Consider the following 72,089-nt stretch of genomic DNA (forward strand, 5'->3'; position numbering starts at 1 on the left):
TCTAGTGGGCTCACAGCAGTAGAGCCCGTCCTCTAGTGGGCTCACATCAGTAGAGCCCGTCCTCTAGTGGACTCACAGCAGTAGAGCCCGTCCTCTAGTGGACTCAATGCAGTAGAGCCTGTCCTCTAGTGGGCTCACAGCAGTAGAGCCCGTCCTCTAGTGGGCTCGCAGCAGTAGAGCCCGTCCTCTAGTGGGCTCGCAGCAGTAGAGCCCGTCCTCTAGTGGGCTCACAGCAGTAGAGCTCATCCTCTAGTGGACTCAATGCAGTAGAGCACGTCCTCTAGTGGACTCAATGCAGTAGAGCCCGTCCTCTAGTGGGCTCAGTGCACTAGAGCCTGTCCTCTAGTGGACTCAATGCAGTAGAGCCAGTCCTCTAGTGGGCTCAGTGCAGTAGAGCCGGTCCTCTAGTGGGCTCACTGCAGTAGAGCCTGTCCCCTAGTGGACTCAATGCAGTAGAGCCTGTCCTCTAGTGGGCTCACAGCAGTAGTAGAGCCTGTCCTCTAGTGGACTCAATGCAGTAGAGCCTGTCCTCTAGTGGGCTCACAGCAGTAGAGCCCGTCCTCTAGTGGGCTCACATCAGTAGAGCCAGTCCTCTAGTGGACTCACAGCAGTAGAGCCCGTCCTCTAGTGGACTCAATGCAGTAGAGTCTGTCCTCTAGTGGGCTCACAGCAGTAGAGCCCGTCCTCTAGTGGACTCAATGCAGTAGAGTCCGTCCTCTAGTGGGCTGACAGCAGTAGAGCCCGTCCTCTAGTGGACTCACAGCAGTAGAGCCCGTCCTCTAGTGGACTCAATGCAGTAGAGCCCGTCCTCTAGTGGGCTCACAGCAGTAGAGCCCGTCCTCTAGTGGACTCACAGCAGTAGAGCCCGTCCTCTAGTGGACTCAGTGCAGTAGAGTCCGTCCTCTAGTGGACTCACAGCAGTAGAGCCCGTCCTCTAGTGGGCTCACAGCAGTAGAGCCCGTCCTCTAGTGGACTCAATGCAGTAGAGCCTGTCCCCTAGTGGACTCAATGCAGTAGAGCCTGTCCCCTAGTGGACTCACAGCAGTAGAGCCTGTCCTCTAGTGGACTCACAGCAGTAGAGCCCGTCCTCTAGTGGACTCAATGCAGTAGAGCCTGTCCTCTAGTGGGCTCACAGCAGTAGAGCCCGTCCTCTAGTGGGCTCGCAGCAGTAGAGCCCGTCCTCTAGTGGGCTCACAGCAGTAGAGCCCGTCCTCTAGTGGACTCAATGCAGTAGAGCACGTCCTCTAGTGGACTCAATGCAGTAGAGCACGTCCTCTAGTGGGCTCACATCAGTAGAGCCCGTCCTCTAGTGGACTCACAGCAGTAGAGCCCGTCCTCTAGTGGACTCAATGCAGTAGAGCCTGTCCTCTAGTGGGCTCACAGCAGTAGAGCCCGTCCTCTAGTGGGCTCGCAGCAGTAGAGCCCGTCCTCTAGTGGGCTCGCAGCAGTAGAGCCCGTCCTCTAGTGGGCTCACAGCAGTAGAGCTCATCCTCTAGTGGACTCAATGCAGTAGAGCACGTCCTCTAGTGGACTCAATGCAGTAGAGCCCGTCCTCTAGTGGGCTCAGTGCACTAGAGCCTGTCCTCTAGTGGACTCAATGCAGTAGAGCCAGTCCTCTAGTGGGCTCAGTGCAGTAGAGCCGGTCCTCTAGTGGGCTCACTGCAGTAGAGCCTGTCCCCTAGTGGACTCAATGCAGTAGAGCCTGTCCTCTAGTGGGCTCACAGCAGTAGTAGAGCCTGTCCTCTAGTGGACTCAATGCAGTAGAGCCTGTCCTCTAGTGGGCTCACAGCAGTAGAGCCCGTCCTCTAGTGGGCTCACATCAGTAGAGCCAGTCCTCTAGTGGACTCACAGCAGTAGAGCCCGTCCTCTAGTGGACTCAATGCAGTAGAGTCTGTCCTCTAGTGGGCTCACAGCAGTAGAGCCCGTCCTCTAGTGGACTCAATGCAGTAGAGTCCGTCCTCTAGTGGGCTGACAGCAGTAGAGCCCGTCCTCTAGTGGACTCACAGCAGTAGAGCCCGTCCTCTAGTGGACTCAATGCAGTAGAGCCCGTCCTCTAGTGGGCTCACAGCAGTAGAGCCCGTCCTCTAGTGGACTCACAGTAGTAGAGCCCGTCCTCTAGTGGACTCAGTGCAGTAGAGTCCGTCCTCTAGTGGACTCACAGCAGTAGAGCCCGTCCTCTAGTGGGCTCACAGCAGTAGAGCCCGTCCTCTAGTGGACTCAATGCAGTAGAGCCTGTCCCCTAGTGGACTCAATGCAGTAGAGCCTGTCCCCTAGTGGACTCACAGCAGTAGAGCCTGTCCTCTAGTGGACTCACAGCAGTAGAGCCCGTCCTCTAGTGGACTCAATGCAGTAGAGCCTGTCCTCTAGTGGGCTCACAGCAGTAGAGCCCGTCCTCTAGTGGGCTCGCAGCATTAGAGCCCGTCCTCTAGTGGGCTCACAGCAGTAGAGCCCGTCCTCTAGTGGACTCAATGCAGTAGAGCACGTCCTCTAGTGGACTCAATGCAGTAGAGCACGTCCTCTAGTGGACTCAATGCAGTAGAGCCCGTCCTCTAGTGGGCTCAGTGCACTAGAGCCTGTCCTCTAGTGGACTCAATGCAGTAGAGCCGGTCCTCTAGTGGGCTCAGTGCAGTAGAGCCGGTCCTCTAGTGGGCTCACTGCAGTAGAGCCTGTCCCCTAGTGGACTCAATGCAGTAGAGCCTGTCCTCTAGTGGGCTCACAGCAGTAGTAGAGCCCGTCCTCCAGTGGACTCAATGCAGTAGAGCCTGTCCTCTAGTGGGCTCACAGCAGTAGAGCCCGTCCTCTAGTGGGCTCACATCAGTAGAGCCCGTCCTCTAGTGGACTCACAGCAGTAGAGCCCGTCCTCTAGTGGACTCAATGCAGTAGAGCCCGTCCTCTAGTGGGCTCACAGCAGTAGAGCCCGTCCTCTAGTGGACTCACAGTAGTAGAGCCCGTCCTCTAGTGGACTCAGTGCAGTAGAGTCCGTCCTCTAGTGGACTCACAGCAGTAGAGCCCGTCCTCTAGTGGGCTCACAGCAGTAGAGCCCGTCCTCTAGTGGACTCACAGTAGTAGAGCCCGTCCTCTAGTGGACTCAGTGCAGTAGAGTCCGTCCTCTAGTGGACTCACAGCAGTAGAGCCCGTCCTCTAGTGGACTCACAGTAGTAGAGCCCGTCCTCTAGTGGACTCACAGTAGTAGAGCCTGTCCTCTAGTAGAATAAAACATCACACAGTAGGAGGTAATCAGCCATATTCGTATTAAGGTTTTAGAAGAAGATTTGAGAAGTTATCGGTTATGCCTTATTCTGCATGGCGTGAGCGCGTGTGAAAAGTGTAAATTGAAAACTAAATTGTTCTTTTTTAGTGTAACATGCAGAGACATTTCATCACCTATCAGCAGAACAAAGCTGTGAAGAGCTGGACATGTAAACACAAATACACACCAGTGAAGACCTAAAACCAAGGGGTTCTGAAGGATCTATGAGAACAAAGCAGGTGTGAAGACTGATTTTTGGCTTGGGATGAAACTGCGGAGCAGAGTTAATGAAAACCCTCCACTGCCAAATGGGCTTAGATCCAAACACAAGCAATGACCCCTAACTCACCATCACCTGCAACTACACACAAGAGGAATGTGTTTGTCAGGTGTTGTTGCAACAGAACAGCTGCAGTGTCAGTGTGTGGAAGAGGATGAACCGCATTCCTTCGTGACACACAATGTAGCCAATCAGCGTCCTAAAATAGATTTAGCTTTGGGCCAAAGTCTCTCCTCCAAGACCCGTTTGAGAGAATAACTTTGGTGGAGAAACTACAGGTAAAACAGCTGGGCCCAGATCAACCAGACTTAAAAAGACAACAGACCGGTACACCAGGAAGGTTTGGTTAGCTGGATGCTGTCGTGCTAATGCCGTATTGTGCTTTATAAATCAACAGGGACATATCCAGCATGAACAGTTACGGGAGTAAGAGACATGAAGCACTTGTCGGAAAAATTAAGAAAACATGAGAACACCAGGACACACATGATAACTCCGTCAAGCAGCCATATTGGGCAAAGTGAACTTCACTACCAGCTGGATGATGGACACAGGATTGAGGTGAAGAAACACAATGAGGTGGATAAAAACAGGCACACAGGTGATTTATATTATACAATATTTATATATATTCTCACCCTTGGCAACTCCAGAAAAGGACAAAGTCCAACCCTTCTCCAGGAGCTTGGTTCCAGAGCCCATGCTGTGCGTGGAGGTGAGCCCAACTATATCTAGCTGGTACCGCTCCACCTCCTGCACCAGCTCCGGCTCTTTCCCCGCTAGTGAGGTGACGTTCCACGTCCCTAGAGCTAGTCTATGCCGCCGGCGATCGGCCCGCCCAGGTCTCCCGCCTGGCCCGCCGCCCGGTCTACATAGCACCCGACCCCGATAATTCTCCCTGCGGGTGGTGGGTCCACAGGGTGACTGCTGCTCCATGGTGTTTTTTCGGGCTGAGCCCGACCGGGCCCCATGGGCGAAAGCCCGGCCACCAGACGCTCGCCGACGAGCTCCCCTCCTGGGTCTGGCTCCGGGAGGGTGCCCCGGTTTCCCTTGTCCGGGCAAGGTGGCTACAATCCGTGGGCTGCTTATCATCAGGGTTTATTGAACCGCTCTTAGTCTGGGCTCTCCCCCGAGACCTGTTTGCCTTGGGAGACCCTACCAGGGGCTGATGCCCCGGACAACATAGCTCCCAGGATCACTGAGCCACTCAAACTCCTCCACCACGTTAGAATATTATTATATGATATACGTTAGAATATTATTATATGATATACATATATATATATATATATATATATATATATATATATATATATATATATATATATATATATATATATTAATATACTGAATTGTATGAATAAGATGTTTTTTATTATGTCAGTGTTGGAATAAATGTTAAATATTTAACTACAAAGTAGAAATGCGTGTTTAATACTTTGTTGCATTGAATCATACTGGGATGTTTGCTGAAATTGATCGGATGTCCCTACCAAAGAAAAATTCCACCAGCCGCCACTGCCTCCAACCATATATTGAGCCATGTTCGGATGGATCCAGTCTCAGTTAAGAAAACACTACTGCTGTGGTTGATTCAGTATTCAGATTTAATGAGCACAAGAAGAGACAGACAGACTGACAGGCGTACACCATGTTGAGTATTGGCCTAAAACGGGAGGACAGGAAGTCCAGTGTCACTAACAATCCTCCCTGAGCCCACTGCTTTATCTTCAGCGTGCACACTGAAGGGAAGAGAATCAACAGGTTGCTCAAGAACCGTGTGACATCAAATACAACACCATTGACACAGTCCTCTATATACATGTCAGGAAAATCAGACATTGTTAAGTGTTGTTAAATGTCCATATCATATTCATAGATCACATATATGATTTTCTAATTCAAACATAGGAGACACTCAATGGATGAGGAGCTCATGTTGCAGCTGTAGGAGACGAGTCCTCACAGAAAAAGGCCTGCAGAGCCTTTCCCCTGGAGGTGTACTGGATGCTCTCTATCTCACCGCCGTAATTGCTGGGCTTCTGGAAGTGGATCTCCAGGTAGTCCTGCAGGTCCTCCTCCTCCTCCCCCATGTCCTTGATATCATCCAGGAGGATGGTACGCTTTGGAGAGCCACAGAAGGTCTGAAATGAATCGCCAGCAGATGGTTATTGACGATACCACTGATATGAACTTGAGCTGTTGATCAGGATTCGATACTATAAGGATAACCTTATATTATCTTGAATAGGTAAACCCTGTGTGTGAAATACAGGCCATCTCGGAAGGGGGGGGGGGGGGGGGGGGGGGTCTGAGACCCTGATTGACACTTCAGACCCCCTGAATGCCTCAATAGCAAAATGATGGAGGGCCTCACAGGAGGGTCCTCACTTAGTCTTTGGGAATCACTGGTGTATTAAATAAAATTAATGAACAGCAAGTTAACATTAAACAATGATGGTAAACATACTTTGACTTTGTCAGTAAGAGGATCAAATTCTTAGTAGAAATTCAGCAGAGGATCACAGCAGGTTCAGCTACATCAGCACGTGAGTGGAATGCAGACCATAATATGCTGCATATAATGATACCTGGAACTTGCACAGCTGGTGTTTGTAAATGGATCCAACCTGCACGTTCACTTCAGAGTCCAGATCCACATGGTACCTCCCTTTCAAGGACAGGCTCTCAGCAACTACACACACACACACACACACACACACACACACACTTGAGAAGTGCAGCATGTTGACAGTTGTCATTGTAAGATGTGTTCAGGGAACCAAGTTAAGTGGCTCACAATAGATGAGAGGTTCCAGTCTGTGTTGACAAACCTTATAATGCATTCCGGACTGCGTTTGAATGAATAAGGCACACATTAACAAACTAGGATCACTAAGAAGACACCACACATGAGATTTGAGGTGTAAGTTGTAACAATAGTGCAGAATCATGATATCCCTCTACAGAGGCCTTAAATTCCCTAACACACATTTGCTCTGCAGCTCTGGGCCAGAGTTGTACCTCCAGGGTGGAGAAAGGTGATCCGTCCTGTCCCAGTGTTCCTGTCGTACTCCACACCGTTCACCTCTCCTCCTCCTCTGCTGGGCCTGGAGAAACTCATCTCCAGTCGCTCCTTTATTCTCTCCTCTGGCATGGAAGTGGGGATGTTGGAAACCTTGAGCTCTTTTCTGGACACATCGAGGTGGATCTATGGCACAAACGATGACAGTGATGCTCAATGCAAAAGATACAGACCATGTGTACAGTATGAAACACATTAAGCACCACTGTTCTGTGAGTCCGTGTTGATGCTGGAGCTACACTGTATTTTGTCAGTGTCTCTGGGTAAAAGGAAGCCGAGTTGACCTTAACAAAGCCCTTCTCAATAGGATGAGCTGATGAGCTGGTTGACACTCTTCTCTGCAAAACGAAAGCTACATGTGAGGAAATAATAGTTCAATATTCCTTCTGTTTCATGGATTGTGGAGGTCTGGATTGTGGTCCATGCCTACTACTCATTATTCATACATTTCTGTCATATTCATTGAATGTGTTGTAACTCTGTTCATTCTGTACACATGACATCTATTGCTTCTGTCCATCCGGGGAGAGGGATCCTCCTCTGTTGCTCTCCTGAAGGGTTCTTCACTTTTTCCCCGTGAAAGGGTTTTTTCTGGTTTTTTTGGGAGTTTTCCTGATTCGATGTGAGGTCAAAGGTCAGGGATGTCATATGTGTACAGATTGTGATATTGGGCTATACAAAATAAACTGAATTGAATTACTGCTTTTACTGTTTATTATTATTCTTATATTATGTAATTATTCTTATATTATATTATTAGTTACATTATTATTACTGCTTTTCTCAGAAAATGTTTAATTACAGAATTGAATATGTCAAAATTGTGTGAATCTGTGTGTCTGTCTGTCAATCCTTCCCTCTCTCTGTCTGTCTGTCTGTCTGTCCGTCTGTCCGTCTGTCTCGCCTCACTTCCCTGTTTGTCTTATGTCTATGTATTGCTACAAAATCGGGAAAATAGACTTAGGACCAAAGTTCTATTTACATTCAGGAAAAGCAAGCAGACTAAGACACCTTAACACTCAAACAGCCGACCATTATTCAGTGAGTCACATGTATCTGGGCCAATAATTGTGTTGTTTGTACTATTTATCCCCCATGACAGTGTGTGCTGTCATGGGGGACTGGTATCACTCTGAGTGTATGTGTCGACGTGGAAGTGGACAACAAGACGTACCTCAAACTTAACAGCAGGATCCATGGTTATTCTTTTTGGTTTCACATCCAAATTGATGTTCTCACAGGACACGGAGCACTTGGCAATCATCAGGATCTTAGAGGCCACTGGAGGACGGAAACAGCCATCACAGTCAGGCTACATCCACATGAATGGGTTTCTCTTTTTAACCAAAAACTCTCTGTACACACCTGCCTTTCATCATCTCTGTCTATACTAACACGCCTGAAGTTCGTCGTAGAGCCTTTATGCTTTTGTTCCTTTACACTTTCTCTGTACTTCACAAAAGTTCTGCAGAACAAAATAACCATTGATAAGAAAAGGAAAGTCCTCCTTTTTGTGTCCATCGCCTCGAAGCCGCAAACCGGGACTGATAAGAGCCAATCAAAAAGCGTCTGCGTCTCCGTTTCTGCTGTCCAGACTAAAACACAAGCCAGGAGTCTAAAACAAACATTCAAACATCTTCGTCTTAGGTATTGACTGAAAATATATGCTTTTTAAAAAGGAAAACATCCGTGTGGATCCTGAGTCTCCTACTGTGTCTTAATGAAACGTAAGCCTTAACATTGAGGACACTGTTATTGTTCAAGGCACTCTTCTGATCCATATCAAAAACACCCCCCCCCCCCCCCCCCCGCTGGCTGTTTGGCTACATTGACTTGAGGTAATGTTAAGTTGTTTACCATTTGCATGCCTACTAATGTGAGCGTATTTGACACAGCCAGTCAGCACTTAGCACAGACTGTTAAGACTCATTACTATAGGTTTTATTGATATCTAAGAAAAGAGAGATGCCAGCTACTTCTCATACTCCAGTCTATCACACAGAAGTGTACCCTTCTCTTCTTCAAAGGTGATGAGTGCCTGTCCTCCCTGCAGGAGCACAGTGGGTCTCTGGCTGATGCCAAACACTCCTCTGATTGGCTGACTGTTGTCCTCCCTTTCCTCTTTACTCTGAGCCCTAAACTCCACCTCTGTTTCTGGAATCTGGGCGTAGATCTGGAATACATTGCACAACAATAATTATATAAAGTACAGTTGTTATAGTTTTTATTTTTGGATATGCCAATGTCTTGTTGTATTATTGAGATGTTGTATTCTGTTGCTGCTATGCGGTGGCAGGTTGGTGTAGTTACATGATAGATGGACGGACTTCATTCCCACCTTGAATTTCTGCTTTAGTTTTGTGGACTCTGCCCTCTTAGCCTCTAGCGCAGCTTGACATTGCTTCAGTTTGTTCAGCAAGTCATGTCTGCGTTCATCAAGCAGCAGGAGTTCATCCTATGTGAGAGGATTAAGAGCAAACATGCAGTGAGTGCCTTGTAATTCTGTCTGTAGGTGTTACAGAGATGACAGTAACTGTACCTTCACAGTGTTCATGCTTTGAGTGAATTCCTTCTGACACTCCTCTTGCTTTTTAACGCAAGCCAACAACACAAGCCGGGCCTCTTCCTTGGCTTCATCTTCCTCCAGTTTGTCCAACATCAGCCTGGCTTTCACATCATCGGCTTTCTCTGTTTTAGTCTTAAAGAAACAGACGGAAAGGTTCAGAGAGACAATGGGGGACCCGTGGACAGTTTGCATAGAGGCTGTTTCTAACACGAGAAAGTAGTTACAGCTTCAGATAATCTTTTTAGATTTTAAATTCCATTCACCTAAATTGTATAATGGAGGCTGAACTTTGAGGTGGATTAGTCAACCTGGACTAATCCCTGAATTTGAAAGGAGGATATGAATACCCATGTCCTTATAACTGAGGTCCATGTGCTGATTTGCGCAGTCATGCTTTTCAGATATTTCCTGTGAAATATATATCACATTACATTTAAAAAGTTACATTTCACAAGTGCATTTTTTTGCCCTAATGCTATACTGACAGTATAGCCGAGCGCACCCGAGTGAACGTCGTCCCTTTATTAGAAACATCATCTGCTCTAACCTAACATATGCACATTTGATAGCTTCGGGTTGAACCCTTTGGGTACGCTTGTGTGCCAGCTAGTGAGCCTTTCGCCAAGGGCAGGTCTAGATTTGATTGTGCATGTGTTGTACCCCAAAGATATGATGCATAGCATCTCCTCTCTTCCTACTCAAAACACTGACAAGGCAAAAGGTCAAGGCTCACACTAGGCCTACATTAGGCTAAGTTACTAAGTAACACTAGGCTTACATTAGGCTAAGTTACTAAGTAACACTAGGCCTACATTAGGCTAAGTTACTAAGTAACACTAGGCTTACATTAGGCTAAGTTACTAAGTAACTCTAGGCTTACATTAGGCTAAGTTACTAAGTAACACTAGGCTTACATTAGGCTAAGTTACTAAGTAACTCTAGGCCTACATTAGGCTAAGTTACTAAGTAACACTAGGCTTACATTAGGCTAAGTTACTAAGTAACTCTAGGCTTACATTAGCCCAAGTTACAAAGTAACTCTAGACTTACATTAGGCTAAGTTACTAAGTAACACTAGGCTTACATTAGGCTAAGTTACTAAGTAACTCTAGGCTTACATTAGCCCAAGTTACAAAGTAACTCTAGACTTACATTAGGCTAAGTTACTAAGTAGCACTAGGTCTACATTAGGCTAAGTTACAAAGTAACACTAGGTCTACATTAGGCTAAGTTACTAAGTAACTCTAGGCCTACATTAGGCTAAGTTACAAAGTAACACTAGGCTTACATTAGGCTAAGTTACTAAGTAACTCTAGGCTTACATTAGGCTAAGTTACTAAGTAACTCTAGACTTACATTAGGCTAAGTTACTAAGTAACTCTAGGCCTACATTAGGCTAAGTTACAAAGTAACACTAGGCGTACATTAGGCTAAGTTACTAAGTAACTCTAGGCCTACATTAAGCTAAGTTACTAAGTAACTCTAGGCCTACATTAGGCTAAGTTACTAAGTAACTCTAGGCTTACATTAGGCTAAGTTACAAAGTAACACTAGGCTTACATTAGGCTAAGTTACTAAGTAACACTAGGCCTACATTAGGCTAAGTTACAAAGTAACTCTAGGCCTACATTAGGCTAAGTTACTAAGTAACTCTAGGCCTACATTAAGCTAAGTTACTAAGTAACTCTAGGCCTACATTAGGCTAAGTTACTAAGTAACACTAGGCTTACATTAGGCTAAGTTACTAAGTAACTCTAGGCTTACATTAGGCTAAGTTACTAAGTAACTCTAGGCCTACATTAGGCTAAGTTACTAAGTAACACTAGGCTTAAATTAGGCTAAGTTACAAAGTAACACTAGGCTTACATTAGGCTAAGTTACAAAGTAACTCTAGACTTATATTAGGCTAAGTTACTAAGTAACACTAGGCCTACATTAGGCTAAGTTACAAAGTAACTCTAGGCCTACATTAGGCTAAGTTACAAAGTAACTCTAGACTTACATTAGGCTAAGTTACTAAGTAACACTAGGCTTACATTAGGCTAAGTTACTAAGTAACACTAGACTTACATTAGGCTAAGTTACAAAGTAACACTAGGCCTACATTAGGCTAAGTTACAAAGTAACTCTAGGCCTACATTAGGCTAAGTTACAAAGTAACTCTAGGCTTACATTAGGCTAAGTTACTAAGTAACACTAGGCTTACATTAGGCTAAGTTACTAAGTAATACTAGGCCTACATTAGGCTAAGTTACTAAGTAATACTAGGCCTACATTAGGCTAAGTTACAAAGTAACTCTAGGACTACATTAGGCTAAGTTACAAAGTAACTCTAGACTTACATTAGGCTAAGTTACTAAGTAACTCTAGGCCTACATTAGGCTAAGTTACTAAGTAACTCTAGGACTACATTAGGCTAAGTTACAAAGTAACTCTAGGCCTACATTAGGCTAAGTTACAAAGTAACTCTAGACTTACATTAGGCTAAGTTACTAAGTAACTCTAGGCCTACATTATTCTAAGTTCCTAAGTAACACTAGGCTTACATTAGGCTAAGTTACTAAGTAACTCTAGGCTTTAGGCCTACTTTAGGCTAAGTTACTAAGTAACTCTAGGCTTACATTAGGCTAAGTTACAAAGTAACACTAGGCTTACATTAGGCTAAGTTACAAAGTAACTCTAGGCTTACATTAGGCTAAGTTACTAAGTAACTCTAGGCTTACATTATGCTAAGTTACTAAGTAACTCTAGGCTTTAGGCCTACATTATGCTAAGTTACTAAGTAACTCTAGACTTACATTAGGCTAAGTTACAAAGTAACTCTAGGACTACATTAGGCTAAGTTACTAAGTAACTCTAGGCCTACATTAGGCTAAGTTACTAAGTAACTCTAGGCCTACATTAGGCTAAGTTACTAAGTAACTCTAGGCCTACATTAGGCTAAGTTACTAAGTAACTCTAGGCCTACATATTATCTAGCTGAGTCTGAACTGAATGCATTACACCGCACCGCAGTGTATTTTGACAGACTAAATAAACCGGTTCTCTGTACAAAGCTTGACAAGTTCCAGAGGGTCAAGTACAAACAGTCAGGAGGGGAAGGTTTACCTTCCATGTCTCCAGCTCTTTCTTGGCCTCCTCCAATTCTCCGGCTTCCTCCTCCAGACCCTCGTCCTCCTGCCCATGAGGAACAATAGCTCTGTTAAACTCTGATCATTATGTGGCAGGGTCACTCAGTTCTCCTCCGAGAAGTAACGAGCACACGGTCCTTACCGTGCCATGAACCGGGCGGTTACTGCAGATGTCGGCCATGACCCGACGCTACCAGCTGTTCTGTACTTCTTTGCTGCTTTATTTTCCGTAAAGTGAGAAGACACACAGAGCAGCTGCAGTTCCGAAGGACTCGAATCAAAAGTGAAAGTAAGGAGGACTGGAGATGACGCAGCACTCCTGGCGGAGGGAGAGCGTCATGTGAACAGGACCAATTCAAGGTGGCGGATGACTGCTGTCATACCTTCTGCATTTCATTTCAGGGTTTTCCTCAATAGATAACAGGCATGTTCTGTAATCTCAGAACTCTACACACAAATACAAAAACGCACACAACGCAAAACTCTACAAATCTCCTGCAAAATTGCAAAAAACGTCGCATTCAAAACAATGTTGTTTCTTCTCAAAATGGTATTTCGTGTCCAAATGAGACACACACCTGTACACACCATCATTTGAATAGACATTTCTTAGAACCAATTGAAGAGAAATCAGACTTAACAGTTCATTAAAAAGTCATGAATACAAGGTAGGACTTGTAGGAATAAATGTCCCCTTTCTCCATGAAGAGATAGATCTGTATAAAGCACGTGCATTAACATGCACAATTGTTAAGAAAAAAAGATTGGAAGGAAGAATGATATGTTTGGAAGCTAAAATCGACGGAATATAAATAAATCTATGCAATAGCTATGCCCCAAATATCTAAGATCCAAGCTTGTTTTAATGAAGTAAATAAATTAGTGGGGAACATAGTTAATGGGCACACAATCATAGCTCGATATTTTAATCACATTTTGGATGGGGCTCTAGACAGAACAACTCGTTTTGGTAATATGCCAAAAGAGAGAATGGCAATTAAACTATTGATGAAGGACCTTGGTTTGGCAGATACATGGAGGCTTGTGAATCCAACAGAAAGGGTATCTACTCTCATAGATTATACAATACACATTTAATTATATGAATTACCAGTGTATGAATATGTTTTTATATTGTTCTGTCTCCCACTCCAATCTTCTCATCCAATTTATTCATCACAACCTGGCTGTAATGGTGGAGGTGCCTTTGGTGGCGCTGAAGAATTGTCACAAAATCTCCAGCTCTACTGAGACTTCTAGCCTCGGGTGCATGCTTCTATGAGTTTGCATGCAATAACTCATTAGCACAAGTGGTAAAGCATCCACCCCGTTTAAATATGTTGAAGAATAAGTGTATATGACATCATGTGACTTGGCATTTTCTTCTTTGGTATCTTTTGAGTTGTTATAAGGTTGTCATCTTGACCAAGAAAATAAAGGTCTCCGCGCTGGTTTGGGCCCGAATCCGAGTGCTGTCTTCCTCTTCATTCTGCCCCAACATCTACAGTCCTTATTTTAATAATTCAAATGTTACATGGGGCCTTCTGGCTGCAAATGTTATGTGCAATTTATTTTTAATCAGGATGTGTGGCCTACTCTGGGACACACCCCTTCCTGTTCTCTTGAACACATCTTTGTTTGCTTCACTTTTCCTGTCATATGGGTGTAGCCTCTCTATCAGACAGTGTTCAACACAATCGTCTTCCTGTCACTGGTAAGTTTGCTTTAATAACATATGTTTTATTGACTCTTTTAACCCTCCTCACGTTTCCTTTTTTTTTATTTGTCCATGAAAAACTGGGGATGGTTTCAAACAAAGTCTAATGAAAGACAAAGTAGACATGTTGTGAAGAATTATATTGTATATCCTAGTGTAATATCAAGTGAGAGAAGTCTACTATAAAATAAAAACATGTATATATTGCAACACCAACGTGAATGTATAGTTATACAAGAAGGACAAGCGTCTTGTTTTCTGAGAGGAAGTGAATCAACTACTGGCAGACAGATTGCACCAGAACCAAGAAAAGTATTCTCAACCTGATTTCTGAAACTCAAAGCTGCATGGTGTTTGTGTCGGCTCTCCTCTCAGAACGAGTACAGCAGATCTTTGCATTTTGATTAAAAGGTGTCTGAAGTCAGGGCGAATTTAAGATTGCCATGAAGTCGGTTTCCTCTGTGTGCAGCTTCAGCATGTCTGGTTCTGTCTTCAGCAAGGCTCCATTATCCCGTTAACTGCCCCATGCTCTGGTTTGCTGTGGTTCAGCTGGTTCGCATCATTTCATTGAACAATTGTTTTGGAAAAAGCACCACTGAAGCATGTTTTATGATATAATCCTCAGGTCTTAAAGTATTTAGTCCATGTGTCAACATCGTTATCATTCCAAGACACAGCATTATTACAGGTGGCATCAGTATCCAGATAATTCTTTCTCAGTTGTAAGATAAGTGTACATTGTATTTATGGCTGAACACAGTAATGGAACTGTCACAAATGTGTTGATTCAAAGCTATGCTCTTTTCTGAGCCAATAGTTAGCAGTGTTGTTCATGTACTGTAATCTCATTTCTGAATGTGTACTTTGAGCTTGTGTTGTGCACTGTACTCAGTGTCAACTTCTTTTAACAAAAGGAAGCAGCATCAGTGGATTTAACGAAGACACAAATGCCCATACATACAAGATAGATATATTCTGCCTTCTTATGAGTCACAAAGCGGAAATTTACTGATAACACAACACTTGGTTCCCTTTTACCTTAAATGGTGTCAACAGTGTCGATACAGAGAGCAACCAAAGTCTTTTGAGACAGGAAACAAGTTGTTAGTGTGAGCTCTAAAAGTGAGTGGATGCATATCATTCTTCAAGGATGTTTGATATTTTAACATAACACAATACAGGGGTTTTGTTTAGGGATTATTATTGTCAATTGTCAAAGTGCAACAAATTCTCATTTTCAAATCATAGACAATTCAGCAATGCAGCAAATTCCTCAGTTCTATTTCTGCAGGTTAGAGTTTTAGTATATCTGAATTGACGTACTTATGGCCGCAGTTAGTTGTTTTTACAGCTATCAGTAGGCTACTTACAGCATCAGTACTTACACGATCAGTTGAGATGGATCTTCGTGTGCAGTGTTGGCCTGGGTTTCCCTCTATCCAAAACACATGTCCAGCGTGATTAGTTGATAAGCAGTGTAAAAGCTTTTTGGACAAATCAATAAGTAAAGTCCAAAAGATAAAAGTGCCATTCCATTAAGATTTGTGTTTCTAGCGCAAACGTTCATGCTGGCTGGCTATTACTTGTCAGAAACAGGTGAAACAGATAACACATAATAAAGAGTGGTTAGACAAAGTTACAGAAACATCACAGTAGAACCAAAGTGACCGGCAGGCGGGACAGCACCCTTTGTTGGCAACCTGCCAATGCTCTACTTCACTTCCCTGCAATACATACATCACACATCAAATGCAATAGCTTGGGATTTTTCATTTGTGGTACTCTTGAAATTTAGAATTTAGTTATGAGTCTGCAAGCCTATTCACAACATTCACTGTATTTCGTGGGAAAAGGTGATATTTCAAGGATGGAATCTTTGTCAATGCTATTTGAGTACATTTTAAGCGATATGTTGGACCTGGCCAGGCTTCTAGTTTAAAACAAAAGATCCAGGTTGTTTTCTCAATTTTGCCACTTGTTAAGTGGAATAAATCCAACAAGATTCCATTGGATTCATTCCACTAAACACACTATCAGAGTGTACTCTGTACAGTCCAGTCAGTGTCCTATTCAACACACAGATGGCTAACGTAAACTACACATCAAGATTATAAGGTTTACGTGTTATTATGACATCTCCGGAGTCTTTGTGACTTCACATCTCGTAGGGTCCATTGGACCTGGAGGTGTCTGATGCCTGGTGAGCCGGCCTCCCGCGTTGGCCCTGCCTTGGCCCTGCTCCCCCCCCTCTCTACCTCCTTCTGTTTCATGGATTGGAGTTCCATTCATACATTGTCATATTCATGTAATGTGTTTATGTAACTTTGTAAATGCTGTTCATTCTGTACACATGACATCTATTGCTTCTGTCCATCCGGGGAGAGGGATCCTCCTCTGTTGCTCTCCTGAAGGTTTCTTCCCTTTTTTCCCTGTGAAAGGTTATTTTTGGGGAGTTGTTCCTGATCCGATGTGAGGTCAAAGGTCAGGGATGTCGTATGTGTACAGATTGTAAAGCCCTCTGAGGCAAATTTGTAATTTGTGATATTGGGCTATACAAAATAAACTGAAACTGAATTGAATTGAATCTTGCATAGTTAGCAGTCATTTTTTTTGTACATTTTGTAAAGTTAGACTGTATGGATGCAGTAGTAGAGGTAAAATGCTGACCCCCATTGGTTTGGAGCAGGTGGCCAGATCTTACACATTGCACCTATAAACAAGTCTTGTTGATATAAATCAAGAGCAAGGCACCTTAATTAATTTAAGGTGACATTTTGAAAAACCACACAATTCTTACTCTGATCTCTTAAATGATTTGTGTATTTGCTTTTTGTCATCAGGAAATGGATCTGTTCCTGTTTCTTCTTCTCCTTCTGATGGGAAGAAATGGTAAGTTTGGAAAACGTTAATGTCACGTTATTAATTTCAAAATCTTTGAGGCCCTACTGATGAATGGGTTTCATTTTAACATCCATGAACATACTATAGTCATGTGTGAGTCACATGACTGAAACCAGAGGGGTCACTCGTATTAGCAAACATACAGGCTCTTCATTTTGTCAAAGCGCTTTATCCTGTTATCGTAATATATTAACCAATTGTATGTCACTTTTTTCAAATAATTGTGGAGCAAGGGGCTGAAATAGCTGTGGTGGCAATTTCCATTGAATAAAGCACAAAGTAAATGTTTGTCTTTCTTTAAGTTTAATTCAAATGTTTGCAGTCGGATTCACAGCACAGTTGAAGAAACAAGATGTGCAAATGAGCAAAGGACAATGTGATCGAGTCACATTAACTTGCCCTGGAACGAAACAGCATCTCACACAACATTGTAGGCCATCTCATCTCGTTCTGTCCGTGGTCACAAAAGCTAATGATAAATAACAAATATTTTTTATATGAATATTCTGAACTAATTCAATTCAATTCAGTTTATTTTGTACAGCCCAATATCACAAATTTGCCTCAGAGGGCTTTACAATCTGTACACATACGACATCCCTGTCCCAGGACCTCACATCGGATCAGGAAAAACTCCCCAAAAATAACCTTTCACAGGGAAAAAAGGGAAGAAACCTTCAGGAGAGCAACAGAGGAGGATCCCTCTCCCCGGATGGACAGAAGCAATAGATGTCATGTGTACAGAATGAACAGCATTTACAAAGTTACATAAACACATTATATGAATATGACAATGTATGAATGGAACTCCAATCCATGAAACAGAAGGAGGTAGAGAGGAGGTAAATTCATCCATAAGTAGAGAGAGAAGATGAGATAGGTGCTCAGTGTATCCTAAAACATCCCCCAGCAGCCTATAAGCCTATAGCAGCATATCAAGGGGCTGGACCAGGGCAAACCTGATTCAGCCCTAACTATAAGCACTATTAAAGAGGAAAGTCTTAAGTCTATTCTTAAATGAGGTGACTGTGTCTGCCTCCCGGACTGAAAGTGGAAGCTGGTTCCATAAAAGAGGAGCTTGATAACTAATGTGGTGAATGCTGCATTTATGCAGTTTTTTTAAATGATTCACTCACTAATATCGATCGTATAGTGTTGGGAGAATAAAAGGTATTGAATTGGTGATCAAAAGTAATTAGTTATCAAAATAATTTATAATTATATGGAATAATTTGATCAATTTAATTCAGTCACCTCCAGAAACCAACTTTTTTCACAAAAGTAAAATGATAGTCATTTAATGTAGTCTCATAAAATAGTTTTATAAAGTAGAATAAACTGTCAATTTGAAACTCTGACTAACAATTCAATTAATATCTATAACCAACAATATATAGTAAGATTGAAGGATTTTGTAATTCTTGACAGCAGAGATAGTCAGTATTCACTCCTGTGCAAAATTAAACGGACCAGCATGACTATTACACAAGTATTTATTTACATGATGATAAAGGTGAAACACACTATTAATCTAACGGAATAACTAAACAAGCAGAAAATAGTGTGTGACTTTGTGCTGAGTTTGCATTGAGTTTGCGTTTTTCTTTGCAGGATTGTGTCAACAAGAGGAAGTCTGCTCGAAGTCTGTGATCAACTCCTGTGGGGACTGCATCAGATCAGGGAAATATTGCATGTGGTGCAAACAGCTGGTAAGACCGAGCATCTGTAACCGTACATGAGTGGTGTGTCCAGACCGGATTGACTCAGGTGGCCCAAGTGGAACTGAAGTATGTGCTTGGGCACACACACATGTCAGACTGACATTAATCTACCATTTCTGCCTACTTTAAATACTAATAGTATAGTATCTTACTATTTCTCACATCCCTGTGATTTAATTGAAAATATAAATAGATCTATCAATGACAACACAACAGAGATACTTTATCTACTCATTTCCAAACCAAAACAAAATCATATTCTTATTTAGATTGTTTCACTTGCTAGGCAGTACACTGCTTTGCTACATGTCTGGTTTAGGACATAACTACACCTATAATCACTTGGTTTGAACTAATGATTGCCACTGCGTATTTTGCTCACAGAATACAACCACAGCTTTGACAGATGAATATATATATATAATGATTTAATGTTAGTGAGCACTTACAGTACACTGCTAAGGAAAGGAAAAAAAGAAGTTGAATTATGAATAGAACAAGCTGCTGACATATGCATACTGATGTGAGTTCAGGTACATCTCACACAAGCCCTGTCAGTTTCTAAATTAGCTAATGCAACTAAAGTTATGGCCAACATCACATCCCGGTGCAGTCCTCATGTGAACAGAACATGGCTTCAGTGATGACGCCAGCAGTCAAACACAATGTTCTATTTAGCCCTCATTGACGATCGTTGTGTAAAATAAACTGACTGATTCAGTATGGGTCATATATGAACTATGATATGTAGGGTGTGTTTTACAAATCCAAAGTTTTTCAAATATCTATTAAACTTGAACACAATGTGTGTCTTTAGGCTTCATGACATGACGACATGTTTACAGATATGGCAGCGACTTCCTTAAATGAAATCTCAAATTTCAAACCACATGGGCAGTTATTAATGAGATGGTGGATTCTCACACTTATAGCTAAAACGAATCCATGAGATAGATAGATATATAGATAGATACGTACTTTATTGATCCCCTAAGGGAAATTCAGGATCCAAGTAGCTCCAAACAACACACAAACAAATATACACATACACACTATTAAACTATTTAAAAAGATTGTCCAAAAAAATTAATAATTAAAACACACATTAATGACGCGAACTGTACTCTTTTAACATACTTGACGTTTGCTTTGTTCATTTTTAAGAACTATATTTAGGCAGTTGCTTTTGTTTCTTTCTAAATTATCTATTTTGTTGAGCTAAATCAATGGTCTACACTCTATACCCTTCCAGCCCAATGTCATAACTGTTGTGTAATAGTCACAGAATAGAATATATTAGTTTTGAGTACAGCAACACGAGTTATCCTTTTGTGTGTTTTGCTCAGCACTAAAATAACGGTAATGGAAACTTATTTAAAAAACACAGGTCACAGGGCCCTTGAAGGGATGTATTTGTGACGTTTGTTGTGTTTCCTAAAACTGTACATAGTTATTTTAAGCCTAACAATGATGTTTGTTGCGTAATGTTGTCCTGCTGACAGAAAAATAAGAACAACCCTAAAAATATTACAATTTGTGTTGCTCATCATGAAAACCATTTCACAAACAGTCGTGAGAGGGGTGACTGTGACTCAGCGGAGAGCATGGTCATCCTTCAATCGGAGGATCGTCCATCCCCAGCTCCGCTACTCCATGTCCATGTGTCCATGTCCAAGACACTTAACCTCTAATTGCTCCCACCACAAGCTGTTCCTGCGGTGTATGCATGTTAGTTAGTCCGAGTGGGCATGTGGAACCTTGCATGGTAGCTCCTCCCATCAGTGAATTAATGTGTGTGAATGGGTGAATGATGACATGTAGTGTTAAAGTAATTTGAGGGGTCATAGGACTAGAAAAGTACTATACAAGTACAGTGCTTTTTACTGAAGATAAATATTTGTAATTCTAAAAACTCACTGCAAGTGTGTCAAAAACCTGAATAAGAAGCCAAAGACAGACACATTTTAAATCAAAGCCTCTCTCTGTCTTTCTTTTTTTCTTTCCCACAGTGTGACACACAGACACAATATTTAAACTCTGCCCTAAAGCTTACCCCACCACAATCTAAACAATGTATTTAACAATCTGATCTCAAAGTAATTTACTGTGACTATACCACATTTTAGATTGTAGATGTAGTCTATCCTACCAACAAAATCACCGCAGTGACCTGAAGAAGCCGGCAAAGGTGACCGCTAGCTTGCTCTTCAGGGTTTAAAACGTGATAACGTGTCTAGGGTGGCCTTCCAATGAAGAAAAAGGGGTCGATCCCATATAGGCTGCCTCTCTGCATGCAGCTGGTGACATTTCATTTGTGTTGCCCTTGTCCCTGAGTTTGCCACTGCTCGTGAGATTACCTCACTTTGCTTGGTTGTTCCAATGGTTCCACTGCAACAACACTCACTGGTTTGAGTGTTTAGAGCCCGGTCTGGTGTCATCTTTTTGTATCCCCAACTGTGCTGCTCAGTGTTGGATTCAGTCAATTTAGGTTAGCAAACAGAAACTAAATCAAAATACTTCAGGGATGAGGGTACTTATTGATTGTCTATCATATTCTCAGCAAAAAGTTACTCTTTGCATTCGTATGTACATTTTAGGTAAGAACTGCCTTCTTGAAACTAGACAAATGTCAACTTGTGACAACAGTGGCAATATTGGAAATGATTATGAAAAAAAACAGTTTTTGTGTTTAAAAATATCAGCAGAGTGATATTTTGAACATTACACTGAATATATCTTGTGATTTATTATAGTAGGAGACACTGGTATGATATGAATATGGCTCTTACTTGAGAATGTATACTATACAGCAGCTTTCAAATAAATCGTGAAAAGGTTTACGTCTTTTAAATATGAACTTCTAATGTTACAACATTATATGCAGACAAAGATTAGTGAACTAAGTAAATCTTAAGTATAGAATATATTTTGTAACTTTTTTTGTGTTGTTGCGATCCCCACAGAATTTCACCAAAGCAGGTGAGCAGGATGCAGTACGCTGTGACACTCAAACTCAGCTGATAAGGAGAGGCTGCAAGAGGGAAGAAATCATCTCCCCAGAGAACAATCTAAAAATTGTCCAGGGAGATTCTCTGTCCACGCTGTCCAACCAACCGGAGCCTGTCCAGCTGAGTCCACAGAAGATTAGTCTGAGACAGCGATCTGGTTAGTGAAATCAGTTAATACTCAACTTTGACTGGAGTAATGCAGTGTTTGGAGTAAAACCAGAGCAGTTACATGTGAGCTCTGTGGCCATTATCTGGATTTGTGCAGGACTGGGCTGGGCAAATAAAAAGCAACACAAAAAAGTCCCTCATCCATCTATTTTAATTTGCTTAGTCCGGGACCCGGGATCGGGTCGCGGTGGCAGCAAACCCAGCAGACTGAGCCCGCAACATTTTACAGCTCATTCAGGGGAATCACGAGGCGTTCCCAGACCAGCTGGGAGCTAAAATCCCTCTAGTGTGTTCTTCCCTGGGGTCTCCTTCCAGTTAGGCGTGTCCGGAAAACCTCCAGTCAGGATGCCTCCTGCCTCCTCCTCCTGATGCCCAGGAGGCATCCTGACTGGCGGACTCCTCCGCTGACTCCTTTCGACACTCCTGATGTCCGAGCTCCTTACCCTATCTCTAAGGCTAAGCCCGGCCACCCTACAGAGGAAACTCATCTCTTACCCTATCTCTAAGGCTGAGCCCTACAGAGGAAACTCATCTCTTACCCTATCTCTAAGGCTGAGCCCTACAGAAGAAACTCATCTCTTACCCTATCTCTAAGGCTGAGCCCTACAGAGGAAACTCATCTCTTACCCTATCTCTAAGGCTGAGCCCTACAGAGGAAACTCATCTCCTTACTCTATCTCTAAGGCTAAGCCCGGCCACCCTACAGAGGAAACTCATCTCTTACCCTATCTCTAAGGCTGAGCCCTACAGAAGAAACTCATCTCTTACCCTATCTCTAAGGCTGAGCCCTACAGAGGAAACTCATCTCCTTACCCTATCTCTAAGGCTGAGCCCTACAGAGGAAACTCATCTCCTTACCCTATCTCTAAGACTGAGCCCTACAGAGGAAACTCATCTCCTTACCCTATCTCTAAGGCTGAGCCCTACAGAGGAAACTCATCTCCTCACTCTATCTCTAAGGCTGAGCCCTACAGAGGAAACTCATCTCCTTACCCTATCTCTAAGGCTGAGCCCTACAGAGGAAACTCATCTCCTTACCCTATCTCTAAGGCTGAGCCCTACAGAGGAAACTCATCTCCTTACCCTATCTCTAAGGCTGAGCCCTACAGAGGAAACTCATCTCCTTACCCTATCTCTAAGGCTGAGCCCTACAGAGGAAACTCATCTCCTTACCCTATCTCTAAGGCTGAGTCCTACAGAGGAAACTCATCTCCTTACCCTATCTCTAAGGCTGAGCCCTACAGAGGAAACTCATCTCCTTACCCTATCTCTAAGGCTGAGCCCTACAGAGGAAACTCATCTCCTTACCCTATCTCTAAGGCTGAGCCCAGCCACTCTACAGAGGAAACTCATCTCCTTACCCTATCTCTAAGGCTGAGCCCTACAGAGGAAACTCATCTCCTTACCCTATCTCTAAGACTGAGCCCTACAGAGGAAACTCATCTCCTTACCCTATCTCTAAGGCTGAGCCCTACAGAGGAAACTCATCTCCTTACCCTATCTCTAAGGCTGAGCCCTACAGAGGAAACTCATCTCCTTACCCTATCTCTAAGGCTGAGCCACTCAAACTCCTCCACCACGTTAAGGTGGCGATTTGGTGGCGAGTAAAAAAGTCAGAAATTCTAAAAGCTTACTTTGTTTTCATGTGTTATAATATCATCTACCATCATATTTGATTTGAGAATTGTATACACTTACTGTCACTGAACTTTATATATGCATGCTAGTATTTGTTGTTTTTGTTTCTCTTCTCTGTCTACAGGGCATTCTACCACATTCAGTGTTTCCTTCAAAAGAGCTGAGGGATATCCAGTCGATCTCTACTATCTGATGGACCTGTCTTACTCCATGAAAGATGACTTGAAAAATGTCAAAGAACTGGGAAAAGATCTTTTTGCAGCTTTGAATACAATCACAAAATATGCTCAAATCGGTAATTTGATTATAATCTAGGGAAATCTTGTGTCTGTGAGTAAGCGACTGCACCATAGGCCATTTCTAGAATCACAAAAATTGTGGACCTCCCTTTTTACTCAAACATTGTGGCATCTCCCCCTCCTGGCTCTTGGGTTGAATGTGGCCTTCCAAAGTCCTATTGTGATTCCATTACCTTATTGATGTTTCTACGGGTTGGCTGTGAATAGCCATTCCAAATGACACTCATATACACTTGGCACCTCCTCTATCCTTATTATCTCCAAAGAGCAGGTGAATTTACTTACTTATACTTCACTAATAGCCAGTGTGTGCTGTCGGAATCAGAGAAGGACACATGGCAGCCAACTATAGCACATTTCAACAAGGCAATTCAAATAACTTCACATAAAACCATTGAAAGAAAACAAGATTTAAAAAACATTCATTAAAACATTATAAACAGTCAAAAAGCTAAACATTTAATAAAAGTTGCAGTGCAGTTTAAGAAATAAAATGCAGTAGTGAAATGCAGAAAATTATTAATATCCTTGAATCTGTTCAATTAATGGCTACAGCAAACAGAAAAGTCTTCAATCTGGATTTAAAGGAGCTGAGGGTCTCTGAGGGTTTCTAAAGGGTCTCAGCAGACCTGCAGCTTTCAGGGACCTAGTTCCAGATATGTGGAGCAGAAGAACTGAACGCTGCTTCTCCATGTTTAGTTCTGACTCTTGGAACAGGAAGTAGACCAGTCCCAGATGACCTGAGGGGTCGGGATGGTTCATAAGGTAGCAGCAGATCACAAATGTATGTAGGCCCTAAACCAGTGCTTTATAAACCAGCAGCAGGATTTTGAAGTGAATACTTCAATACTTAAGTGAATACTTTGTTGGACAGGAAACCAGTTGAAAGACCTCAGAACTGGAGTGATGTGATCCACTTTCCTGGTCTTAGTGAGGACTCGAGCTGCAGCGTTCTGAATCAGCTGCAGCTTTCTGATTGACTTTTTACAGAGACCTGTGAACGCACCGTTACAGTAGTCAAGTCTACTGAAGATAAATATGCATGGACAGATAGGTCCTATAATCCTTGATATGTTCTTCAGGTGATACTAGGCTGATTTTGTGATTGTCTTGATATGGTTGTTTAGGTTGAGGTCTGAATCCATAATCCATTGTGGATTTTAACATCAGTGATTGATTGAGAGCTGACTTTCAATCGTTTGTCCTTGGGAACAAAAACAATTACTTCCGTTTAATCTTTATTTAATTGATATTCTGGCAGTAGTCTGGTGAGAGTTTGTCCAGCATATTATTATGGGCAGTGGAAGATGAGACTTTACCATTAAGATGCACCACAATTTAGCATTGGATTCGACCGCTTCAGGGGACATTTTGTGACTTTAACCTCCAGTGTTGCAGGCTAGACAGTAGGTCTCTTAACATCTTCGATGCTGTGCTCCGCATGTGAGGCAGAAGTGGTGTCTTGGTTACCTGCCATCAGCCCTTTACTTTGATCCACTCTCGGCCATGTGTAGGTCTTGTATAAAGGCTGTAAAAAATACCCCATAAGATCCTGAAAGGCACTCTGAAGCTCAAAGTAGGTGGTTCTGGCCGTTGCCATGTTGGGAGTGATAACATAGCCTAATTCGTGGCTATTCTAAAAATGGGCAAAGAGGCGGACCGTCGGCAGAGCTGATGCAGGCCGGGTGATGCAGCAGAGGAGCCAGCTAACGGCAAGCAGCCTCAGACGACATCCATCTTTCACTCAAAGCAGCTACGGCCTGAATTATGACTCACTTTGAACCTTAATATAATTTAAACGGGATTGAAAACTTACCTTTCTGCCAGGCTGTAAACATATTTATTTATGCTGTGAAATTGGGTATTGACTCAAGGCATTGACTCTTTTGGAACGAGCCTTAAGTGGCCTTTTGTGAAAATGCAGTTTTTGACAGTCCACAAATCCACCCCAATAGCTTATCAGCCTTTTATTGAAGTTGTGTATTACAAGCATAAATAAATGCTTACAGTGTGGTTACAGATACTTTTTTGGATGTACTTAAAATTACACTTACAAATACATTTTTATTTAAGTGTGTAATTTCTTAATGCAATGTCTTAAACTGTCTGAAATGTTTGATAACCCTGTGCTATCTTCTAAGGAAAAAAAAATAATATCCATTTCTCTAACTACAGGGTTTGGTGCCTTTGTTGATAAGACCGTCCTTCCTTACACTAACATCAACAAGGAGAAACTGTTGAAGCCATGTGATGAGAATGACCAGCACTGCCAGGCTGCCTTTGGCTACAGACATGTGCTTAATATGACACCGAGCGAAGATGAGTTCAAAAACAAAGTGACAGAGCAGTCCATTTCTGGGAACCTGGACTCTCCAGAAGGTAGTCTTGATGCAATGATGCAGGCTGCCGTATGTGGGGTAAGGACTCAACCAAATAAATAACTACAGTATGTACTGTTTATTATTAGAAAACAAAGTAAACCTTCTGTTTGGGCCCATTTAAGTAGCAGTACCACAGTGACATCTTTTCAAATGTCACACAGACTATGCCTTTTAACGGGCTGTATAAACTTTAACAACAGCTGCAACGGACTGCTGTGGGACAGAAAACTAGGCCAGCATATTTCATTGTCAAGACGTAGCGATATATTTTCTTTGGTCTGACACCTTTTGGTTAAAGGGAAGTTTCCTTTTGTTCTAATGTCAAACGTAGGTGGTTGGTTCTGTTAAAATGACTTAACCAACCAAGTGTTCTGGTAGCCTAAACATAACCCGGGCCACACAATGCCTGCGTGCCCATAGTGTCATATTCTATAGATACAGACACTGAAACTGTAGTAATGTTGCTGGTATGACGTCAATATACGGTCAGCAGTTTAAAAAAGAAAATCAGGAATAGTACCTGTTGACGGAGAGCTGTTTATTTAGTATTTGCATTGTGTAAAAAACACCCTTTAGTATTTTTACAGGAAGAATATCTAAAGCATAGGTTAAGGGTTTCATGGAATGTGGAAGAGAAATGAGAATTCTTGTAATTGAGAACTTCTCAACGGCATAGAAAAATCACCAGAGGCTCCATGGTAAGATATTATTACGATTTTAACTTTTTTGTGCAAATTATGCTATCTGTTTAATTTAATTAGATAACGTTTTCACTCAGTTCATCTCACTTCAGTGAGAAGTAAGAGGCCGATGAACCAAAATATTGATTATAATCATCAACTAATTCACTTTTACTTTGTTTAAGTCATCTATAGTGGTGATTTGCAAAAAAACACAATTCAAATGATTTGGAAAATGTTATTTCAATTGATAAAGAAATCATTCACCTTGCGGCATTTTCACTTCAACACCCAAATATTTGTATTGATCATGAGCATCTAGATGTGACTAGATTGTTTGGTCTTGACAGGAGCGATTTCATCTATGATGGAGGAACATGTGTTATTATAATTATTCAACAGCTCACTTGCAGCAGGGGGGAGCCAGATAAACTAGTGAGATAAAGGCAGTGTTGAATTTTGTAGCAGAGGATGAGTTGAGATGGTTTTGAGTTACAGGAAACACATGGCAAACAGATCTTGGTGGTTAGAGAAACAAGCATCTACACATCCACTGATGTGCAGATGGAACCTTAGCTGCTCCCATCAGTGTAGGAATGGGTGTGAATGGGTGAATGATGTCATGTGTTAAAGCGCTTTGAGTGGTCGGAAGACTAGAAAGATCTTAGTACTTAGAAGTACAGGTCCATTTGCCATTTAATAGCATGAATGTGTATTTTACATGAGGTCACTGATGAGATTCACCCATTCACACCCATTTATAGACTGATGGGAGGAGCTAAAGTGTCACCTGCACATCAGCAGTAACTAACATTCACACACATTCACACATCGTCGGCACAGCTACGGAACCAATTTTGGGGTTAAGTGTCTTGCTCAAGGACACATCAACATGGGCTAGTGGAGCCGGGGATCGAACTGCCGATCCTCTGATTGAAGGACACCACTGAGCCACAGTCGCCCTTAGAGGTCTAATATAATATTTGGGATGTTTAATTTAGCTTAAAGGTTCTCTATCCAACATTCAGAGCTAATATTTAATCAAACAACTATTATCTATGTGGAGCTATAAATGGGTAATGTCTACCTGAGCAGAGCATGGTCCCTCTCCCTCTGTGTTATCAGAGCCTTGTCATGCTTTGTTCGTGTAGCCGGCCAACCGCGTGCATGTTAGTGCATGTGAGCTCACAGTCGCTGCTCTGCACTGTTCTCATATGGCGGTATAGCTAGTGACGCCGTCCCGACCGACATCGTTAATGCAGAAGCGTAACAGCTGCCCACCGGTTCAACGCTTTTGCTCAGAATTCCCCCCAGTTAGTTCTGTCAGCACTGTTTCCATTGTTTGCACCATTGGTGCTCCCTTAGCTTAGTCGTTGCCATGTTTTTAAAAAATGCTCTGAATTTTGTGCAATTTACACATTTTGTAATGACCACTGCAATATGTAATAATTTATTGAAAAATGTTGGGAAATATAAGACATGTTGCACTCAAGCTGTTAATTACAAAAAGCAGCAGAGTATTACAAAGTGGTGGTTATTACATTATAAAAGTTATTGTCTATGTGCCTTTTGAAGTGTTCTTGCCGCAAGGATCCCTAAGACATATTGTTGTTCAGGACAAAATAGGTTGGAGAAACAGCAGCACTCGGCTGATTGTGCTGACCACTGATGCTGGATTCCACATGGCCGGGGATGGGAAATTAGCTGGCATACTGGAACCTAATGATAAACAGTGTTACATGGAAAACAACCTTTACAGCAAGAGCAGTGAGATGGTATGTATGAAATAACATAAAGGAATGGAAGGGTTCATTGTCATGTTATCATAACAGTTTTAAATAGAAAGGTACAGATCCCAGCCAGGTTTGTCTGCAATGACCATTGTAATATTTGATTGAATGAATAGAAACCTAAATTGTCTCACCCCCCCCCCCCCCCCCCCCCCCAGTATAAGTTACCGCAATCACGAGAGGTGAACATGAGCATGCAGCCAAAAGTGGCCACCAAAAAACGAAATATTTTATTTAAAGGTTAGCATGTAAGAAGTGTACCATGGACATTAAGTGTACACAATTTAACTGATTTCGCTGATGTTTAGGACTACCCATCTGTTGGACAACTAGCTATGCAGTTGGAGAAAAACAATATTCAGCCAATATTTGCAGTGACAAAAGAAGTGGAAAATGTGTACAAGGTAAATGTACCTTTTATTTCTGTACATGGTTTTATTTATTCATAGAGCACACATTATATATTTTTAATTTGACTTTGTGTTTTATCCCAGCAACTTTCTAAAATGATTCCAAAGTCTGAGGTGGGAGTTCTGTCATCTGATTCGAAAAATGTTGTTCAATTGATTAAGAGCGCCTACAATGTAAGTTGTTAATTTGTCACTGAAACATTTTGATACCTTTCTCCCTTTTTGTATGTGTAACTGTCCCTTGTGACCAATATATATATATATATGTATATACATTTTAAATGTATTTTATATTGGTGTCTGTATCTCACAACACTCTCAAATGTGCAACCCATGACAGAGGCTGTCCTCCAAAGTAACTCTGACCCATGATAATCTGCCTGCTAATGTACGAGTGGTCTACACCCCTAAGTGCGATCATGCAGGACCACCAGGGGACAGTGAAGGGGTTTGTGACAATGTACGAGTGGGACAGGAGGTCAGTTCTTTTTGTAGTTTTACATGTAGTTTTCATGGGGATGTTCATATATCAAGTGCATGTAGTTCTTGTTCAATCAATTTCATTGGCTGGTTCCCAGATCTTTGAATCCGCCTGTAGATGCCTTTATTTCACATTTAAAAAAGCGCTGTCAGCTGGGCGCCGAGACCGAAGAGTAAGAACTACACCGCTACTAAATACATTGATGCTGCTATTGTGGCTCAAAGTGAGCAGAGTGGGCATGTTCAAAGATCTGGACCCAGGTATACTGCTCTGGGGTTAAGACTCTGTCACAGCTTCTTTTTCCGTGTTGACTTAGTTGGGATATCACTGTCACTTTTCTCTACTCGTCTCCAGCCTTCCTATTTCGTGTCTATTATTAGGGTATCTCATTAATTGTTCAGGCTCACAGGGAAATATAATGCCATGATGGTGGAAAATTCATACACTCAAGAATGTGAATATCTAATTTTGAGTGTGTTTCATATATTTTGTAAATGTTGTAATACATGTACTCTGACTTTTCAACCCTAACTGCCCTCTCCAGATTTCATTTGATGTCACAGTGACAGCAACCTCATGCATGGAGGACAAGTCTTTCACTATAAGACCACTGGGCATTAAAGACACATTGACAGTGACTTTATCTACAAATTGTGAGTGTCAATGTGTAGATCCACAGAACAGTAGCCATCCACACTGCACTGGCAAGGGACAAGTCAGCTGTGGTATATGCAGGTAAGCTTTACACCCCTTACACAATGACTGTTAGTGAGTTTGCATGCATTTCATTACATATGATGCACTGAAAGTATTACAGTATTAGTGTAGTATTTGTTATTCACAAAGAAAAGTGTGCATCAGGTTCAGACATGTAGAATTACCTATATTTTTCAGATAATCAAACTCTGCCAGGAGCAAAGAAGCTTTGCGTAGCTTAATGTTGTAGCTTTGTGCAAAACCATCCACTGTTGCACAGGCGGGACAGCAAATGGTAAATGGACCTGTACTTGTAGAGCGCTTTTCTAGTCTTCTGACCACTCAAAGCACTTTAACACTACATGACATCATTCACCCATTCACACATTGATGGGAGGGGCTAATGTTCAATCTGCCCATCAGAAGTAGCTAACATTCACACACCGTAGGCACAGCTACGGGAGACATTTGGGGTGAAGTGTCTTTCTCAAGGACACTTCTACACATCCGCCGATCCTCTGATTGAAGGACGACCCTGCACACCACTGAGCCACAGTTGCCAACAGTCCAGAGACAACCAAGCACTTGTTTTGATTCTCTCAGGCAACGTTGGAAATACTCTCTAATATATTTTTGTTAAAATTGTAATTTTCCTATGCTAATTGTAGGTTGTATCGTTCTTTCTAACATGCAGCTGCAGTGAAGGCTCCATCGGTCAGTTCTGCGAGTGCTCCATTGGCGCTAAAGATGAACGTACCCTGCGAGCATCCTGTCAGAGGCAGAATGGCACCGAGTGTGAGGGTCGAGGAGACTGCGTCTGTGGCAGGTGCAAGTGCCACACCACAGAGAGTGGAAGCAGTTACCATGGTGACTTCTGCGAATGTGACGATGAACACTGTGAAAAGTTCCTGAATAAACTTTGTGGAGGTAGAGTTTCAGTTTTTTTCTAATTATCTGCATTTTGAAGTGTTAAAACCTAACTTTTTCTATTATAGTTTAACAAGTACAGATACAAAACACATCCTGTATCCTTTAGATCTAACATACAAGGGGGTTAGGGTGGGAGGGGAGGATTATGAATGACAAAAGATGAGGAAAGAGAGAAGATGGGTGACATGCCCCTAATATTTATTAAAACATAAACACATAACATACTGTGTTTTTTTAAGGAACCAAGATACGTTGTGGGAGGGACATTTTACAGTGATGTACAGACAACCAGTGTATAAGCTGCTAATTATTTACATTATTAATCATTATAATATTTATTTAGCAGAAATGTACATCCGGCAGGCTGTCAGTTCTTTCACTTCATTGTGCTTCTCCTGAGTGATTGGCTGCTTTCTGGCTGTGAGAGATAGGCTCCCAAAGTTTTAATAAATGCACTACCATATGGAAGAGAAGGGAAAAGGAATCTGTCACAGTTGTATGTTGATTTGGAGCTTGTTATTTTACATTTATGGACATTAACCAGTGGAAGCAGTAGTAAACTGCATTTGGCTTTATAGCAGACTGATCTACCCACAGCTTCCAGGAAACCTGCTGTGTAAACTGGATTTATGCTTGATGGAAGAGATGTGTAGAAACTACGGCATAGTGTTTATAGTTCAATGTTATATTTCACTAGGCTGTCGTATCATTTGTTGTCACGGATCGAAGACCAGGGACCCAAGCACAATGGACAAAACAGAGTAAGCAAATAATAATCCTTTACTGGAGTAACGGCAGGAACAGAACAGACAGAAACAGGGCCACAGACTATGGAACGCTGGAGAACTTGGTCTCAAAACACAAGACAATCTGTCAGAGGACAAGTGAGGGGACCTAACTAGTGAGTGACTAACGAGGGAATGGGCTGCAGGTGAGATGGGTGTGAGAACCAGGTGAAGGGAATGAAGGATGATCAGGTGTGAATGACCGGGTCTGAAATGACAAGAGAGTTAATAGACAAACAGATATAATGAAAACAACTATTAACAGAAAGAAGGTGTGGAGCTGAACTGTTACATTTGTGAAGTCTGTATCGGGCTTTAGTAATGTTGTGATGTTTATTTGATAATGCTTGATGAGGATATCTATCAATATGATCCAGGGCCTGGTTGTATGAACACAACACTGTCCTGTTGTATCATCACAGAACAATTCAATTCAGTTTATTTTGTATAGCCCCAAATCAAAAATTACAAATTTGACTCAGAGGGCTTTACAATCTGTACACATACAAACAGTCTCTTTGTTGTGTCTCTTTTTGTATATTTTTTCAAGACATTAGCACAATATAGATTGACTATGTTGTAACTCTGTTGTGTTGTTCATTGTGTACACATGACATATATTGTACTTCTGTTCATCCTGAGAGAGTGATCCTCCTCTGTGGTTTCTACCTTCTTCTTTTTTTTACCCCTTTAAAGTTTTTTTGTAGGAGTTTTTCCTTCTCTGATGCTAGGGTCCTGGGACAGAGGATGGTGTTTGCTGTACAGATTGTAAAGCCCTTAGATGCCAATTTGGGATATTGAGTTATATATCAAATTTAATTTAATTGAACAGATACTCTTTAGTTCCCCTCCCAAGCTTTCTGCATTTGTTGTGTTTTTTAAATGTTTTATCTTGGATACTTGGCATTCATTTTATTGTTTAATTTGACCATGTAGAGTGACTTGAGTACCTTGTAAAGCGCTAAACAAATAAAATAATAATTGTTATTAATTCCTAAGGTTGTTGACAACCATTGCTCAGAGGAAATGCAGGATATGTGGTCGGTCCACACGAATTTGTGATTTAAAGCAAGTATAGCACTTTTATTCCCCTCTCTGTTCCTCACGAATTGTAGGGAAGGGTAAGTGCAACTGTGGAAAATGTGAATGCGATGGAGGCTATGAGGGCTCAGCCTGTCAGTGTCGGGTGTCTGAGGAGGGCTGTCGTACCCTGAACAACACCGTGTGCTACGGCAGAGGGACCTGCAAGTGTAACCGCTGTGAGTGTAGAGAAGGATACCAGAATCCACGATGCCAGACATGCCTGGGCTGCACTGACCCTTGCCAGACCAAACTGTAAGAAGTCTAAACATCTACTGTCACTTATTGAAGGTTTTTCGCTCCAAATTACAAAAATGACTCATAAATCAACAAAGTAGCATCACTACTGACCTGTCTTAACTGTTGCTATTAACCTTGTTTCCAGGAACTGCATTGAATGCCTTGGCTTTGAGTCAGGTCCCTTTAAAAAAAACTGCACTGTGGCTTGCAGCAAGAGTATTTATCATGAGATGGTAGATCAGTCCACCATACAAAGCAGGAAGTGCCAGCAAAAGGACTCGGACGGCTGCTGGATCAAATTTAATCTGGACCAGTTGGTCGGAGAGGATAACTACAAAGCTGAAATTCTGAAACAGAGAGGTAAGTTGTTGATGAAATACAGAAAACTCATCAGAGCTGTCAAACTCTTACACCTATGAACAAAGTCTTTGTATCATTACAGTTTTAGTGGTTCTCCTATTTGGAAACATTAAACCTGACGTTAGAGCTGTAGGCTACTTAAGCAGGTATGATGTTGATCATGTTCACACACACGATAACATTTAGTAATTACAGGCGGCAGCCTCTGATTCTAAAGAGGGAAGCCAATGCTGAAGTGGCTTAAACTTTCATTCTCAGGGGACGACTCCTCTGGTTGTATAGAAGTCTATGAGAAAATGACTACTCACTACTGGTCTCAATCTCTAGTTTCAAGTCTTCTTCAATACAGCATGATGTTCATTTAGAAAATGATGGTCCATTTAGACTCAGATAGACCATAAAGCCGGGTAGGCTTTAGGGCGGGGCTACAAGGTGATTGACAGGTTGCTACCGTCTATGTCATTCTTCGACAGTCCAAATGTTGTCACTTACATTCAATAGTTGCAAAAAGTTAAGATAGCGATGGCCAAAATGTTGAACTCAAGGCTTCAAAATGGCTGTCCACAAACCAATGGGAGACATCACAATGACTATGCCCACTTTATATATTCAGTGTATGATTAATTGGCACTAAACACAAAGTATGATGGGAAGTATTGGGCACAGTAGAATGTTGACTTGATGATGGCGTACATGACAGGTTGATTTGAAAAGGAATGTTTAAACCAAATTGCATGGCACCTTGTTGCTGTGGACAGGTATAGCCCGATAGACTGGCAAACCAAAGTTGCCATTGCGAGACCACACCGCACCACAAGCCTACATACACCTTTGTCTTTTTCATTTTTTTTTTTATAGCAAAGCATTTTGGATAGGAATAACATTTTCGGTTTTCATCCCTCTTCCTCCAGACTGTCCAGAACCACCAAGCGTCACAGCAATCATCGGAGGCTCCATTGCGTCTGTGGCTCTAATTGGCATCTTGTTGCTGATGCTGATCAAACTACTTATCTACATGAAGGACCTGAAAGAGTTCAGGAAATTTGAAAATGAAAAGAAAAAATCCAAGTGGGCAGAGGTGAGATGAATTTATTTCAACGTTATTTGTTCCTATCACTGCCAAGAAAAATTCAATCGAGAAATAATCAAGAGAGCTTTTCATTCAATTCAATTAAATCACAAAAGATAAAACATAAAACTGTATAACACTGCAGTTTCTCAGCAGCCTTGACTCTCAGTTGTAGCATCGACGATGTCTTGAATCTGGATGTTATATCACCAGTCCTCATTCAGTCCTTCAGACCATTCGTATTGTTCATGTTTGACGTGTCTTGAATCCATTCAACACATCGGAGTCCCTGAACAATCCACCACCCGCACAGTGGTCTTCCCCCAATATGTTCTAGAATGAAAGAAAAGAAAACCAGTATATTTTGCATACAGAACAGATACAAGTTAAAACATCAAATACAGATTAACACTTCTATAAGTACATGTGAAATACAGATTAACACTTCTATAAGTAAATGTGAATTATAAATGTGAAATTATAAATCATATTGTCCATTTATCCCCCCCTTCGTGACCACACAGAATCTCGAAAGAGCGAAACGAAATCAAAACTACAGAATATCCAAGCAATAACAGAGGTAAACGTTAGGATTATAATAACATCAGATATTCAAAATGGATATTCCTCCACCAGTTCGACCCTTATCACGTCGTCCTCCATAACGTCCGTGTCATCCCTATGTAATAATGGCATCTGAGTTTGATCGCCCAGCATCACAACTCCAACCCATCTCATTATCATAGCCTTTGAAAAGGTCAACAACAGCGTACAAAAACAAAACATCACACACAAAGACAGAACGAGTACTGCCACAACCTGTACTAATACTGCTCCTAATGGCCCTAATTTATCCTGCAACCAAGCATTTGCAGACCATCCAGCGTTTTCCGACGGGCCAAACGCATCTCTTATAAGCTTCAATGCATCTACGACACTAGTCATATTATCAGAACTATCAGGAATCAAAGTGTAACAAGCCTCCCAGTTAAGTTCAAAGTCACACAAAGGCCACCTTGTTTGGCCAAAATATAGTCAAGAGCCAATCCTATTCGCCACTTCTCTGCTATACTTACTGTTCTTTCTGGTATAATAAAGTTTATTACAGACAGGAATCACAGGTCAGGACGAGCGTCTAGATCGCTCTGAGAAACTTACGGTCAATATGAAGTTCTGCTGTCCAGTGCGAGGCAGCTCAGTTATATAGAGAAGATATTGTGAGCAAAACTGGGGATAACATAACGTCACACAGGGGCCTCTAACCTAAACACATATGTTTCAGACACAAGAACGAGTACCATGTATGGACCGATAGTTTGGATCTGAGCCTCTAAGCAAGGCAGGATATACCACAGAACCACGAGTAGCCTTGTATTCCGGGAGCGCACCTCTAGTAATGTAATATGGTACTATGAGCTTGTGGGGTAATATGGTACTATAAGCTTTCTAGTGGGGTAATATGGGACTATGAGCTCTCTAGTGGGGTAATATGGTACTATAAGCTTTCTAGTGGGGTAATATGGGACTATGAGCTCTCTCGTGGGGTAATATGGTACTATGAGCTCGGTACTATGAGCTCTCTAGTGGGGTACTATGGTACTATGAGTGGGGTAATATGGTACTATGAGCTCTCTAGTGGGGTAATATGGTACTATGAGTGGGGTAATATGGTACTATGAGCTCTCTAGTGGGGTCATATGGTACTATAAACTCTCTAGGGTAATACATTGCTCCCATAGCCACACCTATGGTGTGTGAATGTTAGTTACTGCTGATGTGCAGGTGGAACCTTAGCTCCTCCCATCAGTGTATAAATGGTTGTGAATGATGTCATGTAGTGTTAAATCGCTTTGAGTGGTTGGAAGACTAGAAAAGCGCTATAGAAGTACAAGTCAATTTACCAATATGGTAGTATGAGCTCTCTAGTGGGGTAATATGGTACAATTCAATTCAATTCAATTCAGTTTATTTTGTATAGCCCAATATCACAAATTACGAATTTGCCTCAGAGGGCTTTACAATCTGTACACATACGACATCCCTGTCCCAGGACCTCACATCGGATCAGGAAAAACTTCCAAGAAATAGAAAAAAAACTTTCACAGGGAAAAAAAGGGAAGAAACCTTCAGGAGAGCAACAGAGGAGGATCCCTCTATCAGGATGGACAGGCTATGAGCTCTCTAGTGGGATTATATGGTACTATGAGTTCTCTAGTGGGGTATTTTTATAAATCACATAATACAATATAATAATGATAGATCCACATTTATAGATGCACATATAGCATATAGACTTTAATGACAAATACTAATACAAAAACAATAAATCCACTTTATTAAATGCACCTTTAGGAAATATATCAGAACTTATTGACAACAAAACAATAGAAAAACATGTAATCACCATTAATGAATATGCCTATAAGACAGACCTTAACAACAACATGACTGTCTTTCAACCATTGTTTAACATCAGTTTAAAAGTGACTAAAGGTCTCACATTTCGTTTACTTGTAGGGATAACATTCAACAATTTTGAGAAAGTCCTTTGAGCAAATGTTGTTGGTAATGTTTACTTCTCCATCATCTATTGGTGCCTCTCTTCTCTCTCTCTCCACTGTCTGTCTATCTGACTCTCTCCACACACTAAAAATACGTTCTCAAATGGAGTGGTAAATAATGGTAAACAAGCATTCATTTACTATGGGTGTTTACCCATAGTAAATGAATTACCATTATTGTTTGTTTTGGAGCCAGAGTAAAGTAGGCTAATGTTATACAACATGAGGTTTGTCCTGATGGTCCGTATGGTCTAAATCCTTCCGGTAGTATCAAAAATGTCAAATGAAGAGAAGAATTTCCCCACTGCGGGATCAATAAAGTGTACATTATTATTATTTACTGGTATTTTGCATCGCCACATCCAATGCAACACTGCTGTTAAAACAATATAAATTGATTTGAATGATCGGCTGCAATGGTGTTAATATCCACAAATCAGTCATGGTGTGTGCATGCATGAGCGTGGGCTTAATTTTAGGGGCAAGAAAATAAATTGCAGCTGGGCCAAACAATCATTTTACGCTGCAGAATGGCGGCGTCAATACTGTGCATATGACCATGAGAAAGAAGGAAGCAAGATGGCTGGTGTCCAGTTGTGTGAGAGGACTACTCTATATATCTGAATGGCCATTGAAGCTTTTATCTTGTAGAAAAATGTCTTACTCTTAGATGTTATTTAGGTTAGTAAATGGAGAACAAGAGACTCTTCAATGGTTCAACCAGACTGACAGCTGAAAGAGACAAAGATCCTCTGAGCAACAGTTGAATAAGAAGAGAAGAAACCAGCAGTCATTTGTAAAAGAAACTGGAAGCTTAGATTTAAATGAAAAAGTGTCAAGAGTTTCACAATAAAAGCAGACTCAAACAAGTTGGAATTAACTTGAGCAAAGCTCTTCTTCAGGCTTCCCAATAGAAATAGAAAGTTAGCCTAATAGGGTTAGCACTGTTGGAACATCAGTTGAACTAATCACAGTTTAAACCTCTTCAATCAATATTTAGAGTTCATCAATGAAACTAATTCAACATCAACAGGATTATCCCTGTCATGTGACACTGGGGAAAATTATTTAATTAAGAATAAAGAAGAACATCAATTTAATAGCTGATACTGGTTCATTTTAATGTCAATTCAACAAACCGTTGTGAAGATTCATGAAAATAAACTAATCCTTGTGATTTCTGTGTGTGCCAGGCTGACAACCCACTTTTCCAGAATGCCACCACCACTGTGACCAACCCAACCTTCACTGGAGAATAATGACTATTGCTGAACTGCTGTCATTTGTTTATTTACTTTTCCCCCCAAAAAATGCTTTTTTTTGCTCATTGCTTATTACGTGTGAAATATTGTAATGTATCTTGCTCCTAATGTATACAGTAGAAGAGTAGGACAGAGAATAGGCAGAATGTAATGATGTGTGATGTGTCTAGTTTTTACTTATGCAAAAAAGCTTGCGCACAGCTTCCGCAGAGCTGCATAGATGGTCTGTTGAACAGGGTACCCGGAGTAGAAATCAGGCATTACATACATACAGTGGATCCATCATTATTTTTAGTGGGCAGTAGCTCAGTCACAGGGACTTGGTTTGGCAACTGCCTTGGTACTCTTGAGCAAGGCACTGTATTGTCGCTGTCCACTCCACCTAATGTTAGGATACGTTTAATTTCACTGCGTGCTGTGTTGTGTGCAATACATTGTGTGACAATAAAAGTTTATTTACATTTATAGTTGAAAGATGTTTCTCTGTCGATGATGAGTCCTCTGAAATGTGTCTGTGAGTTACACACGACAACCGCACTCAAGGCAATTGCTTAATTGTGGGGTAATATGGTACTACGAACTCTCTAGTGGGGTAATATGGTAATATGGTACTACGAACTCTCTAGTGGGGTAATATGGTACTATAAACTCTCTAGTGGGGTAATATGGTACTATAAACTCTCTAGTGGGGTAATATGGTAATATGGTACTACGAACTCTCTAGTGGGGTAATATGGTACTACGAACTCTCTAGTGGGGTAATATGGTACTATAAACTCTCTAGTGGGGCAATATGGTACTACAAACTCTCTAGTGGGGTAATATGTTACAATAAACTCTCGTGGGGTAATATGGTACTAGAAACTCTCTAGTGGGGTGATATGGTACTATAAACTCTCTAGTGGGGCAATATGGTACTACGAACTCTCTAGTGGGGTAATATGGTAATATGGTACTACGAACTCTCTAGTGGGGTAATATGGTACTATAAACTCTCTAGTGGGGTAATATGGTACTATAAACTCTCTAGTGGGGTAATATGGTAATATGGTACTACGAACTCTCTAGTGGGGTAATATGGTACTACGAACTCTCTAGTGGGGTAATATGGTACTATAAACTCTCTAGTGGGGTAATATGGTAATATGGTACTACGAACTCTCTAGTGGGGTAATATGATACTATAAACTCTCTAGTGGGGTAATATGGTACTACGAACTCTCTAGTGGGATAATATGGTACTATAAACTCTCTAGTGGGGTAATATGGTACTATAAACTCTCTAGTGGGGCAATATGGTACTACAAACTCTCTAGTGGGGTAATATGTTACAATAAACTCTCGTGGGGTAATATGGTACTAGAAACTCTCTAGTGGGGTGATATGGTACTATAAACTCTCTAGTGGGGCAATATGGTACTACAAACTCTCTAGTGGGGTAATATGGTACTAGAAACTCTCTAGTGGGATAATATGTTACAATAAACTCTCGTGGGGTAATATGGTACTAGAAACTCTCTAGTGGGGTGATATGGTACTGTCGTGTTCAAAAATCTTCAAGAGGGGCAAGAAGGACGTCTTGGATATCTATCCAAGACGTTCTTCTTATATGATATAATAAAGCATATTTAATTAAGTATTGAATAAGATCCACAGTCCACGTGCAGTTCTATGAGTGTAGTCTCACACATCCACCCACAAGCCCTGAGCCGAGCTCGCAGGCAGGTAAATATACTAGCAAAAAGGAGTGATTTCACCCCATTTGTTTAAGAATACAGACAATACAGGTGCATAGTTTGCTCATAGGCTGAGTCCTCTTCCGGTTGGTACGCATGTGTGTCACACCTCTTGGCACGTGATCCTCTCAGGTGTGTTCAATGTAAACAGTTATTTCTGGTACTTTCCACTAAACATGACGGTACAACGATGTCTTGCACTGAATGCATTTCTTTAATAATGAGATCCATGACAGTCCAAAATCATGGCGGTACAATGAATGCATTTCTTTAACGAGCATAGTTATAAAGTTATTTCAAAATACTTAACAGTACTATGAGCTCTCTAGTTGGGTAATATGGTACTATAAGCTCTCTAGTGGGGTAATATGATACTATAAACTATCTAGTGGGGTAATATGGTACGTGGAGCTCTCTAGTGGGGTAATATGATACTGTAGGTGTGTGGAAAGAAATGAGGAAATCTGGATCAGTTTGATCCTAAAAAAAGAGGATTACCCTGATCCCACCTCAGGAGGTGGATTTGAGGGAGATTACATGTAAAGGTTTGAACAGCCTTTCAAAAGAACGTACTTGCCCCTCTTTGGCGGACCTTCCAGAATGCTCGCCAATCTGCCTGCTGTAGAACTGCCGAGGCCCACCACGACATAGTAGTACTTTGTGGCGTCCGCTGTAATGTCTTATAGGGCGAACTGCGCTCCCAAAACTCTGGCAGTTTCAGTGAAACTGCATGTGTTGCCATCTTTTCTCCCTAATCGTCCATGAGATGTAAGGGTCACCATAGTAGGTGTGTGGCCGTCACCTGTGGCCGTTTATTTCTCTTCCCAACACCTGTCTTGACATTTACTTCCTGGTGTCCTTTAACACCCCTTGTCACTAGGGTTACGCCCCTTCTCTTAAAGTTCCCCTGTGTATTCGTCCTTAGTCCCCTATGAGCGCTCTAGTGGGGTAATATGGTACTACACAGGCTAACAAATGTAGCTAACGTCTGAGCTTCGAGGGTGCAGAGTTGTGCATCTAACTCACTGAGAACTGCCTCCAACGTAGCAAATGAAATACACTTATTACATGTACCGTTATCATTAAGGGAGTGTAAGATTCGTGTTCAAAGCTCCGGGTCCCGTGGCCGCAGGAAATTCAGGATTCGAGTTAAAGTTTAACAATATTTAATGGCAAAGATAATACTCATGTAGCGTTCACGATCGTGGGGCCAGAAAGGAGGAACTTTCCACAGACGGAGTGCAGCTCCCAAGGAGCCACAGACCGGGGCTGTCTCGAGTCTCCAGACCAGTAGAACCATGTCCCCAGAACAAATGCTCGGCTATTAGTATGGTCATGCAAATGAATTCACACCTAAAGGTTAGTTCCATTGGTCAGTTCAAAGGATGCCGCAGTTCTACTCGCTACGCCAATTAGTAAACAGGCGAGGTCAAAGCTCACTCTTCCGGTCAAGGACAGGAAGTTCCCCTTCACAATAAAACCCTATTATCCTGCCTTCCGAATAAAAGCAACACATTAGGTTTCAATCGGCATCCATTTTAACTATTGTCTAAACAATAAAACATTCATTCATTCTCATGCATCATACAGTTAATCATTACATTTGTCATTAAAACAGAATAATAAAACAGTGATCCTCTCTTATGCTTCATAATACATTCCTCCAGAATATTCCTCATAATATCCCAAATTAATTATCATATCTTTCTTTATGTATTAATTTAAAACATAAACTTCTCTTATCTACATGTGCAAATATATATAAAATCCACTACAACCTAACAGTCCCTCCTTTTATACTATTCCATAGTATAAACAACTTGTATTGGATTTTATTTCACCGCACTGTAAACATCACTGTAATACAATCTCTATTATCAATACCTGTGGAAGAAAAAACAATATCACTCCCTCCTTTTGACCCTGCTCTGCAAAGTAACTAAAGTCTAGGAGTGTTGTGATCAGATATGTGTCTATCTGTGCATATGTCTATGTGCATCTTCTTTCTCTGCACTCTCATCTCCTCCATGGTCTCCTTTCTCTGCATGCTCATCTCCTCCATGGTCTCCTTTCTCTGCATGCTCATCTTCTCCATGGTCTCCTCCTCTGCATTCCTCCATTCCTCGATTTCCTCGAGTAAAAGGAAAACAGCAAGTTCAAACACTATATTTATTTTATTGTCATCATACTTCCGTGATTTTTTAATAATTTGAATCAATGTGTTAAAGGTGCACGATACTCCTCTGTGGGCAGCACATCTGTTGGTGAGGTCCATCACAGCAGGCAGCCAGGTACACAATGAAGGTCAACGATGGAGAGACGAGTGTAGCTGTGGAAAAGAATTAAAACACACAGAGCGGCTTTCTGCGCCGGCTCTAACTAAAGTTGGATATCTGAAATATATTTGGAAATAATTTCCATATTTCCCGAACCAATTCTCCAACATGTCTGAGAAGTAGTCATTCTATTTCTATGTTTTCTTTTAATCTTCTCAAAAATTATCTCAAAAGGAACTGAATTATCCAGGTTCGGACTAGCAATCTCAAACTAAATTATCAAGGATCAGATTAGCAATCTCGAACTCCGTGTGAGGAACAGCTTCTCACCCGTGGGAGGAATCAACTATTAAATGCGCTTCTGTTGTCCAACGGAGTCTTAATTACTCGTCCAATCCCATCTATTTTAAATTATTTATCTCTTAATTTATTTATCTCTGCGGATTATATTAAATGTAATTGATCAACTCTATGTTCTTTTAACTATTTCAAATCCTGCTAGGATCTGATTGCGAGCTGGTATTCGTCTGGCTCTCCTCTCTTGCTCGAACACCTACTGAAAGAGAAAATGAAATCTCTCATTTCTTCTCAAAAATATTTGCAGTTAGGTATTTTGTGCCATGACATATTTCAGCTATCTTTGACTTAATCGTCCGATTAGCCCTCTCGACTATACCCTGTGATTGTGGGTGATAGACTGCTCCGTGTGCATGTGTAATTCCTAGGTGTCTTTCCACCTCTTGTAAGTGTTTGTTTGCAAAGTGTGTGCCGTGGTCAGACCCTATTCTCCTTGGAACTTCATATCTCGGGATGAGTTCCTTCTTCGGCCATTTTAAGACTGTCTTTGAGTCTTCTTTCTTGCGGGGGATCGCTTCCACCCATCTGGTGTATCTGTCGATCATCACGAGTAGGTATCTGAAACCTCTCTTCCTGTTTTCTGCACCCATATCGGTGTAGTCGATGCATATTTCTTTGAATGGAGCATCTGGCACTAGGAACTCTCCTTGGGGACATCTGTATGGTCTTTTCATACTAAAATCATTGCAGGTGGGACATTCATGGTGATGAGTTTCACCATCTCAGTCATATAGGATGCCACCAGAGGATGGAAACTTCCTCCTCTGTTCTTTTGGGATTCACGTGAGAGGGACCATGTGCCTGTCTGATGAGACCTTGACACATCCTTGCAGGTGCCACTATGTCCATCATGTGATCTCCAGAGTCCTTTCTTTTGGACGGCTCCATTGTGTCCCACTGATTCTGCTCTGCTCTGCTTCTTTCTGCATGAGCTTGATGTCTTCTATTCCGAGTTTTGGGAGTTCCGGTGCGGCTATGTCTGTCCTTTGTTTCACATAGTCTGCTGCCTTCTTTGCTGCGAGGTCAGCGGCTTTGTTGCCTTCTGCCACTTTTGTCTTTGTGGTCTGGTGTCCTTTACACTTCATCACTGCTACGTGTCGTGGTAGCAGGATGGCTCTCAGTAATTGCTTCAATTGACTTTTGCTTTTGTCAATGCCACTACTTCTGCTAGCTGTGCAGATGCTTGCTGTGCGATGATTTCCACAGAAATGGTTGAATGTCTTTTCTCTTGTTGCTGCACGACTGAGTATGCGGCAATATTTCCATCTTCACATTAAGTCCATCGGCCATGTCGTTTGGCTCGTATGAGACTGTGATATTTAGCTGTTGTAAGACTTTTGAAATCTTATCTTGTCATCGAGAATGCACTTGAGGTCAACTTAGGCAAGAACTCCATGTTCTGTGTTGACCTTGAGCTCAAGACACATCACAACATGAGCAGTTTTCTCAATTGCTCTTTTCAGGACTGCCAAGTGTCTTGTGCAACCTGTTTTGACCTTTTTCGATGTGGTCTAACTTCGAGCTGTCGTACATCAGGTCTCTCTCCTCCCTCCTTTTTCTGAAACAAAACAGCGGACACTATCCCGCTTGATTCAGAAACATCAAGATGGAAGGGCCTGTTGTGGTCAGGTGTAGACAGCTTTGAGGCTTAGCCAACTTCTTGTTTGGTCTTTGCGAATGCCTCTTCTGCATCATTTGTCCATGTGAGCAGGGCTTCCATGTTTCGGCTTCCTGCTTCAGTTATGTCTCTGAATGGCTGTGTGAGAGACGTGAAGTCAGGAACGTAGTGTCGACTGTAGCCTGTTAGGCCCAGGAATGACAGCATCTCTTGTACTGTCTTTGGTTTAGCTGCACTCAAAATGGCCGACCTCTGTCCCGCAGACAGAGCGCACGAGTCTCCTGAGATCAGTTGTCCCAGGAATGACACTGCATTTTTGCAATCTGAGTCTTTGAGCGCTTCACCTCATAACCTGCTTTGGTTAACAGCGTTAGAAGGTCTTTCGTCACTCTAAGACAAATTGCTGCAGTTGGTGCAGCTTAACAGCAGATCATCCACGTACTCTACAAGTACTGTGTATTCCGGTAATATGAAGTCTTTGAGGTCTTGCTTCAGGGCTGCATTAAACAAACCCGGGCTATCTCTGTAGCCTTGTGGCATTACGGGTTTGGCACTTGAATGTTCTGTGCAATAGTGGCTTTGTTGATGGTTCTTAGGTCATGAACCATTCTCCAGCCTCTGTTACCGGATTTTTGGACTGGTAATATCTGTGTATTTCAGTTGGACTCTGCGTCGATGAGTATGCCTGCTTCATACAATCCTTGAATTGTCTCTCGAATGCCATCTCTTTGTTCTTGTTGCAGCGGATATTGATAGCGCCAGACCGTGTCTTGATCTGGTTTCAAAGTCATTACCACGTTATGTTGAGTGGTGTGGCCAACATCATAGTCTCCTCTTGACCATATTTGTGGTGGCACTTCTTCCAACATTTCATCAGTGGAGGGATGGTTCGAGTGTTCCCTTCCATGATTTCTGTCAAGGTCAAGATGTCGGAGTTGTCCCTTGGAATACGAGTGTTGCTGTATCCTCCAATAATCACCATTGGGGGTGTGGGACAGATATGGGGATTTGGTTGGAATCCACCTGTCTTTTGAGACTCTCCATCATGGGGCCAATATGTCTTGCTTCATGACCTGCTCTGATCAGTAGTGTGATGTGAGGGGCAGAGTCAGGTCGCAGTGCATACCAGTCTCTTTGGTCTGCAGATAGTAAACATTCAGCTGCAACTCCTTCTTTTCCTACAATTATGGCTCCTGTTCTGATGACTTCAGTTTCACCCTCCTTTTCGTCTTAGGCGGCGGCGTAGTTGTAGGTGCAACGGTAGGGATCTTCTGGCATGACATATGGATGTTGTGTCATAATCCATGGCATCTATGGCACAGGTGATGATAGGTTCTCGCCCATTTGGAACCATTATTCACTGCGCCGGGCCCTCTGGGCCTCTTCATAGAAGATCCACATAATCTTCATCCTGCACTATTCTTGCAGGCATCTGGTTCTGGTTTGGAATGTGTCGTCCAAATCCTCCTCTTTGTGGGCTTCCTCTGCCTCTAGCTGCATCAGGGCGACTGTAACATTCCTCAGCCCTGTGCCCAAGTCTGTCACAGATACGACAAGGTTCTCGCCACCTGTCTCTTCTGGATCCTCTGGACTTGTCTCTGTCTATTCTCCTCTTCTTTATATTGGTCCAGGGCTTTGCCCACTGCTTCCTGGATCTGGACGACGAGGTTGCTAACAGCAGCCATCTGCTTTCGCGCTTGTGGGCCGTGCTTAGCAGCCTCTGTGTCCTCTTTTGCTATCTGTAGCTTCAGGAGTCTCATTGACAGCTTATCTTTGGTTGCCTTTTCTTCTTCATCATCCTCGTGGTGCTGAGTGATGTGGTGTGTGATGTGTTTCTTCCACACTTCAAAGGTGGCATCTTTATGCCCATCGTATGTTGCTCACGACTCAACTTGTCCGGGAGACCTGCTATTACAGCAGCCTTCCACATGTTCAGGTATGTCAGGTTCCTGTCATGTCTGGTGCCTGTAGCTGATTCCCAGGCGTCAGCTGCTTTCTTCAGGTACACCATGGCTTCTTCATCTGACTTTAGCTTGATGCTGGCTAGGTTGGCCATGTCGGGAGTATCTCTGGGATTATATGGCTTGTATTGAGGTGTGCCATTGCTCAATGTCATGATAGGTGCCTGAATCTGGCATTTCCCTCTTCTTCTTCACAGCACACTGGGCTTGTTGCTGCCACTGACATCTGACTGTGTCGTGGTGGAGGCTTGTAGCTTATGCCTTCCTTTGCTCTCCTCGGGAGGTGTTGTCGTGATCCCTGGAGGCTGTCTCCTCCTCTGCTGTCTTGGAGGCTGTCTCCTCCTCTGCGCCAGTTGCATAGCACAGTTAATTGACCGGAAAGGTCAAGCAGGGCTCCTCTTCTTGTGAGATGGGGGTGGAGGGGGCTGGGGTCTTGATTTGGCTCCTCTTCACTGAGGTGTCGCAGTTGGCCATGCGATTAGAATGGAGGCTCAGAGCTGGAGGTGGGGGCTCTGAGCTGGAGGTGGGGTGCCACCAGGACGCAGTCCATATGCGTCCATCGCCTGTTGTTCGGTTAGGGATGGCGTTAATGAGCGAGGGAGTGGTATCTGGGTGGGACCTATCTCCTATTTGTATCTATTGGGACGCTCTGAATTGGTGAGGTCATGACTTGGCGCCTCTGCTGGGCTTCCTCCTCTGCCTTTCTTAATGGTAATGTGATGGACTGACGTTGTCTTTACCCTGTTCTGACAGCTCTGCTTGTGACAGTGCTTCCTCTTCTGCCTTTCTTTCCCTCTCTTTCTTCCACCATAATTCTCTTCTCATTAGGTCCCTGTCTTCCTCCTCTCTTTGCTGACTTTGTCTAGCATCCCTTTCTCTGCCCTTTTCTCGGCCAGCTAATGCCCTCTGCAGCTGTGCGACCTTGTTCATCAGGTCTGCGACTGTTCTGCTTTCTGTGGAGTCAAACTCTACACTGCCTCCTAATAGTCTCTCTACTGGGGCCATGGTGTGTGGAGCTTCTCTTTTAAGTGGGCTGTGGGCGTACGGGGGAGGGTATTAACATATTATGGGATAGATGGAAGGGGTGGGAACTGGGGCTGATGGCAGAAGTACAGGGGCTGTCTCCATTGACAGCTCTTTATTCCTGTTTGTTTCTTCTTTGGGGTCTTTCGGGGTGTTGCTTCTTCCTGGCACCTCCGAGCAGTGTTGTCTTCATTCACTGCTATGCCATGTCGTGGCAGTCTTGCCTACACAATGGCTTCATTGGTTCTGGTGACGTCTGCTGATCGGGACGTGAACCAATTTTCCTTTCTGTTTGTCTTTCAGCTTGAGCACTCTCATCAGAGTAACTTCTGGTCTTCTGTGGGCCCCTCCAGGGTTGTTACGTCAAGTAAACCCTCGGTATGACATTGCTGAACATATTTCCTCAGCTTCTTATTCAGTCTTTGGCTTGAACTATCAGGTTCATAGCAGCATAGAGGATGTCTCCAATCCAAGCGACCGGAGTCTTGATTGAAGTTGGCTCGACATTTTCCGAGAATGGGTACTGACTGGCTTTATATAAGGAAATGTAAATGTAGAAGGAAAAATAAAATTTCAGATTAAAATTTATCCAAAAAATTAAAAATTAATTTTTTTGAATAAATTTAAAAATAAAATATTTTCACACTATGTGTCTAACGTGCAAGTGTGATGCGATTGGGAAAAGACTTAAAGTTAGGAAGGGAAAAAAGTTATACACTGCAATTGGACAATAATAGGTTAGAGGGAATAAGGTTGTACACTGCAATTAGGACAATGTAAATTTAGACAAAAATGGGAAAAATGTGTTACTTTATGCAAATGGATACAACGATTACGTACAATCCACACAGCCAAGCACAAAGAAAATGATACAGCCTTCAGCTGTCAAAAATGGGAAAAACTTGTTATTTTATGCTAATGAATCACTAGGGGCCCAATCAGTATAAGTGGGACTCTGTCCAACACTTTATACAGGCTTCTCCTGTGTACTTTTAATAAGCAAATCATTTAACAGTGGCCCATTGGTATAAACGGAACTCTGTTCTACGCTTATACAGGCTTCTCCTGCGTTTCAACCAAATCAATGGGAAAAAACTTTATTTTAAGCAAATTTTAACAATTACTTTTAATATGCCAAGCATAAACAAGCAAATGATATGATCACAAAAACTGCCAATTATGAAAAAAGCAAACGATAAAACAATTACTTTTAATCAAAGAATCGTCAATAATGAAAAACAAATGGCATGAGAACCAAAACCGCCAATTATGAGAAAAGCAAACGATAAATCAATTACTTTTATTCAAAAAACTGGCAATAAAGAGAAAATCAATTGCTGTAATAAACTGGCAATACTTAAATCAAAAAGAATAATGCATCAGTGGTTTACCACTGTCCTTTCACTATTCAACGTTTGCAACACCATGGTGCCAATAAGGTTAATCCCTAGGGCACTCCATGGGGGGTGGGGGGGGTTCAACCACTAGGTGTCAAACCTGATGGTGAATGGCTTTCACTGGGAAAGACGTGTATTCTAAACACTTGTGACCCACATGTGGTCTTGCAGGGGGAAAAAAAAAAAAATGGTTATTTTATAACCCTTTGTCTGTGTCCTCTGATCTCCTTTTTCCTCTCTTCTCTCAAAAAGGTTTAACTACTTATTCATCAGGGGCTCAAAATGGTATAAGTGGGATTCTATTCTACCCTTATCCTGTCTTCCCTGTGCTTGTCTCTTCTAATTATGGAATATATATATATTTACAGTATTTACAACAATAGCACGCTGTACTGCATAGAAAACTGTCCCAAACGGTCCCAAGGTAGGTGGGGCTCTTGCTCTCTTCACTCTACAGACCTGTTTGTAACAACTGGTTTATCACGGTAACTTATTTATCTTATTTCTTACAATAGCCCATATCAATTCTTGCGCCAGTCTTCGCTGGGGGACTTGAACCCTCCACGCTGCTAATCAGTCGCGTCGCGGAACGATTTATCTATTGTGGACTACTGGACGTTAAATTCAATGTGCGTCCCTAAAGAGTCTAAGGCGGAAATGTTTGTAGCGGACAATAGATTATGGCGAATAGCTTCTACGTAACGCTCACTAACTCCTCACTGTGGGGAGTTTAAATAAATAAACTCCGGCAGGCCGCTCTCACGGACTTCAACTCTTTAGGAACAATGCGGCACTATCTTCGCGTAACCAGTCTCGTTCAATATGCTCGTGCGACTTACAACAGATATACACACATTTAACAGTACAACACAAAACAAACATAAAAACACTAAATGAGCATCATCTTCACCACGGACCTAGCTTAGTCCTTATTCTATGTCGTGTTTTCACGCTAAATGTTTTAGCCTGGTCCAACAAGCTCCGCACCAATCCACACGCTAAAGTGTCTATATTAAGCTATGCAGGATTCGATGAAACAGGTTCCAAGCTTACCGATAATGAGTTGGCCATCGTGTGGAAAGGCGTGGATCTAGCGGGCCCAGTTCCTCAGCCACGAGGCCACAGCAGCTCACGTCGGTGGTCACCAAATTGTAAGATTCGTGTTCAAAGCTCCGGGTCCCGTGGCCGCAGGAAATTCAGGATTCGAGTTAAAGTTTAACAATATTTAATGGCAAAGATAATACTCATGTAGCGTTCACGATCGTGGGGCCAGAAAGGAGGAACTTTCCACAGACGGAGTGCAGCTCCCAAGGAGCCACAGACCGGGGCTGTCTCGAGTCTCCAGACCAGTAGAACCATGTCCCCAGAACAAATGCTCGGCTATTAGTCTGGTCATGCAAATGAATTCACACCTAAAGGTTAGTTCCATTGGTCAGTTCAAAGGATGCCGCAGTTCTACTCGCTACGCCAATTAGTAAACAGGCGAGGTCAAAGCTCACTCTTCCGGTCAAGGACAGGAAGTTCCCCTTCACAATAAAACCCTATTATCCTGCCTTCCGAATAAAAGCAACACATTAGGTTTCAATCGGCATCCATTTTAACTATTGTCTAAACAATAAAACATTCATTCATTCTCATGCATCATACAGTTAATCATTACATTTGTCATTAAAACAGAATAATAAAACAGTGATCCTCTCTTATGCTTCATAATACATTCCTCCAGAATATTCCTCATAATATCCCAAATTAATTATCATATCTTTCTTTATGTATTAATTTAAAACATAAACTTCTCTTATCTACATGTGCAAATATATATAAAATCCACTACAACCTAACAGGAGGCATAGGAATAGCTAAACATGTGACACACTGAGAGAGCAGGAGAAGGAGAGTAGAAAGCCATTGCGAGCTGCTAAGCTAAAGTACGGTAGCTTACATTAGCAACTGAACAATGTGTAAATAAAACTGTTGGATTTAAGCGATAAGCTGCTAAAAGAAGGAGAGAGCCAAGTGTTTAAATGTTTAAGATGTACAGCAGGTAATTCACCGCAAATGAAAAAAAGTAATAGAATTAAATATTGCTCCTTTTTTCCTAATTTGAGGAATTTAGAGCATAGTAAAGTGTTTACTCTTATTCAAACATGAATTGACTGTGAAGATGCATGAATACCAAAACTACAAACAAAAAATCTATTTTATAAAACTGTGACGATGTATGTTTGCTTTAAGTTCACATTTGAGCTATACTTTTATTCAACAGAGGTGCAGAGTCACAAAATGGAGTATCTAAGTGAGTACTTAAGGTCACGACATGGGCCTGAGTGAGACATTCAGTAAGTGGAACAGGCGAAGGTAGCCAATATATGCTTCATTTTGATTTCCAAAATCAAAGTTTGGAAGAGCTTTGTAAACAGCTTTGTAAACAATCTTGACTCTCGGTATCGCGCACGGCGGAGTTCCGTCCCGATGCGCACAGACACATGCACGCACACAGGTAAGCACACTCCCACCAGCCGGCAGAGAGCGTTGAATATGTTGCGTGGAAAGCAAACGTTTTTTAAATGGGACAAGTCGCTCTCCTGCAAGTAGAACTCGGAGTAGCTCTCCTGCTTTGGGTTCAAGAGCAGAAACGAGCCAAAGTGCTGCCCCCTCTACCCGACAAGCAGCAAAAGTCCAGTCACCACCGGACAATAGGTTTTGACCTAGCTTACATTCATTAATAGATAGATACAATACAGTACATAGAGAATGAAAAAGGGATTATTTCAGTTATTTTTGGTTTTAGGAATGTTCTGTCAAATATGTAGACGGCATAAACAGGCAGTTGTGAGAGGAAACCAGGCCCGGTCATTTATAGATTCTCCCTGCCAGTCCTACAGAAAGGACAAACTTGATAAACACATAGTGTCCGAGCATTACAGATGGCCTGTCAGCGTCAGTCAGGTTTGACAGCAAGTCAAAATGTTTTTCTCTATTATGATTACATGTTTGGCTCTTCAATGCTGATGATCATGTCATTTCAGGCAACACCGTCCTTACATCATTTGAGCCCACAGTTGTCCTGGAGCATGAGGCTGTCGTGGGGGGCATTCAAGTGCTTGTACTGGCGAATAAAGCTTGAAATAGCTAACTATATATCATAAGTACCCTAACCACACCAACTATCCAGCCTTGCTGCAACTAGCTAATCTTTTGGGCTGCACATATTTTGACAAGCTCAATGTAAGCTTCTTTTGTACATGTTTACAATATGCTTTGTTTTGCTTTATGTGATCACTATATTGACAATGAATTAGATTTTTCTTAGCTGGGTAGCTTGCCACTCCCTCGGGGGGAAAAAATGGCAGCTCCCTTCCTCAGAGATCCCATTTATGAAGGAGCGATATTAGTTAGATTAGCGTTTTATAGGGAGAGAGTTCTTCTAGATCGCCAAGATCCGTTATCACGTGATGACTTCCTATACGAGCTCTATCGATTCTGCCCACAAGGAATCATTTATTAAAGAACTTCTCGAGACGTACATTGAACACCACACGCCGCAGCCAGGCATTGACTGTCTCACAGACTGTATGCAGAGCCTTGCGCTTTTTAGCGAGTGGTACATTTTTGTACAGTGTCGGCGATGCAGATCATCAGGAAAGCTGCGGCATGCTTAAGAAACTTGTTACGGAGGGAAATCAAAGTAGAGGTTCAGCTGACAATCTTTTATTTCCAACAAAAATACACAGGGAAATCCCTGGAAACAAAAAGCTCATGCGAAGAGGGATGAACGGGGAAATGCTCTGGCTAAACCCATAGAGCTGGGAAATACTAAATAACGGGAAGCCAACAAAACCCTCTCTTAGCGAGGAAAGGAGAAAATAATCAATCACTAAAAAAAAGCTCTGAAATAATTCGAAGAGCTGTGAAGCAATAAACGGCGCAAGGCCAACCAAGGACTCTATAACAAGGTTCGGTACAGACAAAACTATGACTTGGACTTGACAATAGCATGAGGCGGGTGTGCAAGACGAAAGGACATGACACACTGGCACAGGACAAGGGGAGACGCCGACTATAAGTACACATGAGGGAAGTGGGGAAACAGGTGGACACAATCAGGAATCAGGGAAGACAATCAGACTGGTGACACAAGAGGAAGGGCACGGAACCTGAAACGAGAGGAGAGTTAATTTCCAAAATAAAACAGGAAGTCACAAAACAAACATGGAGACAGAACAAAAACCCAACTTGACACAGGTGTGACACTTGACTCCACTGCCAAATGGCCGGGCTCCGTCCACGACTCCAGAATATTCTGATAGTCTAAACTGTGCCGCAGCTTCGAGCAAGGTATAGCAAATCTCATGTTATTCAGAAATTGCTTATTTTATGTAGAGGTGATGCAACATTGTACATATCATATACTAGGTTATTGGTGGACTCCTTATTGGAGACAGGGGTTATACCTGCAAGCCCTACCTCATGACCCCTGCAGAGCCAGAACCAGGCCCTCAAGCCCATTTCAACGAGGCTCTTGCTCGAACGAGAGCCCGGATTGAAATGACCTTCGGCCAACCGAAGGCCAGATTCACATGTCTGCGGGGGCTGCGGGTGGCACAAGACAGGGCATGTGACATCACTGTGCAGTGCTCCACAATGTGGCTACAATCAGGAAGGAGAGGGTCCCAGTTATCATGAACCATGAGGAGACCGGACTGGCTGCAAGGGACAGAATTGCCCACCATCATATTAGTTAGGTGTTCAGGTGACTTTGGGTAATGTTGGACTCATTTCATGTTTTTCTCTTTATGTTTGCATGTTTCATTTATATGGTTAATGGGTATATGGTTTGCCACCCACTTTTGCTTTTAAGTTACCCATTAATAGTCCATCCTCAGTCATCATCGAGTCCATCCTCACCTCATCAATCACCATCTGGTTTGCCACCTCCACTCCCAAGGACAAAGGCAGACTGCAGCAGATCATTCCATCCCTCCCAGACCTGTTCCACTCCAGAAGCAGCAAGAGGGCAGGCAGTATCATTGCTGACCCTTCCCATCCCAGCCACTACCTTCCAGAGACTACCATCCGGCGAAAGGTTCCAGTCCATTAAAAACAAAACCTTGCGCCACCTGAACAGTCTCTTCCCCACGGCAGTGGGGCTCACAAACAAACCCCCTGCACCACACTGACTCTGGGAGCCGCAAGCCCAATCACCAAGTCAATGTCCTGTATATTCAATTCAATTCAGTTTATTTTGTATAGCCCAATATCACAAATTACGAATTTGCCTCAGAGGGCTTTACAATCTGTACACATACGACATCCCTGTCCCAGGACCTCACATCGGATCAGGAACAACTCCCAAAGAATAGAAAAAATCCCTCTCCCTGGATGGACAGAAGCAATATGTGTCATGTGTACAGAATGAATAGCATTAACAGAGTTACATAAACACATTACATGAATATGACAAAAAGTATGAATGGACCTCCACAAGGCAGAGAGGACTGCCTCCCGGACTGAAAGTGGAAGCTGGTTCCATAAAAGGAGCTTGGTAACTGAAGGCTCTGGCTCCGATGCTACTTTTTAGGACTTTTGGAACCACGAGAAGTAAAGTAATACTTTCACAAGGTTCTCTATGTTGTAAATAAAGTAATACTATGAACCAGGTTCTTTATTTTATTAATAAAGTAATACTATAAACCATGTTGTTTATGTTGTTAATAAAGTAATACTTTAAACCAGGTTGTTTATGTTGTTGATAAAGTAATACTTTAAACCAGGTTCTTTATGTTGTTAATAAAGTAATACTTTGAACCATGTTGTGTATGTTGTTAATAAAGTAATACTTTGAACCAGGTTCTTTATTTTATTAATAAAGTAATACTTTGAACCATGTTGTTTATGTTGTTAATAAAGTAATACTATGAACCAGGTTCTTTATGTTATTAATAAAGTAATACTATGAACCAGGTTCTTTATGTTGTTAATAAAGTAATACTTTGAACCATGTTGTTTATGTTGTTAATAAAGTAATACTATGAACCATGTTCTTTATGTTATTAATAAAGTAATACTATGAACCAGGTTGTTTATGTTGTTAATAAAGTAATACTTTAAACCAGGTTGTTTATGTTGTTAATAAAGTAATACTTTAAACCATGTTGTTTATGCTGTTCTTTTACCTTGTGTTTTTTTTTTAATTGCTGCAGATTTTCATAACAAGGGTTTCACATCGAGATGGAGTTTCCAACTAAGTTGGGAGTTTGCACAGATGCGTCGGCGGGACACTTCCAACAATACATACTAAAGTACCGTTACATGGAAATTCACACTGTGCTCACCCAGCCTCTTACTCCCAGCACGTGAACTCTACACACTGCATTAAAATCACAAACGTTAATTCACCCCGGGCAAAGTACGCTCACTGTCAGTTTTAATATCGTCCAATGGCCAGGTTTCCAGTAACGGCATGCTGACAGTCGGAGACAATGTGTGTATGTGGTTTTTTTTTATATGTATACAAAATGATTTCAAAGATGTTTTCATTCAAGTGCAGTGTTTTAGTGTGCGTTTAGTTCTCCATCTTTATTTCAGGGGAACAAAAGTAAGTATGCCTTTGGTTTTATCTGGGGTTTTTAGGGTTATTACCAAGACTAACGGAATGCTTTCTTTTTTCCAAGTGGTGGCTCCACCCTCCTGGGCTTTATTTCTATGGCAATGTAGACAATCTAGCCCACATCATGACCTGCTGTGTCAGGATGTGCTTGATGTTTTTCTGTGGTGGTAAAATGATCCAGGATGGAAGTATTTAAGCTTTCTACAACAGAAAACTATATTCAAATTAATTGATGTGACAAATAAAAACACATTATGTAAAAACAGGAATAAAATACATAAATAAAACCATTAATGAGAGAGGGGCTTTGTATGTGTTGTTGGCTCACACATCAAGTAAATCACTCCTTTGTTTAAAATCTTTTGGCTGAGCCCGATTCACTCGACTAACACGTGTTCAGAAAGCATATTTGATAAAGGGTATTAATACTTCCGAGTAATAATTCCAACTCAATAAGTTCACATGCCATCTATAAAAAAGAAATACAAGCACAAAATATTGATGAAAAGGAAATTTGATCTCCTTCATAAATCTTCATAAATACAGTGGAAAAAACAATTTCACAGTAATTTAATTTCAGCAAGCATTGAGAAGCTTAATGGTGCAACATGGTAGATTTACAAAATTGAATAAAATGTCTACTATTCATCAAAGAAACTCCAGTTTATATTGACGATTACATTGGGAGGGTTTTAATACGCGTGTCTGGAGGGCAGAACCTTTTCTTGACAAATCTAACGGTATCATTTGGGTCCATCAGCGACACTCTACATCAGGAAACTGACCTCCTGATGACTATATCTGATGGACCCATTGGGACTAACCAGCACTTCGCCAACACAGATGAACCCAAAGCAACATAGCAAACATGCTGCGGGTGGCAAGGGAATGGACTGGCTTCAGTGGCTTGTGAGTGCATTAGTATTCACTTTCAGTGGAAACAGAAGCTGGCTTGACAATACAGCACAGAAGCCCACAGGTAAATTCAGACATCAACGTCGTCATTGGGGAGGCGTCTGGAGATAGCTCACGGCCCGGGGCGTGTTTATGTTGCCTGGAGGGTTCCTGGCATGTTTGAAACAGATTATCGGGTAAACATCACACTCAATCTGCACAAGTAATATGCCGGCGCAAAAGGCAGGAGGAGTGAGGGCGGATTCACACAGTGGCCCGATGCCGGTCTCCACCCTCACGGACATCCAGCAAAGTATATGAGGGTTTAGGATTACGCCCCAACCCCCCTATCAAATTGTCGAGTGTTTTATGAACCCTTTACGTAAGTCAGCATTAGATGCATACTTTGCACAAGGGAATTACCCACAATTCATAGACATAAAAAATAAGTAGGTAAACAAAGACGACAGCACATGAGTAAAATAGGCCGCATGTGCTTGGAGTCCAACACATGTGGACATGCACCGGGCAACCCACGGCCTCCAAGCAGCAAAACAGACGCACACCTGGTTGATTCCGAAATAAGAAACTCATTATCGTGGTGTCAGTCGCGCGGGCAGCTGCAGTATTAAAGCGGAGACAGTGCTGAGGAGAGGCACAACATACGTCTCTATCTGCGTCCACTTACAAAAGGTTATCTCTCATATTGCTCAAATGTTGCCTGATAAATGTCCCGGTAACTCAATATTTCCTCGGCGGGTGGCACATTTGTCATCGTTGAGACGGCGGGCAGAGTCAGGCACAGATGGGAACTCCTCCCTCAAGCTGGCGTTGACGCATGAGCCGCGGGTCGGACCAGACGAGCATGTGTGATTGATCACCCCACGTGCCTGCTGGATCTTAACTGTGGTGGTGTGTGTGTGTGTGGGGGGGGGGGGGGGGGGGGGGGGGGGTCCCGGGGGGCTTAATAAACAGCATGATTTTTACAGAAGAAAAAGCATCACACAAAATGGAAAATCAGGAGAAATGCAATAGTTTTTTTCTCCCCCACGTGCACCATAATCTGACATTTTTTTTACAAAATCAGATAATTTCTGGAAACCATTACAGCAAATCAATCGTTTTTCTTCTTTTTTTTTAACATACTATAAGATACAGGCAATATGTATTTGGTTCTTATATATTGCAATTGAAGGGGTGGGGGGGGGGGCACAGATAATTGTGTAATTATGGTGATCACAACCCAGGAGGATTTGACAATCACACCCCATTAACCCCAGCCATTGTTACGTTGTGCAGATTACTGGTAAATCAACTGGCAGCTACAATCCCTGTGTGCTCTCTCCACACAGAAGGGAGACGTGAAGAAACATGGCAACAGGATGTCATGCAACAGGATGTCATGCAACAGGATGTCATGCAACAGGATGTCATGCAACAGGATGTCATGCAACAGGATGTCATGCAACAGGATGTCATGCAACGGTCTGTGCGGTGTCAACCAACGCAGGCCGTTCAGCGTCATCAGGCTCCGCAGCCTTGATTGCTGATTGGTAGGCGATGGCAGTGTGGGCTTTGCACAATTTTAAACATGTGAACAACTGGTGGTTAAATGCAATGTGGCATCTTCTAAAGGGGACAATTTTCTCTTAAAGTTTATTTGTCTAACGCAGAACTTCTTCAGCTATCGCCAGTGCCCTGGTGGCAACCAGCCAACAACAAAAGTGAACCAGGATAAAGATTATCTGAGCCACCAAGGCCAATGTTATCACTTGAGAACAATTTAGGAACAACTGGAAACCAAGCTATTAAAATCAGTCTGGCCCTTTATCCTTCTAAAAAAAAAATGTCATTGTGTGTGTTTCAGACATTTATATAAGTGTACTAGGAAGCTCCATCCATCCTTTTTTAGAAAATGTAATGTTTAATTTAATGTTTTCCTTCATCCGATGACTCAAAGATCAGACATCCATAAACTTTAGCTGTGATTGATATGTACCCAGCACACTCCCAGTATTGTTTACACCAAAAAGAGGCTGAAAAAAATCTCCAGTTATGATGGCTGCTGAGGGGAGAAGTTCACCCTCCCAAGGTTTACTCCCAATAATCACACAGACGGGGCCAGTCAGTTGACGGACCACCATCTGCTAGATATAGATAGATATATATATATATATATATATATATATATATATATATATATATAATAAGTTATCGCAGTATGACTGAAGTGATGATGTGGTCGGAAGAAAAACGTGACGAAAGTTATCTTAATAAAATAACCTTTTTTTTTATTCAATAATAAAAGAAGATGACATCTGACGACCATCACCTGAAAATCAGTCAAACAAGGTAGAGAGAAATGTAAAGAGAGTGTTTAAGACTTCAAAATAGCACAAGTTTACACTTATTTTTTAGAGAACATACTGTGAGAGACAATAGACTACAGAAACAAAGCATGATAGTCTTTTTAAATTCAGACTACAATCCAGACTGTTTCAAGTTCCAATTGTGCCACAAGAACTACAAATAAACTGCCCCCATTTGTCTGTCTCTTTTTTTTCTCTCCAAAGGATATGCCAGAATAAGGATACAATTGGTTCTGCTGGGCCACAATATCAAGCCTTGGCATCTTGAATAAATAAAGTGTAAACACAAACGTAAAATGAAAACACCATTACAATGCTTGTTCTAAATAAATAAATATATATAGAACAGATGACACTATGACTTTGTGAGAACATTTTCTCTGTGCAGATGCTGTACTCTCTCACTCACCTCGCAGAGGTCATCGTTGTTTTGGGCCTCTCTTGGTAACGGTGTTGTCTTCCTTTGGTTTGGCAGATCGGGCAAATTGCTGCGAGTTTACAGTTAAGGTCTGTAGGCTGCAAACGTTTTCATTACTCACTCGATGAAGCATCTTCCTTTTTAGGCAAGACCTTTCAGCTTCTCTGAAGAAGCAAGGGGAGTACATCAAACACATAACCCTGTACAGGCAACAAGATCGGCTCCTTCATACAGTCCCATTAGTCTTTGATACTTCAAATGTATACCCATCTATCTACAAAAGTAAATACACCAATAGCCCATTCCAGTTTCAGGCACGATTTCAGACATAATCGCAGAAATATAGTCTATATTCTCATCCCATCATGTTTTACTCCCAGAGTTGTACGCAGCAACAGTGGTAAACCACGGGGGCCTTTTCCTTGTGACACTCGCCCCCTCATAGGAATTGAATTTGAGAAAAACGTTGCAGCCGTTTGCATAAGAACGCCAGAAGACTACTAGCCAAAAGAAGACTACTGGCCAAAAGAAGACTACTGGCCAAAAGAACTACTAGCCAAAAGAAGACTACTGGCCAAAAGAAGACTACTGGCCAAAAGAAATACTGGCCAAAAGAAGACTACTAGCCAAAAGAAGAATACTGGCCAAAAGAAGACTACTGGCCAAAAGAACTACTGGCCAAAAGAAGACTACTAGCCAAAAGAAGAATACTGGCCAAAAGAAGACTACTGGCCAAAAGAACTACTGGCCAAAAGAAGACTACTAGCCAAAAGAAGAATACTGGCCAAAAGAAGACTACTAGCCAAAAGAAGACTACTGGCCAAAAGAAGACTACTGGCCAAAAGAAGACTACTGGCCAAAAGAAGAATACTGGCCAAAAGAAGACTACTGGCCAAAAGAACTACTGGCCAAAAGAAGACTACTAGCCAAAAGAAGAATACTGGCCAAAAGAAGACTACTAGCCAAAAGAAGACTACTGGCCAAAAGAAGACTACTGGCCAAAAGAAGACTACTGGCCAAAAGAAGACTACTAGCCAAAAGAAGACTACTGGCCAAAAGAAGACTACTAGCCAAAAGAAGAATACTGGCCAAAAGAAGACTACTGGCCAAAAGAACTACTGGCCAAAAGAAGACTACTAGCCAAAAGAAGAATACTGGCCAAAAGAAGACTACTAGCCAAAAGAAGACTACTGGCCAAAAGAAGACTACTGGCCAAAAGAAGACTACTGGCCAAAAGAAGAATACTGGCCAAAAGAAGACTACTGGCCAAAAGAACTACTGGCCAAAAGAAGACTACTAGCCAAAAGAAGAATACTGGCCAAAAGAAGACTACTAGCCAAAAGAAGACTACTGGCCAAAAGAAGACTACTGGCCAAAAGAAGACTACTGGCCAAAAGAAGAATACTGGCCAAAAGAAGACTACTGGCCAAAAGAACTACTGGCCAAAAGAAGACTACTAGCCAAAAGAAGAATACTGGCCAAAAGAAGACTACTAGCCAAAAGAAGACTACTGGCCAAAAGAAGACTACTGGCCAAAAGAAGACTACTAGCCAAAAGAAGACTACTGGTCAGAAGACTACTAGCCAAAAGAAGACTACTGGCCAAAAGAAGACTACTAGCCAAAAGAAGACTACTGGCCAAAAGAAGACTACTAGCCAAAAGAAGACTACTGGCCAAAAGAAGACTACTAGCCAAAAGAAGACTACTGGTCAGAAGAAGACTACTGGTCAGAAGACTACTGGCCAAAAGAAGACTACTAGCCAAAAGAAGACTACTGGTCAGAAGATGGCCCTTTTAAAAGTTTGGGTCACATGGCCTGCTGGGTAGCCCACCACCTCTGTGACAGCTACCGTCATACACATGAATTGATGAATATCGGATTAAATTAAAGAACAGGGGGGAAAAGGCTGCCAGTGCAGTGCTAGACCTTACACTCTAAACTACAAGCATTTCCCCCTCCCATCTTGTTTTTTCTTCTTCTTCCAGCTCCTTTATTTTTGTAGCAGGCTGTTTGAGGAATTATTTTATTTATTTTGGGACAATGCACACCAATCAACAGTTGGACTGTAAGTGAGCCAGAGTTAGCTAGATAGGCTAATTTCCATCTGCTGTCCCTGGCCAGATGTTTTTAAGGCAGCCTAAAATAACAAAATCTCAAAATAAAAATGGAAATAAAATTCATAGACAAACTGACAACAACATATAAACAAAACCAATACACAGCAAAAAGAAAGGGTACAGCAATAGACCAGAGACATAACGGGCTGCAGCATGAATCAGGCAGAACAAACCCAGCTACAATACAACATACACATAAAAAACAAATGCACATACAGGAGAAACAAGCATCAGGACAGACAGCACATCAATGACTGCACACCTGATTGGCAACAAGCCATTCCTTCAGGTTATGCTTGAACGTGTTGTACGTGTTGTGTGCACGTATGTGTGGTGGCAGAGCATCGAGTGACCTGCCTTCACTGAGAATGTAGACTTGCTAAACGAGCTTGACCTATATGAAATGACACAATCACCTCTTGTAGCAGATCTAGTGAGTCTGCTGCTTTCACTGCTTTGTTTAACAAATTCACTAAGCGGGGGCGGAGCCATACCATTTAAAATGTTAAAAACCAGACACACATCAGTGAATTTAATGATGTTCTCCCAACTCAGGATGTGGTGTTTTGTGAGAATATTGCAGTGATGGTGGTGTTTTTGTTTTTTTATCAAGTATTTTGATGGTTTGCTTATGGAGAATGGGAATAGATTTTAATGTTGTGCTGTTGGCTTGTGCCCAGCTGGTTAAGCAGTAGGTCAGATGGGGGACAATCGTTGCATTAAAATACAATTTTGCAGCCCGCATGGTTAAACAGTGTCTTATATATCTAAAATTCATGAGATTAAATTTCAAGACCTTTGTCACATGGTTTACCTGTTTTTTAAAAGAGAGATTAGAATCAATAAAAATACCTAAATATTTAAAATATGACACTACCTGTAGCCTCTCACCAGCAACATAAACGTCTGGCTCCGGTGACACTTTGCAAGCCCTCTTTGTGAAGAACATACAAACAGTCTTTTTAACATTCAGATGAAGGCAGGAATTTGCAAGCCATTTAGTTACATTAGTCATTGTGGACGTGAGTTTGAGTGCAGCTTGTTCTTTGTTCTTTGCATGCACATACATCACTGTATCGTCAGCATACATTTGAATATCACACCCATCGCAGACGTCCGGCAAATCATTAATGTATAAACTGAATAAAAGGGGTCCCAAAATAGAACCCTGGGGTACTCCCACAGTAGATTTTAGAGTAGATGATGAAACATCACCCACTCTGACACACTGTGTTCTTCCTTCAAGGTAGGATTTCAGCAGGGCAAGAGACTCTCGGGAAAAGTTAAAACTTGACAATTTATTAAGCAGGACATTGTGATTAACCGTATCAAAAGCCTTCTTGAGGTCAAGAAAAACCGCTGCTACTACCCCCCCTTTATCCATTTTAAGCTTCACTTTCTCTAAGAGGAAGCAGTTGGCTGCTTCAGTCGAATGATTGGCCCTGTAACCAAACTGCATAGGATGGAGCTGATTCTCTGGCAAGTGTCATGCTGCAGTCTCTAGCTAGCACTGAAAAAATCATTACAGGGACTCTAAACTGGGACCGGCTGTCCGCTGCCTATGACTGCTTAAAAAGACATCTGTACCGAGATGAACCTTGCTCGACTTTGTGATGCTCCAAATAGAATAAAGCCCCTTTAAACAAGCCAAGTCTACCTTAAAACACATGTGGAGTACTATTTGCTCCCCTTTGAGCACACTTGCAGTGGTATAATTTCAGATGTTTTTTTTTTCCAATGAACCACCATACTCCAGTTATTCAAAGCCTGCTCATCACCTCGTTAGTGGCTGAATGTCGACTGAATGACTGTCGCCCGGCCTGGAATATAGCTGCTACATACAGGACACCGTCTCCAACCAAATTACTTTGAACGGGAAGATTAATAGGCCATCGGCAAGCTAATTGGCTATGGGATGCTTAAATACTTCCATCCAATCAATAGCCTTGTTCCATTAGACAAGGTCAAAGGTTGATGTGCAATTATGCTGTGGAAGAGCAGGTGGTGGGTCAGGGCTTCCAGAAAAGGAGTCTTCGCCTTCGTAGGGCCAAAGCTAAGCAATGCATCAATGCATCTAATAAACACACACCACCTCTTAACTGCCTCTTTGTGCATGTTCAGTGCATCGTATATACCCTGTCTACAGCTTTCTTTTATCAATTGGTTCCTTGTGGGTAACACTCTCCACATACTGTGACATATTGTGCTTATATATCTCCTATATTTAACGGGAAATGGCCTTGTGATATGGAACAGCAGGTGAATATTTCACAGCAAAAGGAGCCTTGACTTTTAGCGCTTCACCAACTTATCCTCTATATTTTAGGGCATCTGTTAGGTAATATATAGGTAGAATCTGTGTGTCCATCTCCTCCAAATGAGGCTGGATTTCCACACTTATGAAATCTTGTCTTTGTTTCATCTTGCGAGAGGGGGGAGGGGTAAAAGGATACGACGACGAGGGGCTTGTCGTAGAGAACGTAGCCGTTGGTTTCCCGCAGGGCTTTCTCTGCACTCTGCCCACTGGGGAGTCCTACAAAGGCCTGCCCTTTCATCCGCCCCTCCTTCATTAACACAATGTCAAACCTGAGAAGAAAGAAAGAAAAACCCCAAAGCAGGGAAACATCATTATCACTCCAGGCTTACAGTCAAGACCACATTATATTGTAGCTATTCAGTATAGGAGGGGAATTGTAAAATATGATCTGCTGCTGTGACCACATAAAACAGTGGCTGTCAATCGTGTATGTGCCCCCATTAGACCCAAGAACCTGCCGGTTTCTATTCCAACCACTTGGTTTTACTGCTTTGCAACTTAAGCCCAAGAGAAGCAACAATTGTATACCCTACATTACACTTTTAAATGTTTATGGGCATATATAAACAATATTTGGTCCGCCGCAATTTAGAGACGGGTTACCCAAAGGCCAAACTGTCTCTGGCAGAGTTGCATCTTCCCGTTTATCCCCGACATCTGTGTTCATAGTCGGGCCTCTGTCCTCAACATAAGCTTGGTTTGATGACTCAGGCAGAATATTCATTTGAAGTGCTGCTGATGTGCAAGCATAAAATCTCCCTTGTGATCTCTATGTCAGGTTAGGTGCTTATTAATAACACAACACACAGTCAGCATGAATTACTAAAAACTCTCGGAGGAGAGGGACAAATTGCTGGAGTCAGAAATAGCTCAGGAAGATTTTTGATGGGGTGAAGCGACACGCAAGGCATGTCAATAAGAAACTCAGCCCGGGTGGTGCGGCCTGTTCCTGGTCTGGTTACGTACATGTTTCTCTCGGCTTCTGACAAAGGGTTGACGTATCTCCCATAGATGTACTTCATGTCCTGGAAGACAAACGAAGAATGTCAGGAAAAATAGAATGCCATATGACGGCATATCTATATATATAGTAATGAATGGAAACTCCAGAATGAGCATCAACATCAAGTAAACCAAACTGGGTCAAGTGCTATAAATGTACTTACTTTCTCTTCCACTTGCTTTGCAATATTCTTCACGTACAGTCTGCAGGTTGGCTCACCCGCTTCATAGTTTTTAAACACAGACATCCTTTTTATCTCTGTTTTTTTTTTTTTTATTAAAGAAGAAGAAAAGGGGAAGAAAAATTAATTAAACTTGATGCGAGGACAAAAAATACAGGTACAAAAGGCAAATCACAGAGCTGCCCGTACATACATAAAAGGCAAATTCAAAGGATCCACAAATGATTTTATTTTTATTTATCCAGGTGAGTCCCATTGAGATTAAAAATCTCTTTTTCGAGGGTAACCTGGCCAAGACAGTTAAAAGAACTCAAAGTCAAGAGACAGTGACATAACAGAGTTAATTTAAGAAACAGACATTTTTGGGAACCTGCCTCCATTTGTTTCATTTTATATTTATAAATGAAGGCGTACCAATGACAGCGCCTACCGGTGGCCAAAGCAGGCCATCCTACCCAAGTGTATAACTCAGTGGTGAGTCAGAGCTTTGCAGTTGGTAATGAATCGCAGTGAAGCGCGGTAAGCCGTGTCCACCATACGAAGACAGTTAGCAGAGGCATGTAAAGAAGATCACCATAGTCCAACACAGGTAAAAAATAAAAATAGCAGCAACTAATCGCTTTTTTACATGAGTTGAAAAGCACTGTTTATTTCGAAAATAAAAACCCAGTTTTAACTTTTTTATAAATTTAAGACGCCGTGGCTGAGAGGTGAGCCGAGACATTAAAGCAGCGGTTGCATGTTTGATCCAAGCACCTACAGCCAGTTCATTTTTAGACGGGACGAATAATTGCATTTTAGCGACTTGAATGGGAAACATGCCTGAACGCCACGTGTTGGTCGAGGAAGATATATATATATATATATATATATATATATACACACATACATATGTTCTTAGATTTACATTATAGAAATCAATGGTTAAAAACACAACTATCCTCAAATGTGGATTCAGGTGGTGAACGGTTTTGCAGATTACATTTAGGAACCAAAGCGCTGTTCAAACACAAGTTGTATTCACAAAGCTGTCGCTGCAAATGTAATTGCAATAACCCATTAATATTTTTCTTGCATCCAGAATTTTTTTTGCTGTGAATGGATGTATAAATATTGTTATCTTAAAGAGATGGAATATCTTCACTTCTCCCTTGTCAACACACCAAAATTCAATGTGTTTTTGTATCCGCGACGCTCCACAATGTTCCCCAGCTCGTCGTCACCTTTGTTCGCGATCTCCCCAGCACCAAACTACATTGGGCCCCTCCTGCTAAAAACAGCTGTTTGAGCTGGAGACGGCCGGGTGAGAGACAAAACAATGAACCACGTACCGCTGAGGGGGAACTGAAGCGTCGGGACAATTTCTCTCTGTGGTTTGTCATCGACAGCTAACCCTTACATATTACTCAGTAATTTGATCCGTTGTTAATCTAAAAATATTGATTGGAGCAGCTTCAGCGCAAGAGTGAAGGTGGAGCGCGCTTTTATCCAATTCAAGTGCCACTCCGTTGACAAGCCTTTGCGAGGAATGAACTGACTGAAAGCCTCAATTACATATTGACCAACAAGCCCCAGTAATGTTGGTTTGGCCCCAACTTCACCTGAGGTCGATAGTATTTGTCCTGGATACAAAAAAGGTAACGGATGCAGATGACACTGCATCAATAAAAACGATGAATGTTCGGAGTACATTACTCGCTATGGAATTGTTTTTGGTGACAAGTAATCTTTGATGTTTTGCACTCAGCGTTGGGCTGAGACAGCCGCTAACCACCAGCGGCAGATTGCTGTTCCAAAAGCCAAACAACTATTTCACATCTCTCCTCCGTCCTCGTCATCTCGGGGTGATTTTAATCTTAGAACGGTAATGCTGATGTGATACTTTTTTTGTTTCGCTCGTCTTCCCCTCGAAAGGATCTATTGGTTTCTTTTGTCAAGTTTGATTCTCTGCAGTTGGCACTTTTCTTTTTTTGTTTCTGCCGCTGTGGCTCTCGCCACTTACACGAACTGGCAAATTTCTCTCATATGCATTTCAAACGGAACTCTGTTGCTGCTTCCACTGGTCTTGCATCACTTAGACACAGAACAGGATTTCTGAGAGGAAAATGCAACTAAATATGGTCACTGTTGGTATCTACGGTGGAATCATCTTCTTTTGAATAAATGAAAAAAATAAAGGGTTATTATTGTTCGCACTTCCCTACGCTGCAACATTTATTCTATCCTGATATTCAAAGTTTTGAAAACTAAGGTCTAGTTTATTGACTTCCATCTCTAATCGGTGGTTTAAGACTAGTTCTTAACCCCTCCCCCCGTGTGGCCCGAGAGCCTCCCTTCGCGTTTACCATCTCTTGACAGCCGTCCTTTCTCCAGCTCCTTTCTGGAGACAACGTCCGAGGGGAGTTCCTGCTCCTCGTCGCTGTGCTCCTCTTCCTGTTGGGAAGCCTGCGCGCTGGGGTAAAGCTTCCCAAAGCCCTCAGCCTCCTCCTCCGCCGCCTCACGCCTGCCACTGGGGGCGAGTTCCCCCCTATCTGCTTCTGAAGGGGACACAAGAGGTTGACATATTACCAAGCAGTCGCCGCGTAACGGTCTTTCGTGCCACTACGTTGGATGATGTACAAACAGGAAGCGGCCACGAATCCTTCTGGTCAAAATTAGTTTAACAGATTGATTGTTTAATATGTCGAACCGTGACCTCGTTGCAAAACGATTGAGTTGGAAATAGGGATTTCTTTGGGCGGCGGTTAATACGATGAATGCAGTCTTTTGCTAGAAATAATGTTGCAGTCAAATTGGTTTGTGCTGAAGAAGCCAGTCTTAAGAGAGTGAGGCGTAAGCACATTCATGTCTATGTCAAATAACACACTTCTGTAATCAAATTAAAATCCATTCCTGTTTTGTAAACATGAGTTTGAAAGGCAGCGGGACACACACACACACACACACGCACAGTGAGCCTGTACAAATCTGAGGAGGCTGCAAAAAAAGCTTGTCGAGGTGTGTGTGTGTACGCACCAGAGCAAGAAGTGTTGGAGAGCTTTACTGATACACTCTCGGCGGAGAACTAGATCACTGCTTTCAAAATTATCCTCCTCCTTATCTGCCCCCACTCCCAAAACTCCCCTTTCCATTTAAATAGCTTGTTTATCGGATCACACAACGCTTTCCCAAAACAAGACTAATCCAAAAAGCCACCTGTCATAGTTTATCTTCCATCTGCCTTTAGGAAATCTTTTGTGTTTGACTTTGAGATATATTTTCTTCGCCAGAGAGTGAAGGTGTAGCTAGAGAGAGGAGAGATAAGGCAAACGGGGAACTGCACAGCTGACAAGCAACACAGACCGTGCCCCCGGTGACATTTCCCATACTAATAAAATAATGGTAAAACCTTTCTGCTCTGATATACTGGCTGTGCAACACGTGGCTCCATGGTATGGGCTTTAACTTAATATAAACATGATGTATAGTAATAATCAAATCCTTATGGTGCCTTTCTTCCTCAAAAGAGACAAGGTGCACTTTTCTTACAGACAGCCGCACTGCCGGCCGGGCCAGCTCTTCTCATTTTAGGGACCAGCTGATCGGACTTCCACATTTGAAGGGTGGCTCGTATAATTTAGCCTGATGTGCATCGGCACCAATCAGTAATCAATAACAAATAAGAGACGGGAATGGGAGAATTTTAATGGATACTAAAGCTGAACGATCAGCAGAGTAATCCTTTAGTCAGTCAACAGGAAATTGATTAGCAGCTAGTACATTTCCTTCATTTATCAAGCAAAAATATTTCAAAACATTTGCTGATCCTATTCCGTTTGCAATGAGCAATTTTTACTTTTATTACATTAAATGGAAAGTGATTCTCAGGTGAATGAAAATAGTTGTTAAAGACTTCAATATAAAGACTTCAATATATCGATTACAGTCATTGCAAATACAACAGAGATCAAGGACCTCATTGACTGGACATTACCTATAGTCTAGCAAAGTGTCAATAAATGGGAACAAAACACCCTTCTAAACACAAACATATTCAAGCTTCCTAAATGTTCAATGGTTTGCTACTTTTCTCAGTTGTTTATCGTCGTGAATTTAGTATTTTGGGGTTTAGAACTGTTGGTCAGAAAAGGTGAGAACTTTAATGCCATCACCTTGGGCTCCAGAAAATTGTGATGGACATTGCTCTGTAAGAATAAATGAATAATAACAACTGCAGGAATACGCTGCAGCAAGTGATTATCTCGGGTCAAAATTTGGAAGCAGAGCACTTACCTCCGCTTTGATCGTCAGGCTGACCCGGCCCACTTCCTTCCACAATGGCCGCCACCTCTGGAACCGAAATGTGGAATTCAATTTTTCTTTGCCCGGCAGGGTGGGGCTGCTCGAACACATCGGAGGGCTGCAGCACTGGCGCACTGAGGACGGCAGAGACAATCAGCATTCCCCTCAACGGCAGCCTCTAGAAAGTACCCACAATAAACCCGGCTCTACAAGAGATATTTCCAATTCCACAAACATGCAGTCTGGAGACACTAAGGCGTGTTATTGTGTGTTTGGTTTCTAAAACAGAGTTTAAAGTTTGTTGAATTAATTGTGGGCTGAGTGTGTGTTTGCATGGGGCTGAAACAATACGCCTCTGAGCCACAAAAGGCTATGCAGAATATTGTCTGGAGGTTTTCGTCCTCCTTTTTGTTTTAGCTGCCTTCGAATACTGTGACACGCACGAGTGCCTTTGGTGTACCTCTGAGAGTCTGGTTTGGGAGCATAGAGTAGATCCTTGATCCCGGGCTTCTTTCTCTTTGAAGCCGTTTTTGGTCTCATGGGTCTCTTGCATGCTTGGTTGACCAGGCCCATCAGACGAACGATCCTGGAATAAAGCAAAGACAGGGAATAAGGTGGAAAAAAGACAACCTTTTTTTTTGTAATCACCCATTTATTAGAGTTTTAAGACATTTCTCTTCAAGCCACTTGTGATTCTAGAAACATTACGTGGTGCATTGAAGCGGCAATGCACAACAAAGATGAAAGTGACTCCCTTTGCGTCAAGAAGCTGTTTACACAGAAATAAGTCTTCTCTAATTACTGGGCCCCACCTCTCCTTGTCTTCGTCGTCCCCGCTCTCATACTCTGATTCTTCGCCGCTGGACAGCTCCATCTCCTCCTCTGGCAAAGGAGGGTAGTCGGGGGGGAAGGGAGGAGGCATGGGGAAGGGTGGTGAGGGAGGCAGGAGCTCAAACTGCAGGAAAACGAAACAAACCCGGCTTAGCTTGCAAATGCCTCTGGGTTCAACTGACAGACTTCAGGAGTGTAGTCCCTGCTAGGGGACCTGGTACGCATTCGTCAAAACTGGGCTTGAAGATAGGAGAAGTGATAGAAGTATTAAGGCACGCCCGGCCACATGTCTATCACCACAGTTGGGGTGATCGATTATACGAGGCTCAAACTAAATTACAATATGTTTAGACTTATGCAAAGCGCTCAAACGTTACCCCAACCAATAATAAAAGAAGACTGTGCTAAGGGCTGTAGTTTAAAAAGGGCTGTAAGTGGTGCTTATGTTTTACTTCATCAGATTATTCTTTTGGTTCACGAAATGCTAGAAAACATTGTCACAATTTCTAAGAGAGCCCAGGGTGAGGCTTCCACATTTTATCTATATTCTTACAATGTATGCACTGATTTCAGTCAAGTATAACAATGGTTGGTGGCACTAAAGGGTCTTTGGGGCAGTGAATAGCTCCTTGAGTCACCAAGAAACCCAGAGAGAGACTTAATCAATAAGGCACTGATGGTTGAGGGTCCTCTACAGCTGGGAGCTGGTTAACCTCAGCCTTTGAGTTTCCTATACTTCCTCTATAAAACATTTGAATAATGGCCTCTTTATAACAACGCAGATTTGCTTGATTTAACATCAAATAAATTACATTCAAACCTATTCAGCTATGAGCCTGTTCCTCTTTATCCAATGTACACAGGCTTACCATGGGGGGCCGGGCAGTGACCTGGCCAAACGGACACGGTAAATTCATCTTGTTCATCAGATGCAGTACCTGTGTTTATGGAGATAAGAGTATTAGAACGGTGATTGCTGTATCTGAAGATTCATATCAAAAGCTGGATGGGAGCTGGTGATGTGAATATATTGCTGCTCTCAAAACAGGCAGCCGGGAACTCGGGCTCCATATGTTAAACAGATTGCAAGGCTTTTGCTTTTTCATTTAAAAACACCAGGATCAAGGTGAGATTGAGGATGAAGTGAGATGGCAGCGGTGAGGCTGAGCAGAGGCGGCTTCCCCGCAACACACTAGCACCACCAAGACGCCACAGCTAGGAGTAACAACAGGAGTGAAAACACAGGCAGAGAGGCTCCCAGGGAAATGTTAAACCTATAACTCATGCCGCCTACTTACGGTTTATTATTAATACTTGCTCCCCAAATTGAAATTTAAAAAGGCAAATGTTTGCTGTTTGATCTTTAAGAGGTTGGATGCAGTTCAAAAACCTCGGGGTTATTCATGTTTCTATATACAATGGGAATCTGAAGGATGGAAATGCTGTCACATTTGAATTATTTCGGTACAAATTCCCACTTTTCCAAACAAATGAGGACATTGTGAATACAAAAACAGAAACACAAATGGAATACACGGAGCTGACCAACATATGCATATCAAAGATGTGCAGGTATTGTACACAGAATAAAATGATATGAAAGAAGCAGTATGCACTCACTTGGACGTAAAATTTTGGCACACTCATGAGGACATGTGTTATATTTGTCAGAATGCCATTAGAAGGTGGTGGGTATAAATATTTCAGAGTGGGATTCGATTGAAACGTCAGCCTGTAGGAGAGAGTGAGAAAAAAAGTGCAAAGACAAAATTGCTTTAAAAAAGAAAGTCTGCCGCTGTAACTGGCTGCCTAAAATACCACCCCCCCCCCACACTTAACAACTCACAAAATATGTCAAAAATAACGGAGACACATGAATATGTGGTCTAGCCGGTGAGCTTCAGCTAGGTAGCTCATTCTTTAGATGACATAGCAAATATGAAAGTCGGCCATTAAAAGATGTGGGGACCAGCATGTCGTGTCAGCACCAACTTGTGTAATAATAACTTTTATAAGCCAAAAGACTCAGAGGCCTAATAAACAAAGACTTCAAGTGTGTGTGTGTGTGTGTGTGTGTTCTGCTGGGACTGAGAAAAAAAAGAAGGGGAAAACAGCCTAAATCTATATCCATAGGATAACTGTGTCATAATGTGTGAGAGAACGCTCTAACTTTTGCTGCAAGGCATCAGTACAATCATGAAAGGAAAAGT

At 42.1% G+C, this 72,089-nt stretch overlaps 3 protein-coding genes across 4 annotated transcripts in view; 1 reads left to right on the forward strand and 2 right to left on the reverse strand.

The window, feature by feature from the left end:
• Positions 1-5,114: 5,114 nt before the first annotated feature.
• Positions 5,115-12,632, reverse strand: nmi (N-myc (and STAT) interactor). The gene is made up of 9 exons (XM_034561383.1): positions 12,455-12,632; positions 12,290-12,358; positions 9,155-9,313; positions 8,954-9,070; positions 8,626-8,788; positions 7,790-7,896; positions 6,555-6,741; positions 6,122-6,225; positions 5,115-5,674 (listed from the first exon to the last, which is right to left on the reverse strand). Exons 1-9 carry the CDS (start codon positions 12,491-12,493, stop codon positions 5,465-5,467), a joined length of 1,155 nt encoding a protein of 384 aa, XP_034417274.1. The 5' UTR covers positions 12,494-12,632; the 3' UTR covers positions 5,115-5,464.
• A 1,314-nt stretch (positions 12,633-13,946) lies between these two features.
• Positions 13,947-38,963, forward strand: itgb2 (integrin, beta 2). 2 transcript variants are annotated; one of them, XM_034561381.1, is made up of 16 exons: positions 13,947-14,026; positions 16,870-16,918; positions 18,542-18,639; positions 21,615-21,816; positions 23,590-23,760; positions 25,940-26,181; positions 28,442-28,600; positions 28,924-29,019; positions 29,110-29,199; positions 29,366-29,503; positions 30,051-30,241; positions 30,897-31,129; positions 33,033-33,252; positions 33,383-33,597; positions 34,509-34,675; positions 38,421-38,963. In XM_034561381.1, the coding sequence occupies exons 2-16, from the start codon at positions 16,873-16,875 to the stop codon at positions 38,484-38,486; spliced, it is 2,334 nt and encodes a 777-aa protein (XP_034417272.1). In that variant the 5' UTR covers positions 13,947-14,026; positions 16,870-16,872; the 3' UTR covers positions 38,487-38,963. The 2 variants fall into 2 exon arrangements, with proteins under 2 accessions (XP_034417272.1, XP_034417273.1); XM_034561382.1 differs by lacking the exon at positions 23,590-23,760.
• A 19,951-nt stretch (positions 38,964-58,914) lies between these two features.
• The window catches only part of LOC117750340 (RNA-binding region-containing protein 3-like), a 15,953-nt gene continuing 2,778 nt past the window's right edge, over positions 58,915-72,089 (reverse strand). The window contains exons 6-16 of the mRNA XM_034561502.1: positions 71,500-71,611; positions 70,749-70,817; positions 69,861-70,003; positions 69,509-69,634; positions 69,040-69,182; positions 67,113-67,304; positions 64,750-64,844; positions 64,550-64,608; positions 63,720-63,852; positions 59,140-59,218; positions 58,915-58,993 (exon numbers count right to left, since the gene is read on the reverse strand). Coding sequence (XP_034417393.1) covers positions 59,150-59,218; positions 63,720-63,852; positions 64,550-64,608; positions 64,750-64,844; positions 67,113-67,304; positions 69,040-69,182; positions 69,509-69,634; positions 69,861-70,003; positions 70,749-70,817; positions 71,500-71,611 — 1,141 coding nt within the window. The 3' untranslated portion in view covers positions 58,915-58,993; positions 59,140-59,149. The remainder of the gene's footprint in view (positions 58,994-59,139; positions 59,219-63,719; positions 63,853-64,549; positions 64,609-64,749; positions 64,845-67,112; positions 67,305-69,039; positions 69,183-69,508; positions 69,635-69,860; positions 70,004-70,748; positions 70,818-71,499; positions 71,612-72,089) is intronic.

Source organism: Cyclopterus lumpus, chromosome 21 (genome assembly GCF_009769545.1).
Source record: "Cyclopterus lumpus isolate fCycLum1 chromosome 21, fCycLum1.pri, whole genome shotgun sequence".
NCBI lineage: Eukaryota > Metazoa > Chordata > Actinopteri > Perciformes > Cyclopteridae > Cyclopterus > Cyclopterus lumpus.

Bases quoted from the DNA above. Each gene is read 5' to 3' on its own strand.
- nmi (XM_034561383.1), bottom strand. From the start codon at position 12,493: ATGGCCGACATCTGCAGTAACCGCCCGGTTCATGGCACG. The intron at 12,359-12,454 runs GTAAGGACCGTG...CCTCATGGGCAG, and splicing joins ACCGCCCGGTTCATGGCACG to GAGGACGAGGGTCTGGAGGA. The intron at 6,742-7,789 runs GTACGTCTTGTT...TTTGTGCCATAG, and splicing joins ATCCTGCTGTTAAGTTTGAG to ATCCACCTCGATGTGTCCAG.
- itgb2 (XM_034561381.1), top strand. From the start codon at position 16,873: ATGGATCTGTTCCTGTTTCTTCTTCTCCTTCTGATGGGAAGAAATG. The intron at 21,817-23,589 runs GTTAGTGAAATC...CTCTGTCTACAG, and splicing joins TAGTCTGAGACAGCGATCTG to GGCATTCTACCACATTCAGT. The intron at 33,253-33,382 runs GTAAGAAGTCTA...CCTTGTTTCCAG, and splicing joins GACCCTTGCCAGACCAAACT to GAACTGCATTGAATGCCTTG.